Raw genomic sequence first — 60,948 nt, forward strand, 5'->3', positions numbered from 1 at the left:
ATGGCCCCAAAATGTTTTTTAATGGTTAACGCTCATTCAACACTATTTCATGGAATGTGGTCCACTTAAGATTGGGATATATCTCACTTTTGGTCTCATACCGTAAAATGATCTGTAAAAATAGATGGATGACATGGATGAAACAAATACATCATGGTGGGGCCTATGGAGCACCAACCACCGGCCATTGGCTGGTGTCAGGGGGAGTAGCCAATCCGTTTCCGTATCTGTAGGGCGTCTCTTGGACGCCCTACTTCCACTCACATACACCTCACAATTTCTGTGGGCCCCACTATGATATATTTGTTATATCCACACCATCCATCCATTTTGAGATATCATTTTAAGTCATAAGCTAAAGAATGAGGTAGATATAAATCTGTAGTAGACCCCACCACAGAAAACAGCGAGGAGAGTGATTCCCACTGTTGAAACTATCTTAAGGCCCATCGTAATGTTTATTTGAAATTTAACCTGTTGATAAGTTAAAAAAATAAATGAAATAAGGAAAAACACAAATATCATCTTGATATAAAACTTTTGTGGCCTTTAGAAGTTTTTAATGGTGGAAGTCACTGTCCCACCGTTTTCTGTGCTGGGGTCCACTGGAGCTTTGGATTTAACTCGTTCTATGGATATTGCCCTAAAATGATCTCTTCATATGGATGGAAGGTGTGGATATAAAACATACATCATGGTAGAATGAGAGGTATATAAATATCAGGTGGACCACACCACATGAAAACAATAGTGATTGGATATCCATCATTAAAATCCTCGGCCCACTGTACTGTTTATTTGACATCCAATCTGTTTATTAGGTCATACAGGCCTAGATGAAGGGGAAAAACAAAAATCATCTCGATCCAAAACTGTTATGGCCCCCAAAATGTTTTAAATGGTTGACGCTCATTCAACACTGTTTCTTGTAATGTGTTTCATTTCATATTGGGATGTGCCTCATTTTTGGTCTTATGCCATAAGATGATCTTTAAAAATAGATAGACAACATGGATTAAACACATACATCATGATAGGGCCCACAGAGCACCAACCACCAGCCATTGGATGGTGTCAGGGGGAGTAGCCAATCCGTTCCCCTTATTTGTGGTGTGGTCCATTTAATCTTTGGATATGATTCATTTTTTGGATAATTCTCTAAAATTATCTCAAAAAATGGATGAACAGTGTGGGTTGATCCCAAATTTTCGGTAAATCCAAAACTCAAGTGTACCATGCCACGCGAAACAGTGTGGAATAATGATTTCCACCATTGATACCTTCCTTGGGCCCACTGTAATGTTTATTTGACATCCAACATGTTCATAATATCAAAAAGATATAAATGAAGAGAAAACATAAACATCAACTTGATCCAAAACTTCTATGAATGTTATTTTTTATGGTGGACGTTCAGTCCCCACTTTGTAGTCCACTTAAGCTTTGGAACTGCTCCATTTTTTAGTTAATATCTTAAAATAATCTGAGAAAAGCATTGAACAATATGGAGAAAGTTAATCCATGACTTAGGTGGGCCAAGAGCTTAAAAATAAAGTCAATCCATGACTTGGGTGGGCCACACCACATAATATAATGGAGAGGGGTTTCCTTAAAACATTCATAATCATATATTAGGTCTACCTAAATGTGATTCACATATCCAACCCACTCATTATGTGTGTCCCACTTGGATGAGGGGTCAGACCAATTTTCAGCCGCATCCAAAACTCATGTGGGCCCCACCAAGTGCTTTTATATTTTTTAGGATGTCTTCACATAGTTTTAGATGGTATGGCCCACTTGAGTTTTGTACACAGATGAGTTTTGAGATATCTCATAACCTAAAGGGGACACATCAAATCCACGGTGTTAATGTTCGACACACATCATGATGGGGCCCACAAAACTTACTAACATCAATTCTTAGGTTCTCACGAGGTTAGTAAGTTGGGTCACAATTTTAACAAGAATATTTAGCCCATTTTACATGTCTAGTCCATTCACTCTATTTTACTGATCAATACCCTCAATTTGACTAGTTACTTGCCTCAATCAGGCTACATATGAGAAAGATATTGGGCATACAAGATTGATCAACAATTTCAGTGAAATTTGATTTAAACATCTGAAGTTATTTACTCTTCAATATGAACTGATTAGATTGTCCAAATACGATTTAAGGTTCAATTAGTGGATGTGCTTAATAATTTAGTAATTTTATTTTTCCCAGATAAATTTCAATTTCCATTTAAAAATAACATTTTTTTTTAAAATGTATATTTTTTTCTTTTAATAAAATATCATTTTTATTATAAAATATTTCAAAAAAAAATTAAAATACAAATTCTGAATTTTTACTTTCAAAGTCTCAAAAATTTTCTCATATTTTAATTTTTTTCTCAAAAATTTCAAAATACCGATTTTTTTTTCTTCAAAAGCAACATTTTGTTCTCAAACATTGTTAAAATTTTTAAACTTCTCAATATTCTTTTTCATGTGATATTACAAATCATTTACAAATTACTTTATGTGTGTGTGTGTGTGTGTATATAATTACACTCATATAATATAAAAACTATATGTATATATCAGATTTTTGCCGACGATTTCTGTCCGTCGGGAAAAACACTTTTACCGACGAAAAACAATTTCGTCGGTAAAAACATTATTACCGATGGTTTTGGCTCGTCGGTAAAACTCTTACCGAGAAAATTTTCTAACTTTAAAATTATAACATTATTCCTGACAAAATTTGTCATCGATAAAAACATTATTACCGATAGTTTTCAGCCGTCAGGAAACATATACCAACGAAAAAAAACTAACCAACAAATATTTTTTTTCGTCGGTAAAAAAATTATTCCTGACAGGTTTGTTCATCGGTAAAACTCTTATCGCGAAAGTATAGCGCGAAAAATTTCCAACTTAAAAATGATAACATTATTCCTGACGAAAGTTTTCATTAGTAAAAACATTATTACCAACAGTTTTTAGCCGTTGGAAAAACATATACAGACAAAAATATGAAAAAAATTTCGTTTGTAAAAACATTATTCCCAACGATTTTGGTTCATCGGTAAAACTATTACCACGAAAGTTTTCAAGATAGCACAAAAATTTTCCAACTTACAAATTATAACATTATTCCCGACGAAATTTTGTCAGTAAAAATATTATTACCAACGGTTTTCAGTCGTCGAAAAAATATTTACCAATAAAAAAAAATTTCGTCGGTAAAAATGTTTTACCACCGAAATATTTTTTTCGTCGGTAAAATGCTTACCATGAAAGTTTTCAAGATAGCGCGAAAATTTTCCAACTTAAAAATTATAACATTATTCCCGATGAGAGTTTCCGTCGATAAAATCATTATTACCGACGATTTTTAATTGTCGAAAAAACATTTACCGATGAAAAAAAATTCGTCGTTAAAAGTAGTATTTTATCGACGAATTTTTTTTTTCGTCGGTAAAAACATTATTCCCGATGGTTTTGGTTCGTCGATAAAACTCTTACCGCGAAAGTTTTCAAGATAGCATGAAAATTTTCTAACTCAAAAATTATAACATTATTCCCGACGAAAATGTTCATCATTAAAAACATTATTACTAACGGTTTTCAGCCGTCAGGAAAATAATTACCAATGAAAAAAATTTCGTCGGTAAAAGTAGTGTTTTATTGACGAATTTTTTTTTCGTCGGTAAAACACTACTTCTACTGATGAAAAGAATTTTGTTGACAAAAATTTCATAGGTAAAAGCACTGTTTCTTATAGTGTTACCAGTTGGGAGTCCAATTCAACTATAATCTTTTTCAGCCCCTTGCTAAAGCACACACGTAATCCGTCGTGGATAGCCCTAAGTTCTGCGTGAATGTTGGATCCGAAGCCGTAGCCTTCAGCAAAAGCAAAGAGAAATTCCCCCTTTTTCTCCTCTATAAATTCATCCACCACCTGAAGATCCTAGGTTCCCTAAAGCCAACCCATCCACGTTGATCTTGGCCCATCCACTGGGGGGCCGTTGCCATTTCATTACCCAAATTGGAAGCCAGGAGTGAGCCGAGGAAACTGACGAGGTTGGGGCTAGAATACCTGTAGCACTTGGATGAGAGGGACCCCCGAAGGTTGGAGGATGTTGTTTGGTTGCTTGAGCACTTATATGAGAGGGGGAGTGGGCTGGACGACTCTGTCGTTCCTCTGCTCCTTATGAGGTCAATCCACCAGCCGACTCGTGTGGTCAGATTGTGCGTCAATGGCTTGATTCCGTCAAAGATCGTCGTGTTTCTCACCTTCCATATTTCCCAAAGAACAAAGCAAGGGGCCAGTTTTTGGGCCGCAGACTAATGCCTACCTGATGCTGGAACAGCCCACCATTGGGAAAGCCTCTGTTCCACAGATGAAGCTCCCTAGTAGATGATCTCGAACCTTCTCCCGATGAAATCGCAGGCCATTTTCGCCAGGCCACCATCAAGGAATAGGTGTTGAATCGACTCATTGTCTTGACCAGCCTGACCCTGAGCAAAATTGTCCTCACAACAAAAGCATCTAGAAGCCAACTGGATACCCCTAGCTTGAACCTCGACCTCAACCGGCATTGCTTTCACCAGGATTTTCCAGACTAATATGGAAATTTTTGGGGGAAGGGATGTATGTCAAACCCATCTAGCCCACCCTTTGCGATTCTGACAAGCTCTACATAGTCCCCAAGCTGATTTTACCAAGAACTTACCTGATGGAGTGAATGGCTAAAAAGGCTGGTCAGGGCTTAGAGACAGGCAAAAACCCACTTGGAAAATGAGATTGATCACTTCTTAGGGAAGGATATGAAAAACTGCTGATGAAGGTTGAGGGCCAGCCTTACTAAGGAATTAATTAACTTTCAGCTGACACGGCTTTGGGGGAATATGAATACCTTCAATCCGGAGGAGAGGGCCTAGCCCTGTCCAATTTGAGCACCACAAATTGCACTCACCTATGCCAATGTGTTGTTACGTGGAAGCTTCCAATAAAGGAAAAAGTTTCAGAATTTTTTTTCCAAATCGGTGAAGCGTATACTGGTGAGTTGAGGTGGCGTTGTGGAATGTGGATATGCCCATATTTGGCCTACATAAAATTGCTCCACAGGCTATGATTTTCCTTGAAATTGATGCCTCGGGCGATCTTGAGATGGAAAGCCTTCCTGATCTCTGCTAGCTTTCTAATCCCTAGGCTCCCTTCCTCTTTGGGTTAGGAGATTGAATTCCAACTCCGCTAGTGGAGTTTACGTCTGCCCTCTAACCATCCCCAGAGAAAACTCGCAAAACGCTTCTTTAGGGAGGTTAAAACCTATACTGGAAGGTGAGCAAGGAATGAATAGGAATTCTTCCTAGCACATGTTGGATCAGCACTGTTCTTCCAGCCTGAGAGAGGAACCTAGCCTGCCACCCTGTAATACGGGCCTCAACTCTATCAAGGACTGGTTGGAAGGTTGAGGATTTCAACCTACCAATAGTAGGGGGATGCCGAGGTATGTGAATGGAGAAGCCGCCATAGAAATTCCGATGGATCTTTCTATAGCTCTGATTCTGGCTGGAGAGAGAGAGCTCGCGCAGACAAAAGAGCTTTTACGAAGATTGATGGACTGCCCAGATGCCTCCTAGTAAGAGTCTAGGAACGCCTTCGTGGCCCTAATCGATGATAAGCTGCCATTGAGGAAAAGAAGCTTGTCATCCGCATAGAGAAGGTGGGAACTTTGTCAGCATCCTCTTCTCAGTTTGAAAGGAAGGGCCAGCCCTTGGGCTATCAACGCTTTCAGCTTGCAAGTTAAGACCTCCGCGGCTATAATGAACAGAGAAGGGGAAAGCGGGTCGCCCTGGCGAAGGCCCCTGGATGATTTAAAGAAACACGTCGCTTCCCTATTAATCAGAACCGAGAACCAGACACTTGCCCAACTTGTAAGTGCTATGTTTTAGATCTAGCATCCTGTGTTGTCAAATTTTGTAGTGACAAACCACTTGAAAGTTATTGACTTGTTTGATAGATGGAAAGTTCACCTTCAAGTTCAATAGATGGAAAGTTCACCTTTAAGTTCAATAGATGGAAAGTTCACCTTCATTCGAAGACGAGTTTCAAGCAATTTACATCAACATCAAAGTGCTACTATTACTTCAAATCAAAGTGCATGTTCAACTGCAACTATAAAATCAAGTTCATACATAAGATCGAGTGCAAGTGTGACTTCAAATACTAGTTCAAGTCCAAGTGCATTACATGATCAAGTTCATGTAACGCCCCAGATTTCAAGGGTCGAGCAAAGCTCTACTCCTGAGATCCAACGCATCACTTATGCAACATGGATAATGATGTTTAGATGTTGTCCATATCAATGAGTTAAACATGAGTGGGATTAGACTAAAACAACATATCATACTCCAGGTATAATTTACGCAAGCAAGCAGAAGACTGAAATATATATATATATATATATGAACAAGTAAGTGTTCTACAACCTCTAGAGTATGATCATATAACCGGGCTGAAATTTATACATGTATTGGTTCAAACTAAACAAAATATCAAAATGTGGAGTATCCAGCTAATCCATGTATCCCTGTAATCCCATCGAAGTAGTACGAGGTCTACATAGACCTGCCAGAGAGCTGAACATAGGAGAACTCTTCCTCCTCATCTACGAATTCCAACTCCGCTGCTTATATATCCTCATCAGCTACATCTATAATAAAGTCCGGTTGGTGTTTTAAAACACCGTCCCAGAGTGAGAGTGAGTGATCAACTCAATGGTACTATGAGGCAAAGGTTAACATGTTATCAATTCAATCAAGTAGTAATGATAAAGCAATACAACAAGCATTTCCTAACTACTCTTATTAATACAAGGGTGATATGCAGTAATGATGCATGCCTTCACATGAAGCTCCCTCAAAAGCGACTCTGTCAACCATTTGTGCATGGCAAACTCCCTAAACGGTAACTTCCTCGCCAAAGCACATGCAATGCGGTGCATGGTCGTATCAGCCAAGTACTTAATTAGGCTTATTCATACAACAAATTTGGGAAACTAAAGTACCTCCATTTATATCATTTACCCAAACCGAAGGATCCATCTAGGGTCGTCATTCCTAGTTAACCACATATGATAGGCAAGTTGAGTGTACGTCCCCTCTCCACTCACACACCCATACCCCCTACGTCCAAGGAGGAGATAGAGAAAGAGAAAGAGAGAGAGAGAGAGAGAGAGAGAAAAAGAAAAAGAATGAGAATGAGAATGAGAAGGAGAAGGAGAAGGAGAAAGAGAAGGAGAAGCCTAGACGCCCTCTTCCTTTCCCATATGTATGGTGTCTCCCTCTTACTCAAGTGATGTCGTGATCCATATGAAAACTTTTCATGTAGAAGCTTTCCTACATAGATATCTACCTAGGGTTTAGATCTAAGGCTAAGGTGAGGGATTCCTTTAAGCTTATATTAATTTGAGTTGTTATGATTTATTCTGTTACCTTACATGCTTTGAATCCTCTCTTCAAATATTTAATTTACCACCACTAATTATTTATCTTTTGGGAACAATGGTTAAGGTGTGATGTTAATTATATATGACCTTTTTGAATTTATGTGAAGAATTCCTTTAAGCTTACCTTAATTTAAGTTGATCTAAATTATCTTGTATTTCACTTGTTCTCATGTTACTATGATTCTCTCTTTGTAATTATTTAATTTACCATTAATAATTATTTACCCTTTGGGTTATGTTATGATGTTAATTACGAGTGATTGTCATTATTTTTATATAGGGTGATAGATACAAGTCTTGCCCTTGCCTTTACCAATTTTGTTAAGTTAGCCCTTACTACTCTCCTTTTATTGAATTGGCCATTGTCACTCTCCTCTTTGTTGAGTTAGCCATTGCTACTCTTCTCTTTGTTGAGTTGGCCATTGCCACTCTCATCTTTCTTGGGTTGGACATTGCTACTCTTTTCTTTGTTGAGTTAGCCATTGCTATTCTCCTCTTTCCATTATAAACTCAATAATGTAACAAGCTTTCCTTGAGAGGGCATTTGATAATTTGTTAAAATTCTCTTACTCAAATGAAATAATAAATACAATTGATTTCATTCTCATGAATAGTTACCTTCATAAATGTAATTGAACGTGATCTAAATGAAGAAAAAAATATGGTGTGATTTTTAAAGCATCCAATTTATACATTATTAACACTCAGAATTCCCGAGCACGAGTATGTACTCGGGCCGCGAAAATTCAGGATGTTACATTCCATGTGGATAAATTATAAGTGTTGTATTATATATAAAGCACCCTTTGTGTTAAATTATGTTGTGACAAACCACTTTAATTTCATGGACTTGTTCATGTGATGGAAAGTTTACCTTCAAGTGAAGATATGCTAATCTCAAGTCATGAAGTTTGTTCAACTTCAAGTATTGTTTCAAGTCCAAGTGCAACTTCAAATTCAAGTTCAAGTGAAAATACAAGCTCAAGATCAAGTTCAAGAACATCAAGTGTACAAGATCAAGTTCAAGAACTTCAAGTACAAAGATCAATTGGAAGCAACTAAAGTTACATGGTTTATTTTTCAATTTTTAGGTACATATGACCCTAGAAAGACTTTAGGATTAGGTCATTCATATTACATATTTTATATGAGTTATTATACTTATTATAGGCTTTATTTCGACTAGTCTTAGCCTATGTTCGACTAGTCCAGGCTCTACCTTGACCAATCCAGGGTTTGTCTCAACCAGTCCAGGAAAAATCTCAAATTTTTGAATTTTTCTAGTAGGGTCACAACCAGTCGAGCACCCTGCTCGACCAGTCATGTGAATAGTACTCGACCAGTCGAGAAGAGCTCGACTTGAACTCTAGCAACTGTTTTGGACCCCACTCGACTGGTCGAGCAGACCACTCGACCAATCGAGGGTCGGTTTTATCCGATCGCGCCAGAATTTTTAAAAATTGGTCGTTCCTAGGACCAGTCGAGGCTAACCTTAGACCAGTCGAAGGAACCGCTTTTCTACCTATAAATAGAGGTCTTTTCTCAATATTTTTCATTCATTCCAAGCTAAATTAAGCCACCACTCTGAGAGAAAAGTTCCCATCATTGTCAAGCTATTGACCTGTAATTTTAGATTCTTTTATAGTATATTTGATTATTTCTTGATCTCTTTGATTTCAATCTTACTTTGTAAAAGGGAGTTCTTCTCGACCCTTTTGAGATCCAAGGAATTCAATCAAGTAGCCCAATTTTAAGCTTAATTAAAATTCATTTAGAACCTAGAACCATTCTATATGTGTGTTGGACATTGAACATCCTCATCTACAAGCGAAGTGGTTCTACCGGGCTACATCAAGCAGAATCTTCAGATAAGTATATTTTTATTGATTATTGGTTTGTGAGATAAGTTAGAAAATCTCTTGTGGTTTTGACTAAGATAAGCTAGAAAATCTCAGCGTGGGGTTTTTAATTGTGATAGCCCATTGAAAACGCAATTGTAAAGGTTTTAAGGTGAACCTTGGAAAACCTTCTTTCATAATGAAAGCCAATATCACGTGGGTTGTGATTATTGGAAGTGGAGTAGGTGTGGCTGTTTGCGAACAGTTGGTGTACACACCGAACCACTATAATTCTTAGAGTTGTGGTGGATGATGATGATGTATGTGATGTATGTGTGTTGAATGTTTGTATCACTTTCATGTACATGTGGTGAATGTTGTAATAGTTAGATTCCTTTCTATTGCTTCTTGTTTTAGATTGAGGTTTTGATCCTTACCGAGTTCAAGACATCAGGTTGTCCTACCATAAACTTTGGTTTTTGGTATAAGGTTGTCCTTTGAACAACGTTTGTATCAACCTCTCAATACTATTGCAATTGAGATTGATATTTGTTTCAGCTATCTGCTTTTATATTCTGCATTTTATTTTTATTTGGCATAGTCCTATTCACCTCCCTCCCCCCACCTCTAGGACTGAGATCTCACCCTTTTCAAGTGGTATCAGAGCCTAATAGCTCATTCTCTTGGATTTATTTCCTAAGCTAATCGACCTAAAGCTTTTAATATGTCAAATTTTGATAGCCTATCTATTACTAGGCCACCATCGTTTGATGGCTCCAACTATGCTTATTGGAAAGCCAGGATGGGGATATTTCCAAAATCCATTGATGAAAGCGTGTGGCAAGTCACGATGGCTAGATGAAAACCACCAATGTCTAAGGTTCTAGGCAGTGATGGAACCAAGTCCATGAAGGAAACACCATTTTACATGTGGACTACTCTTTAGAAAAATGAAAGTAGTGTGAATGCTAAGGCTTTAAATGCAATCACTTGTGCACTATCACTGGATGAATTCAAAAGAATTATTTCTTGTGATACTGCTAAACAAGCCTGGGACATTCTTGAAATGAGACACGAGGGTACATCTATTATCAAAAAGTCTAAAGTTTAGATCCTCACCACTAGGTTTGAGGAAATTCGTATGGAAGAAAATGAGTCTTTCATGGACTTCTATACAAAACTAAATGACATAGTGAACTCTATGTGGGGTCTTGGAGATGGTATCCCATAAAGCAAAATCTGTGCTAAAATACTGCGATCACTTCCTAAGAGATTCAATTCCAAGGTGACTGCCATTTAGGAACTTAGAGACACAGATCAAATGAAGGTTAACAAACTTGTTGGTTCACTTCAAACATATGAGTTAAATTTCAAAGCTCCAAAGGGCAACTTTATAGCTCTCAAATCATCCAAATCTATTTCTCATTATAGTAATATTAATTCTGATTGTAAAAACTCAGAGGATGATATGGCTTTACTTGCAAAAAAGTTTTACAAGATTTTTAAAAGTAAGAAAAGAGTTGATTTTCAAAAACCCTCTGAGAAGAAAAAGAGTAAATCTAAAAACTGAAAATCTCTAAAAGATATTCGGTGTTTCAACTGCCATGAATATGGGCATTTAGAAAATAAGTGTCCAAAGAGGGACAAGCCAAAGCGAAAAGGCATGTTAGCCACATGGGATGAATCATCTAGCTCTAAAGCTTCTTTTGAGTCGGATGAATCAGAACCTAAAACTTCAAATGAAGTCAAGGCTTTAATGACCCTTGCCTAAGTCACCTCCTTTGATAGTTGCGACACATCTAAATCTCTAAGGAGTGACCCTGAAAATGATAATGAAGATGATCTTCAGGATGCCTAGAATGCCCTATACAAGGAGAGTTGTAAGATTGTTGTCAAGTTAAAACTTCAAAAAGAGAAATTTCTGAAATTGAAAGAGGATTTTAAAATTTCTATTTTAGAAAAATCTCATATTTTTGATTGTTTTGAAAAAGCAAAATGTGACTTGGATTTCAAAACTTCTGAACTTGAAAAATTAAGAACAGAAAATGAGAAACTAAAACTTGAAGTTTCTTCCTTATTGAGTTCAAAGGATACATAGAGGTATGCCCATAGAGACCCTAAACTTGAAAAGTTACTAACCACATCTAGAACATGTGGGACAGATCGGGTCTGGGCTATGACAAATACATGCCTCTGAAAAACAAAAGTATATCTCCTACATTTTTAAAGGAGAATCCTCTAACTCAAAAGGAAAAGACTTGAAATTTAATAACCAAATCAACTCTAGAAATGTAAAGACTTTTCAAGCACCTAAAGTCAGTACTAATAATGTCAGTTTTAAAAAACAATCATATAATACTTTAGCTGAAAAAATTGTGGATTTACTCAAGGTGCTTCTCAAATCTAACTCTAATGTGAGAGTTAATAGTAATTACAAGCGAAGAAAAATCAACCATGCACCAAAACCCAAAACTACAATGAAATGGGTTCCTAAGGTTACTTGTCTGATTGCCCACACAACCTTCAAGGCTTCGAGTCAATCAAAGTGGTACCTAGACAGTGGTTGCTCAAGACACATGACAGGTGACAGAGATTTGTTCACCAACTACAAAGAAATGACTGATGGCTTAGTCACTTTTGGTGATGGAAGCAACTGCAAGATAATTGGCCAAGGTATGGTTCAACGTTTTAACCTTCCTCCTTTTGAAAATATTTTATTTGTAGAAGGTCTTAAGCACAATCTTTTGAGTATTTCTCAAATCTGCAATAACAAGCATAGTGCTAAATTTACAAATTAAGGATGCGAGATCTCAAATGAGAAAGGTTGTGTGATATTAAGTGGCCATATAATATCTGAGAAATGTTATATCGAGAGTGAAACTTGCTCATCTAAATTATCTTATTACATGGTCCAAACCAATGAAACTGAATTATGGCACAAATGCCTTAGACATGTAAACTACTGGAATTTATATAGACGAAGAAAAGCCGATCTTATTAGAGGACTACCCAAATTGAAGAAAATGGATAAAATATGTGGCGCATGTTAGATTGGAAAACAAATAAGGAGTAGTCACAAGAAAATGAACTCCTCTGCCACATCCAAACCTCTTGAACTTCTCCACATGGATCTTATTGAACCAACCAAAACGGAGAGTAGAGGTGGTAAGAAATATTTCTTAGTAATTATGGATGATTTTACCAAATTTACTTGGGTAGCATTCATGAGAGAAAAATTTGAAACTCTCGATGAAGTCAAAAGAATACTTAAGCGTATTCAGACTGAAAAAGAAATAAATGTTGCTAAGATCTGAAGCGATCATGGATCGAAATTCAAAAATAGCAATTTTGAGAAGTTCTATATCGATCATGCTATATTACATGAGTTTTCAGCTCCTACGACACCTCAACAAAATGGGGTTGTTGAAAGGAAAAATAGAGTACTTCAAGAGATGACTAATGTAATGTTGAATAGCATGAAGTTACCTAAAAATTTATGAGTTGAAGCTGTTAACACTGCATGTTATATTATAAACTGTGTTTACATTCAAAAATCAAAAGATAAAATGGCTTATGAACTGTGGTTTAATAAGAAACCTATAGTTAAATACTTTTAAATTTTTGAAAGTAAATGCTAAATTTTATGAAACCATGAAAATTTAAGAAAGTTCGACATGAAGAGTGATGAAGGGATATTCTTAGGGTATGCTTTAAATAGTTGAGCATATCGTGTTCTTAACAAAAGAACTAATGTGGAATCCATAAATGTGGTTATTGATGACCATCTGAACACACCAAACTCTAGTTCAGAAGATGATGAACTCAATATAATTGAAAAACCTGACTCCTCATCTTGTTAAATCAATACTAAACTACGATTAGTCAAAGACCAATTTTAGGCAACCCTCTCACTGGTGTTCATACTCGAAGGCAATTGGAAAACATATGTAATTACATGTGTTTTACTTCCCAAATAGAGCCAGCCAATGTAAAAGAGGCACTCACTGATGAAATTTGGATAGTTGTCATCCAAGACGAACTGAATCAATTTGTTAGAAATGATGTGTGGTATTTGGTTCATAGACCAACTGATAAACATATAATTGGAACCAAGTGGATCTTCACAAATAAATCTGATGAGTTAGGGAACATAATCAGAAATAAGGCTAGATTGGTTGTACAAGGGTACAATCAGATTGAAGGAGTTGATTATGATGAAACCCTTGCCCCAGTAGCTCATCTTGAATCCAACAGATTATTTATATCTATTACGTGTCTTAAAAAGTTTAAAATTTATCAAATGGATGTTAAAAGTACGTTCTTAAATGATGATCTACATAAAGAGGTTTATGTTGAACAGCCTAAGGGTTTTGAGGACCCTAAACACCCTATTCATGTGTATCGCCTTAAAAAGGCACTTTATGGTTTAAAACAAGCTCCCAAGGCATGGTATGAAATTTTGACTAAGTCTTTACTAAGTCATAATTTTGTTATGGGGAGTATTGATAAAACTCTTTTTATTAAAAAGTATAATGAACACATACTAATAGTACAAATATACGTGGATGATATTATCTATGGTTCTACTTGCACTAACTTGTCTACTGAGTTTGCAAAGCTAATGAAATCCATATTCGAAATGAGTATGGTGAGAGAATTGAACTACTTTCTAGGATTATAGGTTAAACAACTAGATGATGGTATCTTCATTTCTCAAACCAAGTAAACCTTAAACTTGGTTAAGAAATTTGGATTTGAAAACGGTAAGAAATTTGATACTCCTATGAGTACGACTCTCAAACTTTTGAAGGATGCAACAGGTAAAAGTATAGATCCTTGATTATATCGTAGTATAATTGGTATTTTACTATACTTAACTACAAGTCATCCTGATATAGCATTCAGCGTAGGTATCTGTGATAGTTTTTAATCAGATCCTAAGGAATCTCGTCTTATTACTGTCAAGCGCATTATTAGATATGTCGCAAGTACAGCTAATCTAGGTCTCTGGTATCCACGTGATACTAATGTTCAATTAGCTGGTTATACAGATGCTGACTGCGCTGGGAACATAGATGATAAAAAATCTACCAGTGGTAGATGCTTTTATTTTGGCAATTGTCTTGTTTCCTGGCACAGTAAGAAACAAAGTCCTATATTATTATCCACAGCTGAGGCTGAATATATTACAACCAAAAATGCTTGTACCCAACTTGTGTGATGAAAAGAATGCTCAATGATTATGGCATTGCGCAAGATACAATAATATTGTATTGCGATAATTCTAGTGCAATTAATATTTTTAAAAATCCATCCATCATTCCCGTATGAAGCATATTGACATTTGGTATCACTATATTCGGGACTTAGTAGAAGATAAAGTCATTTCATTGGATTATATTCAAACAAAAAATCAGCTTGTTGACGTATTTACTAAACCTCTTGACAGAAATAGATTTTTGAAATTGATAATGGATATTGGTATATGTAATTCTAAGTGAATTTATCATTGTGTATTTACATGTTTTATTTTGTATATTTTTGTGCAAATAATTGGTGCAAAAAAATAATATAAAAATTTGTATTTTTGATGCTTGCATGACCGGTTGATCACATACTCGACCGGTCGTGGCTCGACAGGTTGAGCATGTGGCTCGATTGGTCGAGTTGCGCAGCTGGAGGCAATTTATGAGAGAGAAAATCACTTTTTCACAATTTTTCTCTTCTTCCTCATCCGGCCCTCTTTTGACCCATTGAACCCACCTTTGATTTGTACTTAGTAGGTGCTCCATTTTGTATTTCCTTCCATATTTAGGTTCCCATTTGCATATCTTGTTACATTTTGGTGTCAATTTGAGGTTTCCTCTTGATTTATAAGGGGTTTTAGCTCAAAATCTGATTTGCTTCAAATCCCACTTTCCATTGTTGTTTTTCTTGCTTTGTATCTTGCAATGGAAGGTCATACTAAGAAGAAAGCTACTCGAGCTTCATCTTCTCGGTGTACACCTCATAGGGTGAGAACCCTTCGACCTCCCGAGGTAGACCCCGAATATGTGCGGGATTTTCGTACTCGATAGATTATTGTTGAGCATACTGTTAATTCGAATCATTTAGCTTAGTTTCAGCTTCTTCCCATCCTAGTGGCTGTAGGTTGGGAAAACATTTTGAATTGGGGTGGACCGGCATACTGCTCCATTGTGTAAGGGATGTTTGCTTGTATGAGCGACATATCACTTGAAAATTTGACTTTCTCAATTACATTTAGAGAAAGCACTTTTCAAGTTGATCACCACCTAATTTCAGCTTTGTTAGATGTAAATGTGAATGATGATGGTATTTCTATACCAACTTTAGCCGATCAGTTGAATGAGTCGGAAAGGCGTATGCTAACCTGAAAATTATGTAACATGGACTTGAAATGGAGTGCAGGGAATGCGCTTCAGGCCAATCAAATGTTGCCCAAATATAGAGTCTTACATCACATTTTCATTACAAATATTTATCCGTGCTTTGGCAACAAAGTTGAACTTACTTCTTTCATGGTTCGTATTTTGCATTCTATTGTGTCGGGTATTCCCATTTGTCTTCCATCTTTGATATGTTACATTATTATCCAATACCGTCTTCATCCGGGCCACGGATATATTTCCTTCGCCTATTTGATGACCACCTTAGCCTTGCATTGCAATGTGGTCATGCCGCCTGATAAGCCCCTGTTTCAGTTCTTTCATTCAACAACTCAAATATAAATAAGATGAACCTGAAACTGAATCCTAGCCAAAGGGATAAGGGAGTAGAGGAAGTTAGAGAAGATGACGCTCTACCAACCAACACTATGATGGATGATATTTTTGATGAACTTGAATCCAATGATGTTGCAACTGATTATGATTATCAGCAACTTCAGTATGATGAGCATCTTAGCTCTTTGGAGGAGAAGGTGGATACTTTGAAAATTTCTCAAGACAATTTGCATGAGAGTTAAAAATCGTCTATGAAATATATGCGAAAATACTTTCATCGCATTATCAAAGGACTCCGTCAGATTGATCCATCTATTCCACCTCCCTCTTCTTCTGGATTAGATTAGTGATCTTTTTCTTTATCTTTTGGGCATGTATAACTTGGATTATTACTTTATCTTTTACTGGACTTATATGACATTTTGATATTCTGGATTACTAACTTTATTATTCCTTCGATTCTTAGTCTACTTCTATTTTCATAATCACAATTATGGTTGTTTACTGTTATCATCTTCCTTTGTTAAGTTATGACAAAAGGGGGAGAATTTTGTAGGCTTTATGGTTATAGATTGGTGTATGGTGTAGACAGTGCATTTTTTTGGATATATGTATTTGTTAATACAGGTTCCCTACAAGTCACCAAGCTCAAATTGAGGGGGAGTAGGTTGAGGAGGAGTTTCTTTTTTGAAAGAATGTTAAGCTATGAAGTGGAATTATGAACTTGTACATTATGTATAGTTTGATCTTTCAAGTTGGTTTTGTCACAAATTTGACAAAGGGGGAGATTGTAAGTGTTGTATTGTATATAAAGCACCCTTTGTTGTTAAATTTTGTTGTGACAAACCACCGCGATTTGATGGACTTGTTCATGTGATGGAAAGTTCACCTTCAAGTGAAGTGATGGAAAGTTCACCTTCAAGTGAAGATATGCTAATCTCAAGTCATGAAGTTTGTTCAACTTCAAGTATTGCTTCAAGTCCAAGTGCAACTTCAAATTCAAGTTCAAGTCAAAATACAAGCTCAAGATCAAGTTCAAGAACTTCAAGTGTACAAGATCAAGTTCATGAGCTTCAAGTACAAAGATCAATTGGAAGCAACTAAAGTTACATGGTTCATTGGTCAACTTTCAGGTATAGATGACCCTAGAAAGACCTTAGGATTAGGTCATTCATATTACATATTTTATATGGGTTATTATGCTTATTATAGGCTTTGTTTTGACTAGTCTTAGCCTATGTTCGACTATTCCAGGCTCTGGCTTGACCAGTCCAGGGTTTGTCTCGACCAGTCCAGGAAAAATCTCAAAATTTTGAATTTTTCTAGTAGGGTCACGACCAGTCGAGCACCCTGCTCGACCAGTCATGTGAACAGTGCTCGACCAGTCGAGCAGGGCTCGACTCGAACTCTAGCAACTATTTTGGACCCCACTTGACCAGTCGAGTTCCATGCTTGACTAGTTGAGCAAGCCACTCGACCAGTCGAGGGTTAGTTTTATCCGATCGCGATAGAATTTTTAAAAATTAGTTGTTCTCAAGACCAGTCGAGGCTGACCTTAGACCAGTCAAAGGAACTATTTTTTTACCTATAAATAGAGGTCTTTTCTCATAATTTTTCATTCATTCCAAGCTAAATCAAGCCATAACTTTGAGAGAAAAGTCCCATCATTGTCAAGCTATTGCTGGTAATTTTAGATTCTTTTATAACTTATTTGATTATTTCTTGATCTCTTTGATTTCAATCTTACTTTGTAAAAGGGAGTTCTTCTCTACCCTTTTGAGATCCAAGGAATTCAATCAAGTAGCCCAATTTTAAGCTTAATTAAAATTCATTTAGAACCTAGAACCCTTCTATATGTGTATTGGACATTGAACATCCTCATCTACAAGTGAAGCGGTTCTACTGGGCTACATCAAGCAGAATCTTCAGATTAGTATATTTTTATTGATTTTTGGTTTGTGAGATAAGTCAGAAAATCTCTTGTGGTTTTGACTAAGATAAGCTAGAAAATCTCAGCATGGGGTTTTTAATTGTGATAGCCCATTGAAAACGCAATTGTAAAGGTTTTAAGGTGAACCTTAGAAAACCTTCTTTCATAGTGAAAGCCAATATCATGTGGGTTGTGATTATTGGGAGTGGAGTAGGTGTGGCTGTTTGCGAACAGTTGGTGTATACATTGAACCACTATAATTCTTGGAGTTGTGGTGGATGATGATGATGTATGTGATGTATGTGTGTTAAATGTTTGTATCTCTTTCATGTACATGTGGTGAATGTGGTAATAGTTAGATTCCTTTCTATTGCTTCTTATTTTAGTTTGAGTTTTTTTATCCTTTCCGAGTTTAAGACATCAGGTTGTCCTACCATAAACTTTGGTTTCTAGCGTAAGGTCGTCCTTTGAACAACGTTTGTATCAACCTCTCAATACTATTTATCACGCCCCAAATACGGGGACAGACAGCTTCCGTGATGCCCCGAATTCGGCACTCGACTTCCATACACCAAGTCCCGAGTTCGGCACACCACGAGGAAGATTTTTTTGACTGAATTTTTTTATATATATACATAGTAATACTTGAGCATAAAGATCCATGATCAAATTACCAAGCAACACTCTCCAATAGAAATCTTGATTGTTACAAGTACAATGCTTTCCAAAGGTACACAACGACAACATTGCCAAATCGAAAAATAAATACAATGCATCGAGAAAGCAAAGTCTTCCAAGCCACTCCAGCCCTGAAAAAAATGGAAAACAGGAAGCTTAGGCAAAAAGCCTAGTGAGTACACACGTGTGTGCAGTGTGTCCTACATGCAAGCAAGATAAATATGCTATAAGGAAATCATACCATAGCCATAACTATATTACATGCATCCGTAATCACATCATCATCATCATATTGTCATGCCATAATTATACAATATCGAAAATACTGACAAGTCCATGAGTCATACAATATCAAAGTACGCAATATAAATCAGCTATGCAAATGAAGAGTTAAAAAGAGCCAAATATCAGATGTCGAAGATGCAATGCAATATACAGTTCTGAATGAGTTCACAAATACCGTCAGCCGTATCTAAATACTGAAACATAGTAACTTAAAATGCAATATATGGTGCGAATGAAATGACTATGCTGGAGTGAAGTTGAGATGATAGTACGTAGTATCACAGACTATGGGGTCTATCACAAAAGACTTCTATCCAAACTAGTCTCATACCTAATTTGGATAGTCAGACTCAATGTGGTAAACTCCTGATCTCAGGTTAGTCGTGCGCCCCAATCGAAATCCTAGCCATTGTGAAGGTACATGTAACAAATAGTTGCGCACCACCAGCCCGAGTGGATCGTGAATGAATGAATGAATGAGTATGCAACTCCTACTCAATAAGTCCACATATCAGTACAGTTCATCTCTGGGATCATCACCGGGGTCTATTACATTCTACACCAGCTTGTCACCCCTATCCGAGCGCACAACTGGGTAAGTAGAAGAGACCTCACTATCCACCTGCCAATATCGGGCCCAGCTCGTCAATAGCGGACCCATTCCTCAAGCTGGTCAAACTCAACCTAGATATTGCCCCCTCACTCAGGCGGGTAAGGTCACACCCCTTCCCAACCGACCACAACACAGTGAGAGACGCGACCTACTGGTATACGGCCCTCATGCGCTCATATATCCACTCGGTCTTGACGTTGGGGCATCTCTTGGCCACGGAGGTTTAGGAATTTTCACCCAGGGACATCTATGGTGCCCGTATGCTAGAACCAAACATTTTCGGTGTCCCATTTGGCCATCCACGATATGCCCGTGGAGGCTACAGCCCTGATGTTGCTAGGGCGCACAATGCAAGATGCATGAGTTATACAATACAGTCATGCATCAATCCTGCACATACCGTGCACTCATGTGAGATAACCTCTGCCTATCAGGGAGTCTCATAATAATCTGCCCAACGACATATGCATTGGTCAACCACATCTCATAACAAACATGCAGATGATGCGTATGGGCGTGTATAATGATGTTATGCTGTCACATACTCATAATCAATATCAATAATCGGCCTCAACAATCGGCTTCGACAATGTGGACATTTAACTAACATTGCCCCCAAGGAATGGCCCACATAAACATCAATACATACATCATGATGAAATTACACATCACATCGGTCATCAGATACATCGCTTTAGGTCTCACACAAGGGGCAGCACATTTATCGCATTGGGCCTCACTCATGGGCTGCATATACATCACATTGGACCGTATCATATGGGCCTTATACATCGCAATGGGCCTTGTCACATAGGCCATGAACACACCACATCAGGCTTCACGACCCATGAGCTTCAAACACACAAGAGGTGAGCCCTACACATGGGCCTCAAATACATTACAATGAGCCACAACCCATGGACCTAAAATACATCACATTGGGCCTCGCCCATGGGCCTCGAATACATTGCAAGTGACCTTAAATCTATTTCACAAGTAGGCCACATACCTGGGCCTAATTCACATCACTATGGGCCACATCACATAGGCAGGAAATACATCACAATGAGCCTCATCATATGGGCCGAAAATATATCTCAATGGGCCTATGATTAATCTGTCACAAGCCCTAAGTTCATGTACTCAGGAAATTACACCATCGGCATAGTCCATGAGTCTAAGTAATCACACAATTTCTCATATGACCACATGGTCTTATGGCCACTCCATTATCAGAAGTCTGTATGGTTGAGTGGCCACACAAATGTCACTCTACTTGTCATAATAAGGGACTTAAGGTGAGATGGTTACTTATTATTATTATTATTATACCATATTTCGTATGATGGGGCAACCGCTTTACAAAATTTTCACGTAGCAGGGCGGCTAGTACCACAATTTCACATAGTTTAGTAGTCACCAAAGCACTACTTGATCATATGGTTGGGCTACACATTCCCCACATACCCACATGATTTACGACTATCCACATCACGCATGACCATAAGATTTATGAGCTACATATTTAGCACCATTTTTTCAAATCTAGTTATCACTCATCCTGTCAGTGATCATATGGTTAATGGCCACAATAATCATAAATCTACTTAAACAAGTAATCACATGATTGCCCCAATTTTCATACAGTTAGGTGGGCTATAAAAATCAAGCACTCACATGTGGTGGTCCACACAACTTCCACCAATCCACACTACTAGTTAGGCCACCCAAGATCCCAAATTCCTATAGTGTAGTGATCCACATGATTCCTACCAATTGGCGGACTAAATGAGGAATAACTATTACAATAGGCACCATGAAAACGACTTAGATTATCGTAAATATATAGGCAGCCCCACATTCTAAAATGATCTAATCAAAATAGATGAATGGTTGGTAAAACATGTATATTAGGTGGTCCATGATCGATTAAAAGGAACAGATGGATAGATTTCTCACAAACATTACTGTAACTCTAGGAAATATTTAACGGTAGACAAGTGATCAATATTGCTCCCGTGGCATGAGATTTGGATCTGACTAGTCTATGGAACCATACCCTAAAATAATGAGGATAAACCGATGAAAGGCATAGATCTACATCATACTACAAAGTGGAGTCCATGGCCAAGGAAGCATCCCAACATATAAGGGCATACTAGACCCTAAGAATTTTCAATGGTTATTACACTGTTTCTACTTGTGGCATGGCTTGGCCCACCTAAAATTGAGTTCTACTTCATCTTGTGTCCACGGGCAAGAGGTGGGCTCACTTCCTAATTAGTGACTGGAAAATATATAGGCAGTCTGGGTATACAACACATGCACCTAGGTGGGCTTCACATGCATCACATTATGTCCAGGGAAGCTTTCATTGGTAAGCATGCAATTCCCTTTCATTATTATTATTATTATTATATTTTGTATAATTGTGGGTCTCATTGACATGATGGGGTTCACCCCATGAACAGTTCATATAACAAACAACATCATAGCTGATACCACCCACAAGATGAATGACATGGATATAAGGTACATACGTCGAGTGGGACTTATGACACGTGGATGGTCTAAATGATGGTCGACTGGGATGTAAAATACATGTAACGAGTTGGCTCCATGATCTAATAGCTGACTCAACTTTGGTGGCAGTCACACATCACAGTAGAACTCAAATGATTTAGTAGTAGGAATTTTTATTCACACTATTTCTTATAATGTGGTCCACCTAAAGTGTGGATCTGCCTCATTCTTTTACTCATGACTTAAAATGGTCTAAAGGAGTGGATGAATGGCCCAAATATACTTTTCATCACCATGGTGGCCTCAGAAAAATCTAAGTATTTTAAGTACAATTTCCACTGTCCAAGTGGCATGACCTACCTAAACTTCTAATCGGCCTGATTTCTGGGACCATACAATAAATGGGGCTAGAAAGATGAATGAATGGTGTTGATCTAGCACATACATCATGGTGTGGCCATGATCGGCCCACAAAATTTTACCCCAAATGTGGGCGTCCGAGGATGACGCCACTGCCTTCACACCCATTATTTTATTTTAATATTAATATTATTATTATTAGTATTTGTATATTTCTAATCAAGGTGTGTCACTTGAGAGATCTAGTCCATTCATTGCGTGTGTCCCACTTGATAGAGGGGTCAGTCCAAGTTTCAGATTCATCCCAAATTTCAGGTAGGGCCCAACAAGTGCTTTTATATGTTTTAGCCATGTCTGCACATTATTTTAGACAGTGTGGGCCAGATAGTTCTTTGTACGGTTGATTTTTGGCGTGACCCATTTTTAAGAGGGGACCCATCAAATGCACGGTGCTGATGTTCGACATACATCAAGGTAGGGCCTGTAGTGGGGCCCTTCTTTCCAGCGTCAACAGAGACGTTGCTTGCTGCAACGTCAGACGCTGGTAGCAACAGCGTCATTACTGTTTTGCAAATTTTTTTTTGTTTTTTTTTTGTTTTTCATATTTGGGGCCCATAACATGACGATCCAGTCCGTCTATTACGTGTGTCCCACTAGGTTAAGGGGTCATTCCAAGTTTCAGATACATCAAAATTTCAGGTGGGCCCCCCAGAAAGTACTTTTATATGTTTTAGCATGTTTTCACATGATTTTGATGGTGTGGCCTACCAGAGAAATGTATTGGCTTCATTTTTTTGCCTCAACGCCTAAAATGATCTAACAAATTGAATGGACGGCGTGGATTTAATACATACATCATGGGTGGGGCCCATTGGGGACCCACACTTCTTTCCTTCTTTTTCTTTCAGGCGGCAGGGGCGTCTGGACGCTGCTTGCTGCACCGTCCAGCCTTCCTCTCTTTTTTTATTTTATTTATTTATTTATTTATTGAGTGTGTGTGCACGTGTATGCACATTTATGTTTGGCCAGCACAATGGCCTCACTTTGGGATGGTTTGGATGGCCTACAAAATTCTAGTGGGGCCCACAATCAATGGGTCCCACATAAAGTCTATAAAAACATTATTATTATTATTATTATTATTATTATTATTATTATTATGTATTCTCCCATGAATCCACACCATTAAACACATCATTATCACATCATTATGATCAACATCATCTCTACCATACAAAAACACAACAAAAAACAAAATAAGAATGAATAGGGTGGGTGTACTCACCTTGATAAATTAGATGGATGGAATGGATGGAATTGATGGTTGAGATGGATGGGAGGGATGGAATTGATGGAGTTGATGGCCCACCAAGATCACTCCTCTCTCTCTCTCTCTCTCTTATGGAAAAATGGTGAAATGCTAAGAGATGGAGGGGTATTTATAAATAAATGGATAAAATTTTGGTTAAGTTAAGCTAATGTGATTAATATTAGCTTAGGCTAGGATTATGGTACTTAATTCATGCTTTGTAATTAAAGGTGGATTAAAGGAGCATGGGATGGCATGGTGTGGTGATGTCATGCATAGTGTATGGCATGGAGAAAGGTTGACTTTTCATGCACATGAGAGAGAAGAGGTATGGGTATCTGACATCACACACATGGGTAGAGATTCTCTCACCCATGTGTGGCATGTACATGTGTGCATGACATGTGTTGTGTACATGTGTGGAATGAAATACATGGTGTCATGCGCACATGATACACTTATTATTCTTCACGGCATATCTCACTAACGGAGTATTATACCGACGCACGGGTGGTGCCTCCATGATCGCAGCAACAGGGCGGTCAATATGAGATAGGTTTCGAGGTCTTGGGGTTCCAGTCAGTTGGGTGTGTACTATGAATGGCTAATCTAGGTCTAGTTAAGGGTGTCGATCATCGTGCATATATGCATAGAAACTGGTACGGAATGGACTGGGTATTATACTATTGCAATTGAGATTGATATTTTTTTCAGCTATCTGCTTTTATATTTTGCATTTTATTTTTATTTGGCATAGTCCTATCCACCCACCCCCCCCCCCCCCCCTAGTACTAAGAGCTCACCCCTTTCACAAATATGTTATTCATGCATTCGTGATTGTAGATGCATAAATATAGCATAAGTGCACATATTCGGGTGCCACAGTGCCTAATAAGTACAGGACTAATCGAGATTAAGAGTCTATCATCCTACCATTATTTCGCTCATTAGGTATGGTACTAACATGGGTTGTTGCCCTTGGTGCAAGGCCCCTATCGGCTCCCAATACTACACACAATAACTCGACAATTCATTACTTATTTTCTTATAACATGCCTACCTATGATATCATGCATGTGATAACATGCTTACCGTACATAACAGTAGCTGTTATGCATATATGTGAGATATCGTTCGTGATTGAGGAAGGTTCATGATAAGTCATGCTCACCTTCTGGCAAGTGGTACGATCCGTGAGCTTGTCGCTTACATCCATTTTTCCTTATGTATTTTTAGGGCACTACTAGGCTCGAGGAGCCTATTGGAATTTATGGATGTCCTTATCATAGTTTTTTTTTCTAGTTTAGAATTTTAGAATTGTAAAAATGATTTATTTTTCACTTATTTGATGATGTAAATCGTTTTGGAATGTTTATAATTTATATCTCCATTAAATATGTAACTAGCCTATATAAAAAATCTCTCCACCACAAGCTGGATTTGAAGTTTGCGAATTTGGTAAGCCCGTTCACCAAGCCTAGTGCATGGAAAGGTAGCTGGAGTAACCCAAGATCGACACTCAAGAAATAACCCACTGAGCTTCAATGGTATACCATTAAATTCTTCTTAGTTATCACAAAAAGTTTTAGATCAAGCTATCATTTGTATTTTCCCTTTATCAAGGTTTGCGTGACCTTATCAACGATTTAATGTCAAATAAACATCAAAGAGTGACCTAGGAGATTTTAATGGTGGTTTTTCAATCACCACTGCTTTTGTAAGTGCTTGTATTTAAAGCACAGTTAGAGTTATCAAATTTCGTAAACCAAGTTCTGCATTGAACACAAGTACACTCTAGTAGTCTTTGGCAACTCATGAAAATCAACTCAAGATCGGCCCAACATCTCAAGCCTTAAAGACATTGCATGGTTCAAGATAAAAGTTATTTTTATATGTCAACTATCAGGTGGTATAAACCAAGAATGACCCTAGGTTATGTGTTTATGACTCATAGCTGTAAATATAATATGGATAGTGTAAATTCTCTGAAGTTCGGCCAGCCTAACCAAAATCAACTTACCCAACAAAATTCAAGCAAGTTTACAACAACTTTCAAAATTTCTGTTGTAAGTTCGGCTAGCCCAACTTTGGGTTCGGCCAACTCGAAGATTTGTTCTGTCAAGCTTCTAATAATGGTTGTCTTCGAAATTTAGGGAGATTCAGCCAGCAGAATTTTGATTTGGGCTAGCCAAATTTTTTATTTATCTTATCCAATTAAAACTGAGAGCCGTTGGAATACAATCGTTGGAATCCAGCCAACCGAACAGAATTTTGGGCTGACCGAATTTTCAAATCTTTCGCCTATAAATAGAGGCCTTCTGTCATTTTTTTCAACAACGAAAATTACGGAAAATCCTTCTCAAAGTCAGAAAGAAAATCAGAGCCTCTTCAAGCTATCTATGTCACGCCTTGAGTTTCCGGGTGTTAACCCAATGAGAATGCACATGTGACCTCATTCAGATTTACATTCATTCCACACACGGATAATCAGAGTAACACAATTCACTTAGCGGATCCAAAGCGCGGTAGAGATAACGAAAGATTCTGAATAGTAGAGCTAACAATCAAAAATACGATTTCAATGGTGGTGATCGCCCAAAATGGGGATTATACATGCCATAATATACATACCCAAGATGGTTAAAGCGTAAAGCTTTTAGTTTATGCCCAATTCTCCAAGACATATCGACATTGGCATAACCCGATATAAGCCTACCTGTCATGCCCCAGACTCGGTAACTGGACTCACAAGAAACCCGATAGCCAGTTCTGGCCGCAACAACCTTCGTAGTACCCCATTCTCGGCTCCTGAAGTAGGTTCCGATCCTGAGACCCTACAAGGAGGATTTTCATAAGTATACGTCCATTTCATATCATAGTAAGTAAATCTCAGAAATAATAAAGGAACGCACAACAAAAATCCACTATGAATTTGAACTTTTAGATACAGGGCTAAAGGAAATACAAATGATAACAGAAGAAAGAGGAAAAGATCCGCAACGCTGAGGTCCTCGGCTCAACTCCTATCTAAGCTCCGCTGCTAAGACCCCGACCTAGGATCTCCTGCATGCATCAATCATGCATAAGCTTATAGAAAGCTTAGAGGGTGGTGAAGGTGTGTGACAATGGTGTGTAGAAGAATAATAAGGGATGAAAAAGGGAAACATGATCAATACCAATATCACTAGCCTTACCAATGTTAAGCCATTAATGTAAAAAGTCGTACCAAGGCTATGCAATGCAATAAGGCTTATACAGTCGATACCAATGTAATTTGAAGTAATGCCAATGCTCATGACCAGTCCACATATCAAGTACAGTTCCATCATAAGGAATATCACCAGGGTCTAATGCACTACAGAATGACTACCTCTCTCAAGACCGCACAGTCAAACGAGCGTAAGAGACCACACTACCCACCTGTGGATAGCCAATCACTAGCGATGATCGACGATAGTAGACTCACTCATGAGCTGGTCAAAATCAGCCTAGTAATGCCTACTCACTCAAGCGAATAAGGCCACATCCCATCTCAACCGACTACACGACAGCGAGAGACGCGGCCTAATGGTGTAAGGCTCTTAGCGCTCATAATTTTCACTCGGTCATGGCATTGAGGCATCCTCTAGGTACCTTGAAGGTTTATAAACTTTCACCCAAGGATATCCTATGCACCCCAAATGCTCAAATACTATATTTTCAGTGTCCACATATGGCTATCCATGAATACCCCCATAGAGGCAAGGCCCTGATGAAGCAAGGGCAATAATATCCATGAGATGTGATGCTAAATGCATGAATCACGCATACTAATCATGCACTAGGTCCAAGCACTCAATGTGCACAAGAGGGGAAAACTCCATCCCTCTATCATATCAACCCAATGACCACACATAAATGAAATCCAATCAAACCATGATGCATATGGGTCATGGGGGTGTGTCATACGGCAATGATGACTTAGAACATACTCCTTCCCAAGGAGGGAATCAAGTTTAGGTACTTAGACAATTAATCTAAGGAACAATCCTCTAATGGGGGTCCAATACTTTGGGGAAGCCCACAAAGCTCAGGAGGGCAATATATAAGCCTAAAAGAATGAGCGGTCCTAACGAGGGCCTATAGTGGGCCTTAAACCACCCATAAAAACCCATGGGCCTACCTTAGGACCACCAAGGAGGACATCCAACCTCAATTGTGTCCCAAAAGGTAGCCCACCACTACTCGAGTATGAAACAAGACTCAAAGCCTAAGCAAATCCGTGGCCTAGTGGGCTATACACCAAGCCCAACACATAGGCAATATAGTGGGCCTTTAAATAAGGTTTGGGTCCAACCATAAAGGTCATAAACCCGTATATTGTGGTGGGCTGAGTGGGCAACCCAGTAATCCAACCATAAGGGCAATCCTTATACTTATTTTAAGTGAGTTGGGCGTCACAACTTGGCCCAAGTACAAGGTTATCTTTAGTGGGCAACCAAGGGCCCAACTACTTGCATATTATGGCCCACAAATTCATCACAATAAGTAGTAAATATAGGCTCAAAGGTCAAGGGGCCTATCTAGAAAGTTCCACGATAAAGGACCTAGAAAATCCCACAAGTTGCTATGAACATTGATCCAAAATAAAAACCTAACTGGGGTGGCCCTCAAGTGTACACTAATTAAGCCCAAAGCATGATAGGAAATAGGGTAATATTTATGTGCAAACATCCCCAAATCTGGTGGGTCATGCTTCCCTAAAACAAACACTTATGGGCAGCAAGTTTGGGCCTATTGCTGAAATTCTACCCCACCCACTTTCTGGGCTTACTGGGGTCCAACAATAATTTATTTTATTTAATATCCTTGTTCCTTAATGACCCACACATGTCACAAAGGGTCCCACCAGAGGAAGGGAGTAGATACAACACATATATTAAGTGGGCCATGCTGCTGGACTGGATGTCTAGCAGCAGCCCAATAGGCTTGGGAGTCCTTGGGTGGACGGTCATGGGGGCCTAGACAACTACCCTAAAAGGCGTCAAAGTGGGCTCCACATGTGGACGTCCCACTAGGAGGTGGGTCACATCCCATGTGGACCATAAAATGGAGAGATGGCTTGGATGAAACCATACATCAAGGTGGGCCAAATGGAGGGTGGACGACCAGCCCATGCTGGACGTCCCAGCCCTAGGCGTCCTGCCTAGTGGGCCAGTCCAACCCTCGCCAAGAATTGATCAGGGGTCCATGGGCCCCGAATATTGGTAGGCAGGTCCTATCATGGGTGGGCCACCCCCTAGAAAAATTTTAGATTTTATTAATTTAGGAAAGTATTTATTCGAATTAAAAGAAAACTGCCTGCCTAAAAATCTAGTTAGAGCAGAATTTAGACTAGCCTTGATCTGAGCTTCCAATGGTGTGGACTAAAGGCCTCCAAAATTTGGGAAAAATGGGTTTTACATCCCCTCATATGTATACCACAGGGTGGGGTCCACAGAAGTGGCCCACCAATGCAAAAGTTATTTTATAATCAGAGATTTTCAAACTGACATGTTGCTGGAATAATGCAGAAAATCTAAACTGTCTACCTCACTTGGGCCACACCTTTGGGATCTCGATCAAGGTCAGATGGGGCTAAAATTTGGGGGGACATCAAGATGTGATCCCCACCTTTCAGAAAAGTGTATTTGGTGGGTAATAAAAGTCCGCCAAATAGTCCCAAAATCTGGTCTAAAATCAACCAGAAACTGTCCAGAGAATTCTGAACAGCAACATACACTTGGATTAAATTAATTCTATGAGTTAATTAAAAAAGGATTAATGCTCAAATAATATAAGTGGGGTCCACCTAGATGGACCAAAAAATTCCAGGCCCATTCTCAATCGAAGATCACCAAGAAAATCAAGCACTTAGGGTCATCCAACCATGCATGCAACATGCATAGGGACGTCTAACCTAGTGGGCTTGGACGTCCCAAAAATCTAAGGGTCTGGGACGTTTGTGGCACACCAGTGGGCCACCAATCATCAGGAGAAAATTAGAGGAAAGAAATAGAGAGAAATAGAGAGAGAGGGAGAGAGATCAACGGCCATAAGGGAGGATTCTGGTACTATGAACCCTCCACCATTACAATCACACGTACATCCTTCATAAATCATGCATGCATGTGATCTTATAATCCAAAAAAGTTGCTGATGCTATCCTTAATATGTATGCGATGGTCTAGATGACCAAACAAGATCCTAGATCAAAGAAATCCATCATGGTGAGTCCATGAAGAATGGCCCACCATGGAAAACGTGCATGCATGGAATAGGCCTTTGGCCTCTCATCATGGAGTGATGTATGACCCACCATTGATTGGTGGGTCCTACATACTACCAAATGTTCTAGAAAAGAAATGCAAGAAGAAAAGAAGGAAGAAGCTCCATGTACATCACCCACCTTCAAGATCTTCCTCTAAACTTCAAGGGCTAGCTCCCAAGCTCCAAAGGAAGGCTTCTAATGGTGGTGATGAGGATTAAAGGGTGGGATAGGGAGAGAGAATAGAAAAGGATTGCTGAAAAATCGAAGAAGGTGTGGACGTCCCACCCTCTCTAGTTTGGGAGAATGAGAATAAGAAGAGAGAAATGAGAGGGAAAGAGAGAGAGAGAGAGAGAGAGAGGTTGTAGGAGTGCAATCATCACTCTCTCTCCTAGATAAGAGAAAAGTTATCATAGCATATGGTGATATAAACTATATTGTTAGGCTAGGAGTAGGGATAGGTAGTGTGTGGGTAGTGGGTGGTGTAGGATATGGAACTTGGTTGGTGTATTGGTGGTGTGTATTGAAAATTACACCAAGGGATGGGCCATCATGGAAAATCATGTACACCACTCCTAGGTGGGCCACATGATCATGATCAAGGGCTAGAAAATGAGATACACACAACTTATGATCTATATATCAGATGGTCACACAAGACGAGTCATCGGAACCGCAACGACGATGCGAACGAGATGGCATAGGTCTCGGCTTGATCTGAGTCGGGTCTATATGACTGGACTTAAGGATGACCGTAAACACTATCCGAGGGTCACAGGTCACCGGGATTCAACCGGTAGGACCGCGGGAACAAGAGAAATGAAATGCACACTCATACACACATATGCACACACATGCAATCGGGTCAGATCTTACAACTCTCCCCACTAACAAAGAAATTTCATCCTCAAAATTGACCAATCCCAAGACAAAATAAAAGGCAAAACACCACCATCATATAACAATCATCAAAGAGAAGATGATACAAACAATCATACATCAATCAATCATCAAACAAATAAGGATAACGCTCTCTAATCTCGGCCTCACGTTCCCAAGACGCCTCGGCCTCTGAATGATGACCCCACTGTACCTTCACCACTTCTCGCTGGCATGCACTTTCCCAAGTGGCACCTTCAAGAGTCGGGATATCAAAGCAACATTGACAATTCCAACTCGACCGCTACCACAGTGAATCTTGAACTGCAGAGGATCCAGATGGCTCCAGAATGTTGGCATAGAAGGCCCGAACAGTGCTAGCATTCGCGCGATACTCGCCTTCGAACAAGGGACCCCAACCAGCCCCTTCTAGGCGCTCCAACAAAAGGAACTCTCCAAAGAGCCGCGGATCAACATGAGCCTCAAAAAGGACTCTACGCCCCTCATAGACTCCATGCGACAATTCCACCAACAAGGTCCTACAGGAGCTCGAGGATCGAGGTCCCGCTTCGTCTGGAACTCGCGCGTGGCGGACGTGCTAGCGGCGGCACCTCTCGGCCTCCGTGCACGGGTTGGGCGGCTCGGCCCGGCTTCATCCACGGGCGCTCTCTTCTTCCCCATCAAGGAAAGAAGGGAAGAAATGGAAAAGATGGCCGTCACAATCTCAAAGAGGGCCATGAGAAATGAGAGAAAGAGAGAAATAGGAAGATGGTGAAGCTTCCACACAACTATGAGCCAAAAAGGGAATGAAAGGGCTCAAATGAGAGGGAAAGATGGAGAAATCAGCAATGGAATAGAAGATTTGAGAATGGGGTGATGGGTTTGCACGAAAATGGAAGGAAGATGAAGATTTGGGAGAGATTTGAGAGAGTTTGGAGAGGTTTTGGAAGAAAAGGAAAGCTTGGAGGTGGGTGTTGTGAAGGAAATAGATGAAAGGAAGGGTTTTAAAATGAAAACCGTGGAGGGGTGGGCCACATTGAGCCTAGGGACGATCGGCCCGCGTCGGCCCGGCCCGCCTGGCGATCCCTCGCCGAACCGGCGATGGCATCGCCGGTCTCTGGACATATCGGCGATGCCTCGCCGATTTGGCGAGGTCCTCCTGGTCCTCCTTGGTCCAAATGATGTGGTTCCCCCTTGGGTCCCACAGAAAATGCCCCGATTGGCCCCTTGTGTAGTTTGAAGCCTATCGGGTCATTCTGACAGAAATCTGGTTCAACCGGTGATTTCTGGAAGGTTTAAAAATGAATAATGGGAAGATAGACCATCTACACTCATTATTAAAGGGTCTAGGAAAGGTTTCGGGTCGCTGTGTGTGATCAGGTAAGAGTACAGACTCGATCTCGGCAAAGGGTTTCAAGAAACTTTCGCCGATAGAAACTACGGAGCACAAACACAAAGCGATGATAGACCCGCACCCAATTACACTATAGTGGCGACAACGTGCGGTGTGTGACCATAACCCAGGTCCGGTTTAATCCAGATCATGCTCTGATACCAACTTGTAACGCCCTGAAATTCGGGGGTCGAGCATAACTCAGCTCCCGAGTTCCAAAACATCACTTATGCAACATAATTAATGAATGATGTATGTTGACTGTATTAGCACATAAACATGGGATAGATTAAGCCAAAACGCAGATATGATTCAGGGATAAGTGAATAAAGCAAGCGGAAGACTTATAGTAAAAATGTGTACAAGTGTAAATCCCTGAATTACATATACAACCAGATCGTGTAAAAGTGTTATTTAACAAAGTTATAAGTATCAAATTACATCATTTCAATCCCCAAAATATCCCAGGAATCCCGCGCATCAGACCAAGGCTCGCTAGAACCCGTCTGAAAACTGCATATAGGAGAAGGCAGCCTCGTCGTCATCCAGCTCCCGCTCTGCCTCAGACGTCGCATCCACATCTGCAACATCAGGGCCTAAGACAGAGTCTGGTGGGTGTGAAACACCGCCCCAGAAACGTGGGAGTGAGTGATCAACTCAGTGGAACAATAAGGCACTGGTTAACATGCTATCAGTTCAATCAAACAGTAATGATAAAGCAGAACACTTAAATAAAGCCTAAGTACTCTTATTAATGCAGGTATGAATGCAATATGATGCGTGCCCTCACACGTACACCCTCAGCGTCTTCATCTTACGTTACGCATGACATCGCCTCAAAGTGCGCCACATCTACAAAGCACATGCAAATGCGGTGCATGGTTATGATTACCAAGTTGTTATTAGTCCATTTCACACAACAGGATTGGGAAGCTAAGGTACCTTCCTCATATCACCATCCAAACAGTGATCCATACTAGGGTCGTCAATCCTAGACATCTCGCATACGATCATATAGTTGAGGTCGTAGCAAAGGGCTCGCCACCAATCAATGCACGCCTTTCATGCCCTTACTACCACGATCGGCTCGTCACCTCCTTGCGGTATCCAGGTATGCTCGAGGTCACTACAAAGGGCTCGTCACCAATCAATGTAGGCCGACAAAAACGAATATAGTGTCCCATACCACCATAATCGGCTCACGAGTTTAGTTGCTCACCGGTCACTACGGGGAGGCTCGTCACCCCAGCGCATAGGCCGACACTCGACCACGGTGTCCCATACCACCATGTCCGGCTCATGAGTCTTAGCGGATCAAGGTACCATGGTTAATAGAATTTCAACGGTAAGTTCGGTACCCTAGATTCAAGCAGTAGCGTCCATACATGGTTAACATACATCGGACAATCGGGTTATTTGACGAACTCGACTAGCACGAGCGCACGTTGAATTGAACGACATGGAGTGCGCAAACACTCCGCGTGGTCGAACCACTGCCGACAACTCTAATACGACTCGGGTTCGTCTAATGCGTCTCACGTGGCGAAAGCAATCTCAACCACGACCATAGGGTCAATTACCGATTTCCTGGACTAAGGCATAGTCCCAAACATCCTACACTACGACAGATATTCATATGGAATGTAAAACAGTAATGGAACAACCACTCAAATCATGGTGCATACACATCTGAAGAATATCAACTTAACATAAATGTAAGCATAGGAATGCTTGAATTTAAATAACTTGGAATGTAAATGCATAAGGGAAATCATGCGCATCCATAGAAGTATTGAGAACCACTTCTCAACGCCTGCATTTAGTGTAATCAGTTACACGTAGATCATTCATGCATTTCTACAAACACTTAGCATTCATGGAACAACATACATGACGCATGTTGAAATACGTGCACTTAGACAATTCCTTTTCCCAAGGAGTTGTCATACATGCATCTAGCATACATACATGACCAAAAATCATGGCAAACATAAGTGCGTATTTTATACGTATACGGTACTTTATAAATACACTTAGAATACACAAATCTCAATATAGCACATGCATATCGGAAAGCAATGCAAACATAACATTTGACATGTGAAATCTCATCCATAACAAGAATAAATCACTAATCGGGATTGAAAGCCTTGAAAACCATAACCTATACACTTAAAGTCCGCACCTTAAGCAAAGAAAGAACCGCCGAACTCGATTTAGACGAGTTGTCTTCGTCAACGGCGCAAGAATACCCTAAAATAAGGATAGAAATGAGATACAACAACACCAAGTCTAATCTAAGCTCTAACACAGTTAGGGTTAGGTTAACTTACCCCAAAAAGAACTCAGAATCGTCAGAGGAACGATTCAAAGTGAAGGTTCAAAGGTGAAGAAGAACAAGGAAGAATCAAGGTGATTCACCAACTAATCTCTCTCACTTCCTCTCTCTTTCCACTCTCTTTCCAAGCTAGGGTTAGAGAAAATTCGTATGGAAATGAGAGCTAGGGTTTAAGGACTATATATAGGCCTTAAAATGATGGAAATAACCCTATGGTCAAGGTATACTTAGGTTATAACCAAAGTACGCCTTTCTCGATCCAACGAAGCACTTCTGGTGGGCCTATAACCACGAAAGGTCGGACTTAAGCTCACTGACCATGGATCTAGGTCAGGCTGAGTTTTCGTACCGACCGGCTCTTCAAATCAGCCGTGGCGGACCACACTCAATTCAACGGTCACGGAATCTCGATCAGGTCCACAAGCACTAGGATATGCCTGGGCCAACCATCCTGATCAGAGGGTGAAATTGGGTCAGAATCCAACGGTCAGAATGCTTAAAATCGTCGCGCAAGCGACACGACTCAGATTTCATAAAAAGCTTAATAAATTCCAACCGTTCTCACACTCTTCACTCCGAGCTCAACCAAATCGACCTAGAACATCAGATCGACTTGATTTTTGAGGTGAAGACCAAGCCCAACTCAGTGACCGCAACAGCCTAAGATCATCGCCATCGGACTTTCGACGCGCGGTCTAGGTCCGATCCAGATCTTCCAAAAATTCCCCAGAACAACTGGATTTAGCGATGGATCCCAGATTTCAGAGTAACGTAGCGCTCACTAATCTACACGTTTAGAGCCATGCAGATACAATTTAAAGTGATTGATGCGAATTTCACAAGCAATCAAGTAAAGCGCTAATTACCCCAAAAACAACTACTTAAGGAAAGATTAGCACAAAAATTCCAAGGTCGTTACAATCTAACCCCCTTAAAGAAAATTTCGTCCTCGAAATTCATACCTTCGTATAATCCTCGAGGATCAGAGGGTAGGTCTTCCTGACCTCAGCTTCAGATTCCCAAGTAGCCTCTTCTACGCCATGATGCGTCCATAGCACCTTCACGAGAGGGATAACCTTGCTACGCAGTACCTGCTCCTTCCTATCCAGAATACGCGTCGGTCGCAGTACATAAGTGGCATCCTCACTTAACTGCACTTGCTCCCAACTGATAATATGCGAAGGATCAGGAACGTACTTCTTCAGCATAGAAACATGAAATACGTTATGCACGCCCGCAAGAGGTGTGGGCAAAGCAAGGCGGTATGCTACCTCTCCCACTCGATCCGAACTTGAAATGGACCAATAAATCTCGGCGCCTTTCCTTCTTACCGAACCGCAAAACTCCCTTCATAGGAGAGACCTTCGTAAAAACATGATCTCCCACTACGAACTCAAGCGGTCCGACGCCTCGTATCAAGATAACTCTTCCGCCGCTCGCCGCTAGAAGTCGACGCCGAATGATGTCAACCTTCTCTCAAGTCACCTGCACCAACTTCGGGCCAAGCAAACTACGCTCACCAATTTCGGCCCAACAATGGTGCTCTGCACGGCGACCATACAACGCCTCGTAGGGAGCCATGCCGATACTCGCCTGAAACTATTATTATACGCGAACTCGGCATACTGAAGAATCATCCCAACCGTCTTTGAAATCCAAAACACAAGCTCGAAACATATCTTCTAGGACTTTATTCACGCGCTCCTTCTGCCCATCAGTTTGCGGATGAACAGCTGTGCTGAACTTCAGTTTCACACCCATTGCTTCCTGGATACGAGTCCATAAGATAGATGTAAAACGCGTGTCTCTATCAGACACAATCTCCAGGGGAACTCCATGCACACGCACTATCTCCTTGATATACAACCTAGCCAACTCGTCTGCAGAGTAAGTGACTCGATCGGTAAGAAATGCGCCGACTTCGTTAATCGATCGACGATCACCCAAATAGAGTCAAATCCCTTTCTCGTCCTCGCCAACCCATAAATAAAATCCATAGAGATGAAATCCCACTTCCATTCAGCTATGGGCATGGGCGCAACAACCCAGGAGGTCGGCGATGCTCTGCCTTGACCTGCTGGCACGTGAGACAACGAGAAACAAATTCAGCAATCTGGACCTTCATATTGTCCCACCAATAAGACCTCTTCATATCCCGATACATCTTCGTGCTACTGGATGCATCGCAAGCTTTAGAACTATGGGCTAACTCGAGAACCTCACGCCTCAAGTCAGGGAGTTAGGAACACATAACCGCCACGAAAACGTAGGCCCCCATCGGAACTAACCTCCAGTCTGAGTTCCCATCTGTACCAACCCGCCGCCTCATCTTCACCAAAAGCTCATCATCCGCCTGAGCTGCAACGATCCTCTCGCCGATAACGGCTGTACACGAATGTGTGCGATAACCTCATACGGCTCAACCACCGTAAGCTTCGCTCAAAATCGCGCACGAACTCCAACATCTCTCACTGCTATCATTAGCGGAGCCGCAAACTCCAAAGCCTTCTTGCGACTCAACGCATCCGCCACAAGGTTCGCCTTACCAGGATGGTAAGAAACATCGAACTTGAAGTCCTTCAATGTTTCCATCCACCTGCGCCGCCTCATATTCAAATCACGCTGCGTGAAAATATACTTAAGGCTCTTGTGGTCGCAAAAGAGCTCGAACTCCTCACCATAGAGGTAATGTCTCCAAAGCTTTAATGCGAAGATGACAATGCCAATTCCAGGTCATGCGTAGGGTAATTCTCTTCGTGTTTCCTTAATTGATGCGAAGTATAAGCAATCACCCCGTCCTTCCGCATAAGGACACAACCTGGCCAACGCGAGAGGCGTCAATATAGATAATATACTTAACCCCTTGCTCGCAATACTAGCACAGGGGCGGACGTCAACTTGTCCTTCGCTCCTGAAAAGAACTCCGCCCGCTCACTCCAAGCAAACTTCAAATCCTTCCGTGTCACCTACGACAACGGTCTGGCAATCTTCGAGAAGTCCCGAATAAAGCGTCGATAATATCCTGGCAAGGCCAAGAAAACTCCTCACCTCAAGAATGTTTGTCGAGATTCCTGCACTGCACCTACCTTGGCAAGGTCGACGGCTATACCTTCCTTGGACACCACATGTCCCAGAACTTGACTTCCTCTTTCCGGAAATCACACTTCTTGAACTGTGCGAAAAGCCGATGCTCCCTAAGAGTACCCAAAACCACTCTTAAGTGCTCCTCGTGCTCGCCGGCTCGCCGAATAAATCAAGATGTCATCAATAAATACAATGACGAATCGAAACAGAAAGGCCGAAATACCCTGCTTCATCGGATCCATGAACACGGCCGGTGCGTTCGTCAACGAACGACATCACAAGGAACTCATAATGACCGGCGTCCGAAGCGGTCTTACGCACGTCTCCATCCTCGACGCGCAAATCGATGATACCGATCGCAGATCAACCTTCGAGAAGTACCGTGCCCCCTTCAACCGATCAAACAGATCATCAATCCGGCAAGGGGTACTTATTCTTCACAGCATAACTAGTTCAACCTGCGATAATCAATACACAATCGCAAGGAACCATCCTTCTTCTTCACAAACAAAACAGGCGCTCCCCAAGGAGACACACTGGGCCGAATAAAACCCAATTCTAGCAAACCATCTATCTGCTTCCTCAACTCCTCCATTTCACTCGGAGGCATCCGATAGGTGGGTAAAGAAATGGGCGCCGCACCAGGCATAAGATCGATAGCAAAATCAATCTCACGCTGAGGAGGTAATCCAGGAATCGACTCAAACACATCTTCAAACTCCTGAACTACCGGCGTACTAACCAACGCCGACTCGGCCGAACTCTCCAACAGAGAAGAATAAAAATCAATACGAATAGGGTAACTGACCTGAACTGGGAAAGTAACAATCTCGCCCTCAGGTCCATGGATCGTCACTGATCTCGCTTCACAATCAATCTCAGCTCGCATCCTCGTGAGCCAATCCATACCCATAATAACATCGTAGTGATAAAGCGGTGCGACTAGCAAATCAACATGCATTCCATTAACCAAAATCGTCGCAATACAAGTAGTGCAGCAATACATGAATCACGACTAGGAAAGCATGAAAACAACAACATCTAACACTTCAACAACCACAACAACTACAACCACTAACAGCTACCACACAACAACAACTCCAACTACAAGCCAACAACGGCTACACACAGAAAGAAAAACACAACAAAGCAAAGATGGCCACGACGATGCTACTCGTCGGAATCAGGAGATGGAGGCGGAGCACCCTTATCCTGCAAGCAACACAGGATAGATTTCAAAGTCCGGGACATCTTCTTGAACTTGTGCTTAACCAAGCCTCGAAGATCAACCATCTCCTGGCGTAAAGCAGCTTGCCCCTCTTCAAGCCGTGTAAGACGGGCATCTCTGGCGCCCTGCTCTGGCACCACAGGAGGAGAGCGATCACTCGAATCCTGTGCCTCAATCTCTTCCTCGTCTTGCTCTGCTTCTTCCCCAGACTCCGCACCGCCTTCAGCATAACTCTCATCATCACCACTCTCAGACCCGGCCTCACCCTCAGAGGCAAGCCGACTAGAACCAACCTCCATCAGCTTAAGGGTCCTCAAGTTGATATAGCGAACAGGGACCGGCTTCTCAGCTCCAAGCCTATAGCCAAACTCATGTGCGATCTTGCAAATGAGGCGGCCAAAGGGAAGAGACTCGGTCCGTCTACTCGAACGAGCGATGAGAATAATCTGACGCAGGACGTACGTCGGCACACACAACTTCGCATCCTGCCCCACCTGATATAGAAAATCTACCATCAAGTGCGTACACTCGCTGCGGTTGCTCCACCTGGGATACACATTGAACGTAAAGATGTGGTGAAGCAAACGGAAGTCGTCCGTCATGAAAGAAGCCAGAAGACTCCTATTCGGCTGCCATTCGACCAGACGACCACACAAGGATCGGGTGCGACGATCCCTCTCGCGCACACTGTCCACATTCTTCTCGCTGGCATGCACTTCCCCAAGTGGCACCTTCAAGAGTCGGGATATCAAAGTAACATTGACAATTCCAACTCGACCGCTACCACAGGGAATCTTGAACTGCAGAGGATCCAGCGAAGGCTCCAGAATGTTGGCATAGAAGGCCCGAACAGTGCTAGCATTCGCGCGATACTCGCCTTCGAACAAGGGACCCCAACCAGCCCCTTCTAGGCGCTCCAACAAAAAGAACTCTCCAAAGAGCCGCGGATCAACATGAGCCTCAAAAAGGACTCTACGCCTCTTATAGACTCTATTCGACAATTCCGCCAACAAGGTCCGCCGGACAGGAGCTCGAGGATCGAGGTCCCGCTTCGTCTGGAACTCGCGCGTGGCGGACGTGCTAGCGGCGGCACCTCTCGGCCTCCGGGCACGGGTTGGGCGGCTCGGCCCGCTTCATCCACGGGCGCTCTCTTCTTCCCCATCAAGGAAAGAAGGGAAGAAATGGAAAAGATGGCCGTCACAATCTCAAAGAGGGCCATGAGAAATGAGAGAAAGAGAGAAATAGGAAGATGGTGAAGCTTCCACACAACTATGAGCCAAAAAGGGAATGAAAGGGCTCAAATGAGAGGGAAAGATGGAGAAATCAGCAATGGAATAGAAGATTTGAGAATGGGGTGATGGGTTTGCACGAAAATGGAAGGAAGATGAAGATTTGGGAGAGATTTGAGAGAGTTTGGAGAGGTTTTGGAAGAAAAGGAAAGCTTGGAGGTGGGTGTTGTGAAGGAAATAGATGAAAGGAAGGGTTTTAAAATGAAAACCGTGGAGGGGTGGGCCACATTGAGCCTAGGGACGATCGGCCCGCGTCGGCCCGGCCCGCCGACCGGCGATCCCTCGCCGAACCGGCGATGGTATCGCCGGTCTCTGGACATATCGGCGATGCCTCGCCGATTTGGCGAGGTCCTCCTGGTCCTCCTTGGTCCAAATGATGTGGTTCCCCCCCTGGGTCCCACAGAAAATGCCCCGATTGGCCCCTTGTGTAGTTTGAAGCCTATCGGGTCATTCTGACAGAAATCTGGTTCAACCGGCGATTTCTGGAAGGTTTAAAAATGAATAATGGGAAGATAGACCATCTACACTCATTATTAGAGGGTCTAGGAAAGGTTTCGGGTCGCTGTGTGTGATCAGGTAAGAGTACAGACTCGATCTCGGCAACAGTTTTCAAGAAACTTTCGCCGATAGAAACTACGGAGCACAAACACAAAGCGATGATAGACCCGCACCCAATTACACTATAGTGGCGACAACGTGCGGTGTGTGACCATAACCTAGGTCCGGTTTAATCCAGATCATGCTCTGATACGAACTTGTAACGCCCTGAAATTCGGGGGTCGAGCATAACTCAGCTCCCGAGTTCCAAAACATCACTTATGCAACATAATTAATGAATGATGTATGTTGACTGTATTAGCACATAAACATGGGATAGATTAAGCCAAAACGCAGATATGATTCAGGGATAAGTGAATAAAGCAAGCGGAAGACTTATAGTAAAAATGTGTACAAGTGTAAATCCCTGAATTACATATACAACCAGATCGTGTAAAAGTGTTATTTAACAAAGTTATAAGTATCAAATTACATCATTTCAATCCCCAAAATATCCCAGGAATCCCGCGCATCAGACCAAGGCTCGCTAGAACCCGTCTGAAAACTGCATATAGGAGAAGGCAGCCTCGTCGTCATCCAGCTCCCGCTCTGCCTCAGACGTCGCATCCACATCTGTAACATTAGGGCCTAAGGCAGTCCGGTGGGTGTGTAACACCGCCCCTAAACGTAGGAGTGAGTGATCAACTCAGTGGAACAATAAGGCACTGGTTAACATGTTATCAGTTCAATCAAACAGTAATGATAAAGCAGAACAATTAAATAAATCCTAAGTACTCTTGTTAATGCAAGGATGAATGCAATATGATGCGTGCCCTCACGCGTACACCCTCAGCGTCTTCATCTTACGTTACGCATGACATCGCCTCAAAGTGCGCCACATCTACAAAGCACATGCAAATGCGGTGCATGGTTATGATTACCAAGTTGTTATTAGTCCATTTCACACAACAGGATTGGGAAGCTAAGATACCTTCCTCATATCACCATCCAAACAGTGATCCATACTAGGGTCGTCAATCCTAGACATTGCATACGATCATATAGTTGAGGTCGTAGCAAAGGGCTCGTCACCAATCAATGCACGCCTTTCATGCCCTTACTACCACAGATCGGCTCGTCACCTCCTTGCGGTATCCAGGTATGCTCGAGGTCACTACAAAGGGCTCGTCACCAATCAATGTAGGCCGACAACAGGAATATAGTGTCCCATACCACCATAATCGGCTCACGAGTTAAGTTGCTCACTGGTCACTACGGGGAGGCTCGTCACCCCAGCACGTAGGCCGACAGCTCGACCACGGTGTCCCATACCACCATGTCCGGTTCATGAGTCTTAGAGGTTCATGTACAATGGTTATTAGGATTTCACTGGTAAGTTCGGTACCCTAGATTCAAGCAGTAGCGTCCATACATGGTTAACATACACTGGACAATCGGGTTATTTGACGAACTCGACTAGCACGAGCGCACGTTGAATTGAACGACATGGAGTGCGCAAACACTCTGCGTGGTCGAACCACTGCCGACAACTCTAATACGACTCGGGTTCGTCTAATGCGTCTCACGTGGCGAAAGCAATCTCAACCACGACCATAGGGTCAATTACCGATTTCTGGACTAAGGCATAGTCCCAAACATCCTACACTACGACATATATTCATATGGTATGTAAAACAGTAATGGAACAACCACTCAAATCATGGTGCATACACATCTGAAGAATATCAACTTAACATAAATGTAAGCATAGGAATGCTTGAATTTAAATAACTTGGAATGTAAATGCATAAGGAAATCATGCGCATCCATAGGAGTATTGAGAATCACTTCTCAACGCCTGCATTTAGTGTAATCAATTACACGTAGATCATTCATGCATTTCTACAAACACTTAGCATTCATGGAACAACATACATGACGCATGTTGAAATACGTGCACTTAGACAATTCCTTTTCCCAAGGAGTTGTCATACATGCATCTAGCATACATACATGACCAAAAATCATGGCAAACATAAGTGCGTATTTTATACGTATACGGTACTTTATAAATACACTTAGAATACACAAATCTCAATATAGCACATGCATATCAGAAAGCAATGCAAACATAACATTTGACATGTGAAATCTCATCCATAACAAGAATAAATCACTAATCGGGATTGAAAGCCTTGAAAACCATAACCTATACACTTAAAGTCCGCACCTTAAGCAAAGAAAGAACCGCCGAACTGATTTAGACGAGTTGTCTTCGTCAACGGCGCAAGAATACCCTAAAATAAGGATAGAAATGAGATACAACAACACCAAGTCTAATCTAAGCTCTAACACAGATTAGGGTTAGGTTAACTTACCCCAAAAGAACTCAGAATCGTCAGAGGAACGATTCAAAGTGAAGGTTCAAAGGTGAAGAAGAACAAGGAAGAATCAAGGTGATTCACCAACTAATCTCTCTCACTTCCTCTCTCTTTCCACTCTCTTTCCAAGCTAGGGTTAGAGAAAATTCGTATGGAAATGAGAGCTAGGGTTTAAGGACTATATATAGGCCTTAAAATGATGGAAATAACCCCAGGGTCAAGGTATACTTAGGTTATAACCAAAGCACGCCTTTCTCGATCCAACGAAGCACTTCTGGTGGGCCTATAACCACGAAAGGTCGGACTTAAGCTCACTGACCATGGATCTAGGTCAGGCTGAGTTTTCGTACCGACCGGCTCTTCAGATCAGCCGTGGCGGACCACACTCAATTCAACGGTCACGGAATCTCGATCAGGTCCACAAGCACTAGGATATGCCTGGGCCAACCATCCTGATCAAAGGGTGAAATTGGGTCAGAATCCAACGGTCAGAATGCTTAAAATCGTCGCGCAAGCGACACGACTCAGATTTCATAAAAAGCTTAATAAATTCCAACCGTTCTCACACTCTTCACTCCGAGCTCAACCAAATCGACCCAGAACATCAGATCGACTTGATTTTTGAGGTGAAGACCAAGCCCAACTCAGTGACCGCAACAGCCTAAGATCATCGCTATCGGACTTTCGACGCGCGGTCTAGGTCCGATCCAGATCTTCCAAAAATTCCTCAGAACAACTGGATTTAGCGATGGATCCCAGATTTCAGAGTAACGTAGCGCTCACTAATCTACACGTTTAGAGCCATGCAGATACAATTTAAAGTGATTGATGCGAATTTCACAAGCAATCAAGTAAAGCGCTAATTACCCCAAAAACAACTACTTAAGGAAAGATTAGCACAAAAATTCCAAGGTCGTTACATTACTAAATTGAGTCTAACCAGCTTGTGAGTGGGTCCGCTACCATCGAGCCTCACTGGTAATTAGTTGTCCACAGGCAGGTAGTGTGGTCTCTTACGCTCATTTAACTATGCGGTCTTGAGAGCGACGGTCATCCTGTAGTGCATTAGACCCCAGTGATATTCCTTATGATGGAACTGTACTTGATATGTGGACTGGTCATGAGCATTGGCATTACTTCGCATTGCATTGGTATTGGCTGTATAAGCCTTATTGCATTGCGTAGCCTTAGTACGGCTTCTTGCATTCATGGCTTAAACTTGATAAGGCTAGTGATATTGGTATTGATCATGTTTTCCTTCTGCATCCCTTATTATTCTTCTACGCACCATTGTCACACACCTTCACCACCCTCTAAGCTTTCTATAAGTTTATGCACGATTAATGCATGTAGAAGATCCTAGGTCGGCGTCTTAATAGCGAAGCTTGGATAGGAGTTAAGCTGAGGACCCCAGCGTTGTGAATCTTTCCCTCTTTCTTCTGTTATCATATGTATTTCCTTCAGCCCTGTATCTAAAAGCTCAAATTCATAGTGGATTTTTGTTGTGTGTTCCTTTGTTATTTCTGAGATTTACTTGCTATGATCTTGGGTATGCTCATATTAGAATGGAAGTATATTTATGAAAATCCTCCTTGTAGGGTCTTAGGATCAGAACCTGCTTCAGGAGCCGAGAATAGGGTACTACGGAGTCTATTGCGGCCAGAACCGGTTATCGGGTTCTTTGTGAGTCCGGTTATCGAGTCTGGGGCGTGACACTACCTGTCTGAGGTCTCACCAGTACCTGCATCAATGATATGCCTAGTTGGTATTTTAAAACAGTCCCAGGTGGGAGTGAGTAGCTAACTCAGTGGTTCCATTAGTTCTAAGTTACACATGTTATCAACCCAATCAACGCAAGTAATGAGAAAACAAGAAATCAAACATTTCTTAAATACTCTTGTTAAATGCATATATGAAGATATGATATGATGCATGCTCTCACCATTCAACACTCCCTCAACATGTGACTCAGACCACCTGGTTCTCAAATGACAGCACTTCCTCAACATGCGACTTCAGCGCCTATTTCGCCACATTCTAAACTAATGCGATGCAATGAATGATCATGTTAGTTGAGTAATTATTAAGTTCAATTCATCTAGTATATTAGCGAAGCTAAGATACCGATGTTATATCACGAATCCTTATCTGGATCACGTGGCTTGTTGTCGCACATAGCGACTCCTAACCAGTGTCCCTTGATTCAAATTTAGATGTCACTCATTTATCTCACAAATTAACAATTCTAAAGGTACGATATGAAACCTAATGTCATGCCCCAAACTCAGAAATCGGATTCACAGGAATCTCGATCGCCGAATCTGGTGCTGACAGCCTCTGTAGTACCTCATTCTTGGTTCCTAGCGTCCATATGCTAGATTCTGATTCTGGGATCCTACAAGGAGGATTTTTTTTGTACATTTAACTCATAATAAGCATAACCACAAGATTACCCAATTCACAAAGGCAACATCATTATCACATATCCACTAATATAATCATTTCAGTATAATACTAAAAAATGAAATACATAAATTGAAAATCAAGCTCCAGAAGACCACTGTTCGCTCCAAGCTCAACACTGCTATAACCTAACATCACCTGCACGCATCTATCGTGCATAAGCTTATAAAAAGCTTAGAGGGTGGTATAAGTGTGTGCACAAGGTAAGTACCAAGTATTCAATACAATGTCATAGTCATACAATACCGAAAATACTAGTAATCCATAAATCATACAATGTCGGAAGAAGCAGAAATACTGACAAGATCATGAATTATCAGAGTAAGCAGAAATACTGACAAGATCAGGAATTCTCAGAGTAAACGGAAATACTAACACGATCACAGAGCATGAGATAACAAAGTAAATGGAAATACTGACAAGTCTGGACTTGTCAGTAAGTCATACAATATTAGAATATGCAATACGAATCAACTATGCAAATCAGGAGTCATAAAGCACCAAATATCAGATGCAGAGGATGCAATGCAATATACATTCCTGATGAATAACACAAATAGCGTCAGCCGTACCTATACCATATAAATGCAGAAACACAATAACCCAAATTGCCATATGCTAAATATAATGCAATATGCGGTGTGAATGGAGTGACCATGTTAGAGTGTGAAGTCGGGATGATAGTACGTAGTATCGCAAGATATAGGGCCCATCACAAGGGACTTCTATCCAAACTAGTCCCATACCTAATTTGGATAGTCAGTCTCAATGTGGTAAACTCCTAATCTCAAGTTAGTCACACACCTCAACCGAAATCCTGACCATTGCGAATGTACACGTAACAAATAGTTACACACCACTAGCCCGAGTGGATAGTGAATGAATGAATGAATGAATATGTAACTCATGCTCCATAAGTCCACGTATCAGTACAGTTCATCTCTGGGATCATCATCGGGGTTTAGTACACTCTAAACGGCACTGCCCCTCTCCCAGTAACACAGTCCAAGTGAGCGTAAGAAACCTCACTATCCGCCTGGCCAATAGTCTGTCAATACCTATCCGGCACGTCGATAGCGAACCCATTCATGAGCTGGTCAAACTTAGCCTAGTAATGCCCCCTACCCTCGAGCGGGTAAGGCCACACCCCCTCCCAACTGACCACGACACAGTACGAGACGTGACCTCTTGGCATTCGGTACTCGGGCACTCATGTATCCAATCGGTCTCAACGTTGGGGCATCCTCTAGTACCAAGAGGGTTTAAAGATTTTCACCCAGGGCCATCTATGGCAGGCCGATGCTAGAACAAATTTTCGGTGTCCCATCTAGCCATCCACGATAAGCCTGTGGAGGCTATGGCCCTAATGTCGCTAGGGCCTACAGTAATTATATTGTAAAATGCATAAGTCATACAATCTAGTCATGCATCAATCCTGCGCATACCGTGCGCTTGTGTAAGATAACCTCCACATATCAAGGAGTCTCATAACAACATGCTCAATGACATATGCAATGATCAACCACATCTCATAACAAACATGCAGATGATGTTTATGGGCATGTATCATGATGTTATGCTGTCACATACTCATAATCAGTATTAACTAGCATCAATAATCAACCTTGACAATGTGGACATTTAACCAACATTGCCCTCAAAGAATGACCCACATAAAGCCTAACATATAGTGGACCCATGGCCTCACATAAGGGCCAAATATACAACACCATGGGCCTCACTTAAGAGCTTAATATACATCATAACGGGCCCCATCGCCTGGCCCTCAAATGCACCACAATGGGCCTCATACAATCATAATGGGCTGCAACACATGGGCCTAATATACATCACATGGGCTACATCACATGGGCCTATATACATCGGATGGGCCACGTCCCATGGGCACCGAATACATCACAATGGGCAACAACCCATCAGCCCCAAGCATATCGCAATGAGCCTCTCACACGATCCATTATGCATCACATCGAGGTGGGCCTCAATGGATGGCCATAAATACGTCACATTGGGCCTCATATACATCAAGTGGGTCGCATCACATGGGCCACATATACATCACAATGGGCCTCTAACACGAGCCTAATATACACCACAAAGGACTCTATAGCCTTATATACATTACATTAGGCCTCAACAATCGGAATCGACCTCGATAATCAGAATTGACCTCGATGATCGGCCTCAACGATTGGAATCGGCCTCGACAATCGGAATCAGCAATCGGCCACGATAATCAGAATCGATCGATAATCGGCCTCGATAATCAGAATCGGCAATCGGTCACGATATTCAGCCTCGATTGCTAATCGGCAATCGGTCACGATAATTGACCTCGATTGCTAATTGGCAATCGGTCATGATAATCGGCCTCGATTGCTAATCGGCAATCGGCCCCAAGGTGGGGTTCATAGATGGATGACCGATGATGGATCAAACAATATCAAAGGGGCCCAAGTGTTTGGGTTAACTCATTGGGGAATGGGCCTATCCAGGCCTAAGAGAAGGTCACAATGTGGACATTAAACCATCATTGCCCATCAATGTGGCCTTTTAACCAACATTACTCCCAAGGAGTGATCCACATAGAGCCAAACGTATTGTGGGCCCATGGCCTCATATAAGGACCGAATACATATCATTATGGGTCTCACTCATGGGTCACTTATGCATCACATTGGGCCTCGCTCATGGACCTCATGTTCATCATAATAGCCCGCAGCACATGGGTCAAAAAAATACATCTCATAAGGCCTTACCAAATGGTCTAGAAATACATCATAATGGGCCTCCAGTACGTCGCAATGGGCCTCGACACATGGGTCATGAATACATCACATTGGTCCTCATATATGGGCCTCAAATATACATTAAGTGGGTCGTATCCACGGGCAGCACCAATGGGCCTCATACATCAAGTGGGCCGCATCAATGGGTCGCACCATGGGCCGCATATACGACAAGTGGGTCGCATCAATGGGCCGCACCAATGGGCCTCATACACATTAAGTGGGCTACACCAATGGGCCGCACAACTGGGCCATATACACATCAAGTGGGCTGCACCAATGGGTCGCACAAGTGGGTCATATACACATCATGGTGGGGCCACTGGGACATAAACATCAAGTCAATCCATGGCTTGTGTGGGCCACACCACACACATCAGTTGGGGGGTTCACCCTCCATAAAACATTCATAATCATTCGTTGGGCCCACCAATCTGTAGTTCACAAATCCAACCCATTCATAAGTTAACATATTGATAGATAAAGTGACGACAAATATCAGCTTACTAGAAACTACTGCGGCCCTTAAAAGTTTTGAGCGGTGGATGTCATTGTCCACATTGATGGTGGGGTCCACTTGAACTTTAGATCTGATTTATTTTTTTTAGTCTCTAGCCTGTAAGACAAGCTTGCCAAAGGATTGGACGGTTTGGGTGCAACATATGCATCACGGTAGGGTCCACACACGTGGCCCACCAATTAAATGGACGGTGTGCATACACGCCGTTTGTATGGACGGTTTATATGGGGGGTCCACCTAACGGGCTGACGTCTGATACGTCAGCCCACCTTATCTCAAGACAGGTGGGTCCCCACATGGGGCCCACCATACTATATTTTATAATATATAAATTATACTATAATATTATATATATATTATATAATATATGTATATATATCCAGGCCAGTCCAGTGTGTCCAGCATCCAGACGCTGGATGTTTGGATGGGCGGTGTTGCTAAAACGCTGATGGATGGCGTGGAAATAAAACAAATACATCAAGGTGGGTCCCACGTGGGGCACACCATAACATTTTTCTACTGTCTAATCTGTTAATAAGGTCACGGGGACTTAAATGAAAGGAAAAACAAATTTCATATGATCCAAAACTTCTATGACAACAGAAGGGTTCCACTGACAGACGCTCAACCTTCATTGTTTCCTGCCATGTGGGCCATCTGAGCTTCACCTACGTCTGATTTTTGGAGGGCCCACTGCCCTAAGGGGCTCCATCAAAATGCACGGTGTTGATGTTCTAAACACATCAAGATGGGGCCCACGGTCCCAACCTCCAGCGTCCATGATGCTGCTCTGGCGTCAGCCTGTTGCTGCCTTGCATTATTATTATTATTATTTTATTTTGAGTTTTTCTGAGGTTTTTCACATGTGGGGCCTGCTTCCAAAAAATCCAGCCCAGCCATTAGATTCCATGGCTCAAGACAATCCGAACGAGCCCAATATTTGAGGTATTTTGGTGTATAGAAACGTTAGGGTAGATTTCAACGGTAGAAAATATTGTTTTCTATGGTATGGCCCATCAGAAAATCAGATTCACTTCATTTTTTCAGCTCAATGCTTAAAATGAGCTGAGGAATGAGATGGACGGCGTGGATTAGACACATACATTAAGGTGAGGCCTACATGAGTAGCCCACCAAAAATATTGAATCAAGCTAACGTTTTTCTTTTCTTTTTTTTTACGTGCAACGTCCAGAGGCTGTTAGTACGTCCCACGGTCTAGTCACACTTCACAGACGATGTGAATCAAGGTGGGTCCCACATAGACGTGGCCCACTTGATTAAAATCAATCTGATATTTGTGTTTTCCCATCACCCAGAAGGTAGGGCCCACATGGCTTGGACAGCCATGGGGTTCATTTAATGGATGGTTGGACATCACATAACTCATTGAGTGGGCCACAAAATAAAGGAAGTAGAGAGAGAGAAAGAAGCATCCACCGTTAGATCTTCCCTTCTTCCGCCAATGCATGCTAGAACCCCAATTGATGGACTTCAACGGTTGAGATGGATCATGGATGGTGAAGATGAGAGTTAGGAAGGTGGGCCACACTAGCTTCTCCCCTTGGAAGCCATGGACGTGGGTTGCTTGGAGAGAGATGGAGTTTGAAAATTAAGAGAGAGAGAGAGATGAGAGAGAAAGATGTAAGAGAAGTGATGGGAGAGAGGATGGTGAGGTGATGCGAAAGTTGACTTTTGAGATTACTTTTGTACTTAGGAATGGGGAGAGTAATGGGTTGAGTGATGGGTGTACTTTTGACAAGTGAGGTGATTAATGTGATGGATTCTCTCGGAATTTACAACGTGCAGCGTTTTCCTCGAACTGAACGCGGGTCTACATCTCCTGGCCAGGATACCGCATCGGCGTGTAAGATGCGGCATCGAAACCGCGGCGACTGCGCGGTCGCACTGGTACAAGTTTTAGGTCAAGCCAACTGAGATATACAGGACACATCTCAGGGTAACGCGCAAACGCCGATAACTGATCGCGGGTCACTGGAATTCGACCAGGATGACCACGAAAGCTTATGAAATAGTACAGGTTAGGATACGGGTCTTACACCTAAATGTATGTGGATCAACCCGGTATGGGTCGTCACCCAAACTGAGCATGATCACTTAATTCTAAGGTTGTAACAGCCCACAGCACACTGCCTCGACCAACCGGAGCACTATTTTTGAAGCCCGACTGATCCCATATTAAGGACCCAGATGACAACCCACGCTCGAACCATAGCCCGGATGAACAGTGGCGGGGTGTTACAGAGGTGTAGGCTTATCACATAAAACCAAATCACCACAAGGAAAAGGCTCGTCACCCAATTCCATTCACGCCCAGGTCGTTCGAATGGTACTCTAGCACGAAACCATCAGCCTAGTAATTTGATGGGGGCCATTTGAACAATGATCTATCACCTCCATTAGCGCTCACTGGTCACTATGGGGAGGCTTGTCACCCTAGCATAGGCCGACAGTTCGGACACGGTGTCCCGTACCACCATGCCCGGCTCATGAGTCTTAGTTGACCTTGGGAATGCGAACTATATAAACCACAATAACTTATGTTATGACACTTAAGATTAGAGGTTTAGTCCTCTAAGGTATCTCACAGATTTTAGAAGTACCTGTTAGTGTTAGAAATCCAGTAAATTAGGAAAAATGAACCTTATGACCAAACTCCCCAGTTTGCTATACTTTGAAACTCAAATCTTAGAAACTAGACTTTAGGATTAAATTTCCTATATTGCGTGTATGATTTTGAATTTAAAGCTTGAAATGACGAACAATAGGATTAAATCCCCTAGTTGGTTGGCAACATAAAGTAACTGAGGATTTTACTTCCCCTGGTTGTTTGACACCATAAGGGGGTGTTTGGTGCAGGGTGTTAGATGGAATTAGGTGGGATGGAATTGCATTTAGTCTCATGGAATTGCATTTGGTCCCATGTAGGATTTTCCTGATTTTGAAATTCACTACACATGTGAGCCCCACATTGATGCATGCGTTTGTCCATGGCATCCATCCATATACCCCATTTACACGTGACATTCTGGTTATACATTTGTACAAGTGAATGACATCTATTACAAATTTGGTCCGTTGTTTACAATTCCATGGTCCACCAAACATGATTTGGCCTAGTCCGGTGTTTTCTTGTAGCATTTTTTAAAAAAAAATCCCAAGCATGGGATTGGATGGCTACAATACCATGATATTTCCAGACATGCAATCATTATGCGATAATGATGTCAATCCCATTAATACCATTCAATACCATTCACTTCCACGAACCAAACACGCCTTAAAGTAATTGGGAGTTTCAAATCTCCTCAAAGAGGAGGTTTGAAATCCTCGGTGAGAGTTTGGATTACATCTAAATTGTTTCCAAGAGTTGCATGTGTAATATGTGTGTCACTAAACTATTAAACCATTGGGCACATAGCCCACTAATGATATCCTAAAACAACTAGATTATCAAATGCATCACTATAATTACTTTAATATAGTGATCAGCGTCGTTCAAACAATGTCCATGTAAATAAACAGTTAAAAATCATCTATTAGTCACTTAGACATGATCTCGTGCTTGTGGCCCATCCGATACTTAGAATCTCAACATTTTCGAGCAAAGTATATATTTCAATGGGCTTATTACAACCATTATGTCGAACATTATATACATTCACTAATTAGAGATATTAAAGTTGATTTAGTAATTAAATTCAAACCCTTGTAAATATATCATGCATAACTACTTTGAATCCAAAGAGCTTCTTTAGACTCCTCACATAGATACCTCGAATTCACGAGGAAAAATAAGAAAATAGAAATAAATTCTAGAAAATTTGAAATTCCATTGGTAGATAATAAAAATGAATTTACGATCCTTTAAATAGTAATACCAAACCTTGTAAGAAGTTCCATAATCAAATTCTAACTCAAACTCCCTAAAATTCATAACTTAATATAAATAGTAAAATTTGCTATTTATAGCAAGTGTTCTATATCGCTTAACCACTTTATTCTTCTAATTTTTCTAAGCACTTTTCATGTTGGACACAACTCCTAATGCTCAAAGAATGAAGAGTTATAATCAAGCTAAAACTTATCATAAATAGTAAAAATAGAAATAAATGGGATTTTTGACCATAGAACTGATGGAATTGTGGCAATTAACCAGGTTATTTGGATAAAGCAAAACCTCCTACCCCAAAATCATATCTGGTACGTCTAGTAACTCATTCTGATTTAGGAGATATGCTTGTTGAATGAATAAAGAAAGAAAGAAAGAAAGAGAGGAAAATATATTTTTATATGCACATATATACATATTTACATATATATGTTTTAGAGAAAAGGTTTAAAAATGCTTTTTCTATGTAAATTTTAAAAAAAATATTCCGGCGGCCCCACTGCCGAAGTGGCGACGCCCCGCTGGAATCCTATAGGCGACGGCAGCACTACCGTGGGAGCTGCGGCACCTTGCCAAACCACGGCATGCCACCATCGGAGTGGCTAATAGCAGTGGCCCCACATCCGGAAAATTTCGAAATTATTCACATTTTTATGGTAACTTTAAAAATTCATCTCCTTCGTTATAACTCTGATTTAGGTTATTCAAAAGTCACATTGAAGCTTAATAAGTATAGTTTTATATAAAATAAAATAAAAATTATAATATAGCTAATTTTAGGATGTTTTGACAACTGTCCAAAAATCATTAGTTTTAGACAGCTGTTACTTTTAGAATTTTAATAATTTATTTACAATTCCAAATGAAATAAAATTTTGTGGAGTGACCTTAAACTTAATGATAAGTCATTATAAAAATTTTAAAAATAATTTAGTCACTGAAAGTACAAGAAACGTTACAAGACTTCGAAACATTGTAGTATCTTACAGAAAATCTTTGATTTTGAATAACTTGTGCTTCTGAATTTTTTTTTATAATTTTTATGGAATTTGAAATAGATTGAAATTTTGTATGAAAAGGTTCAACTTAATGATGAATTACCGTAAAAATTATAAAAATTATCTAGTAATTAAAAGTGATAAATACATTATGAACAAAAGATGTATTAAAACAAAAAGTTTCTACAACTAAAAGTTGCTGATGGACTGGACGTATCTTTTTCATCATAGAGTTTTAAGATTCTGAGTCTAATTAGGAATTGCTTTCAAACATCTTAGGAATCATCCCGAATGATTAAATTAAATTCTTGTTTTTAGTATATTTTACTATTTCAAATAATTTATAAATTTGATAAATTAGACTTCTTAAGTAAGTTTCGTTTCATTACTTAAGATTCTGTGAGTTCGTATTCGAATCGAACTTTACTAAAATATTTTGGGTTCTTAGTCTCTTATGGATTCAAAGTTCATTCCACTTTGAGAAGATAATGTTCTTCCTCTTTTCTTTTCTGCGGCATTCCTTACATCACCATCACTTCAAACCTTCAAAATACCTTAAAACTTTCGATTCTTCCTTCCCTATTGAAATTAATGAAACCCAGGCATGATTTGCTCATAACTCACTGACCATAGGATCAAAATAATAATGTTGGGAGAAACCTTAAGTTCCCGAAAACCTTTCTAGGATAGTCGTTTGATCATAGGCATGGTGGGAAACTCATCACCCACTAAAATCTTATAAATATGAAACTTGAACTTTTTAATAAATTTTGATATCTTCAAAATGTTAAAAATAATCGGACTACGGAATTACGAAATCATACACTTGTGGAATATTCATGGCTTAACCCAATTCTCAATCGTGGGTGACTACCAACGGACTCACTGCTTTGACCGAGCAGAAGACTATGATTCACCAGGACTAGGAAGGGATATAACGATCTTTCTAATCTGATCGGGAAAAGAATTGACATATGAGATCAAAGCCTACCACAATTGTCTTTTTGTGTTAGCATAATCATGAAGAGTATAATATACCACCCTTAAGTAAACTTTATCATCAAACACTTAGTATGATAATAATAATTTTGACATTTGTTTTCAAATCTTAAAGATGGAAACTTTTAAGGAAGGTAGAATATAATAAGCAAAGCTAGTGTAGTTAGTCTGCACCCTACCACACATATAAACCTGAAATCAATAAAACTTAAAACGAAATGATAATATTTTTATTTATTACCCCTAAGTAATTTTGGGAACAAAATTATTTTTAAGGGGGGTAGATTGTAACGTCGCAGATTTTTGCCATTTTGAATTTTCAAAAACCCTTAAAAACTTTCGATATGACTAGCACTACCAAAAAACAAGGCAAAGCCGACGAACCTTAGAAGGTTTTCCTAACGGATTTTAGCCATCGACAATGGCTGCCCCGAAAACCAGTAAGTCATTGGCAAAGCCCAATTTTTAACAGTGGACATCCAATCACTATTGTTTTCATATTGTGTGGTCCACCTAAGCTTTAGTTCAGGCTCATTTTTTGATATCAATGATAAAATTATGTCGAGAAATGGATGGACAGCATGGATGAAACAAATCGATCATGGTGGGGCCCACAAAGCTATACTAGATTCAAAGCTTAATTTACCGTTTTCATTTTTATGTTTTTCACTATGAGTTTTGTATTTAATGTAAAATAATGGTGATTGTTCATAACAATAGTGGGTAAGATATAGAGTTATCAAGACCATAGGAATAATCGGTCTAGCTGTAAATGGTAAATATTTATACATTTTTATTATATAATACAATCTTAACCATCAAAAAATTGGTCCCATGCATGTATGGCCGTTAATAGAGTTTGTGTTATTATTTAGCGGAAAACTCACAACATTACGGATTTCAAAACGTTATCTTATTTGAAAGAGGATTTTCAAATCCATCCCAAATCCATCGAGCGCCCGCCTTTTCCCTCATGCATCTTCCATCGAGAAATCCTCTATCGAGCGCCTACATTCAAACGGTCCCTTAGATTTCCTCCATCGATCTCCATGTCCTATCCTGCGATGGACCCTTCATAGACGCATCTCATCAATCCTTCACTAGCCATGAAGAGGATCTGATCTCTCTCTCTCTCTCTCTCTCTCTCTCTCTCTCTCTCTCTCTCTTCCAGGGAGGGAAATGGATTCCTAAAAGGACGTCGGGATTCTCGCCATGGATATCTACTTCCCTCCTACATGTGTTCAATACGTAACTGCTTCCTAGGGTTCTTCTCTTTCTCTTTCAAGAATCGTTTCTTGCATGGGATGGATTTTTCGCTTATCTGGTATCCCTTACGAATGGATTGGAATTGGATTTCTGCATCTGTTTTCATCGCCTTTGGAGTCATTCATTCCTCTTTTTTATTCTTTTCTTCATTCTAAAATTCCACCAATGTACTTCACTGGCGCTATTTTCTTGCTTCAGGGTTTCTTTGATTCACCAGATTTCATGAAATATCATGACATTTTTCACTAAATTAGACTGATTAATCATGAGAAATTTCATGATATATTCTGCTAGCAAACGTGCCATTGCATTGAATTTCTCTCTCTATCTCTCTAATTTGTATTGTGAATTGTCGAAATTTAGTTGATTCTATTGTTTTTGTCCTGTTTAAGAAAGAGTGAAATTTCTGAAGAGAAATGTTGAGGTTATTTTGCATGAGGATTAGATTGAAGAGGGGGTTTGTGGCCCACATGTCAATTGAAGTGTGTATGAGAGAGAGAGAGAGAGAGAGAGAGAGAGAGAGAGAGAGAGAGAGAGAGAGAGAGAGAGAGAGAGAGATCTGGGCTATTAAGCATGTGGAATGGTATGTGGGAATCCCTGTCTGGGAAGGTAAGACCTGTCCACTCATAAGTGGACTGCAGTTGTTTGAGGTAAAAATGGGTGGTTAGACAGGAATGATTGTTGGTAGTGATGTAGACATAGAGTCCAATGATGAGTGGACCAGACTGGTCTTTTGGGCCATGGGATGCTCATGGCGGGACCCACCTGATGAATGGTCTGGATGTTGCCTTTGTGTACCTCGAATTGGCAACTATCCTTGGCTACAATCGTTACCTCGTAATAATTTGCCAGACAGAAACCATTAGAGGAGAGAGGGAGACTGGATCAGCTTCCATTTTGAAAATGGTGGCAAACCATCCCCCTAATGTTGTTCAATTTTCAAAAGGAAAAGAGGAGAGAGTAGATGAGAATTTGATCAGATCAACCTTCTTCCTACTCTCTCTCTCTCTCTCTCTCTCTCTCTCTCTCTCTCTCTCTCTCTCTCTCATGCATGATGCAAATGGTGTTGTAGGCTTGTGCTTTGAATATTTTAAATTGCTGTACTTTTCATTGATTTTTTTTTTTTTTTTGTCCATTTCATGTGCAACCATAAGAAGCTCATGAGGATCTTGATGGTGAAAGTATTTACTATTAAATTCTTTCTTATTGTCTTTTTTCACATGCAACCATATATAGGAAGCTCCGGAGGATCATGATGGTGCAAGTAAAGGGAAATACACTATTGGACTTGGGCAAGATTGCATGGCCTTTTGTATGGAGTTGGAAGATGTCATTTCCATGAGGTTTTGGACCACTCTCTAATCCTCGATTTCCTTCTATACTGTAATCCAGATGATCCATTATCAAGTGCCTGGATATGAACTTTTCTCCATAGTCAGAAAAGGTTGCAAGCAATAAACCATTTTTATGATTTTACAAGAGAGTTCTCCAGTCTGTTAGATCTTGTTTGGGAACATTGAAAATCGTGGAAATGAAAATATCTTCCATGGAAACCTACCATTCCTCAATTTGTCAAAAAAAGTAGGTTCAGAGATGGTTTTCGATTTCCAAGGTTTTACTCAGAAATCATGGATATAGAAATCTTTCATAAAAGTTGTTAAATGCTTCCTAGGTAACAAGAGACACCTCTTGCAATTTAATCATTGACCTTTTAACATTTCCATGGAAAAATGCACTCAGTAACAATACAATGTATCTGTAGTCCATATGTGGACCGTTTTTGCTGAGAGCTATTCCCAGTTGACTGAGGTTTATGGTCTTCTGAATGATACATAACTTGTTAAAGCCTATCATGACCCATGACTAGTTGGATGCCCGTGTATTATGTTAAGATTTGATTCTTGACAAAAGGTTTTGTTCAGCTTGACAGTTGTTACTTCCCTTCTTGAGAAATATGGGATTGACCCAAGACAAATTGGTCGCCTGGAAGTGGGCAGTGAGACTGTGATAGACAAGAGCAAAATCCATAAAGACTTGGCCGATGTAAATCTTTGAGGTTTTTTTCCAATTCCTTTGGCTATGCATGTTCTTTAGAGTAAAACGAGTGCAACATTTCATGGTTCCTTCTGTTCTTGAAAAGGCCCATAAACTTGAGCACTTTTTCATCCTAGAGTGTTAGCATCTTCTTGTTTTTTATGTTTCTTAGAATGGGATTGCATTGTCCCCTTATTCATGTGAATGACAAACAGGAATTGGGGAATACGGACATCGAAGGAGTTGATTCAACAAATGCATGCTATATTGGAACTGCAGCTTTATTCAACTATGTAAATTGTGTGGAGAGTAGCTCTTGGGATGGATGCTATGGACTTGTTGTTTGCACTGACAGTGCGGTATTAGCCTTTGACCATCTTATGTTTACTTCAATTGGTGCTGATTAATGAAAAGATGCTTATTAGTTGTTGGGTTGAAGCTTGCTTTTCTTGATGTCTGCTTGTATTGTTGCTTGCATAATGCCTCCCTTTAGTAATAGGATTGTTCAAAGTGGCTTGGCCTCGAACACTTACAAGTACATTTTAGTTACTCATTAGTAGGTTCATATAATTTACTTACATTGAGTTCATGCAACAAACAAAATAAGCTTATATGTTGCCCACTTCCTACTCAGTTCATATCAATGAAGAAAAATAATCATTTAATATGAAATTTGACAAATTAAACCATGAAAAAAGAGAATTCTAGACTGTACCATTTGCATATATGATAAAATGAAGAACGAAAAGAAGGCCTGGTTTTCACTTTAGATTTAGTAAATAAATTTGTGAGGTGTGTGACACATGCGATTGAACCAGACTAACGAAAATCTAATACAGCCAAAACTAAAGCATATAAAATGAATGGGACTGTGAGGTACTTGATAACATAAAGTAAGGAAATTCTTGACACTTGGATGGCAACTTTGTTCAGAAAAAGAGAGAGAGACAGAGAGAGAGAGAGAGAGAAGAAAAGAAGAAATGATGGGTTCACATTTTCCCCATTTGGATGTTAGTATTTTCTCATGACTACATGCATGTAAAAAACTAGCTGGAACTCGTGAAGGCAGCATCACCATCCAGGACTTAGGTAGTACTGTTGCTACTTCCTAGATCCCAAAACTATAGCTAGAGGTGCAACTGGACTTGACTGCCCTGGGGCAAGCCTGAGTCCACCTTGGCCAGGTTTGGGCTTAGCCTAGAGGCTTATAAGTCACACTACGCTGGGTTTTCAGGCCAGATAACTAATTGGGCTGTGCCTGAGTTATACTAAGTCACACTAAGTTGAGTTTTCAGGCCAGATAACTAATTGCGCTGGGCTTTACTTATACTAAGGCATGTTAGGTTGGCCTAGCCATACTTAATCTAACAGTTCTGGTTTGAGTATTTTTCCTATTACTGCTTCATCCAGCAAGAGCTTGATTGGCTGATTTCATGGCTCACAGGCTGGGAGGGATGCCTACTAGGATCCTTAGTGCATGGGTCGGGCCCGGACACACTTGCCCAGCACAATTGCAACTAAAGCTAGCCATGGGCCAGGGCCAGGGCCAGGCTGTGGAAAGACAAAATTTGAACAGGATCGGCTTTATAGGCCTGACACTAGCAGTTAAAAAGAAATCGCATCTGAGACCTTTTCAAGCCCAACAATTGCCAATCCTAGTTGCGACACTAACTACAGAGGTGACAGGATTCACGACTTGCAAATAGCAACATGAGTGGGAAGGTCTGACATTTGGATGTTGGCCTCACATGTTGCCTATACCTTTTCTATATCCTGCGAATTAATTATCATTCTCAAGACTGCATGAGTGTGTATAGATTTGTTGTAGGTCTCGACCAAGTGATTCCTTTTGCTTACTAACAGCTTCTTCATTTTAGGTCTATGCTGAAGGGCCAGCCCGGCCCACCAGAGGAGCAGCTGCCATTGTAATGCTGATTGGACCAAATGCCCCAATAGCATTTGAAAGCACATATAGAGGGACTCACATATCTCATGTTTACGACTTTTACAAGCCCAATCTTGCGAGCGAATACCCGGTTTGCCTCCTCTTATGCTTTTATTTATGTTGTGTGTTTTTACAAAGCATGATGCATGGACCTCATGATGCCTTGGTTTATGATAAATATTCAAATTATCCTGTATCTATATCCAGAAGGTTTGCATTGTGTGTATCTAGTTCTTAGTACGCAAGACATTCGATGGAATTATTATGATTTTGCTGTTCATATGGTTTTCTGCCCAATTAAATGAGCTACTTTTCTTGTTTTAAAGCTTGGACATGGACCTCTTATATTCTGGAAGTCTTGATAAAGGAAATCCTCAGTCCTCCACAGACATTAAGCTTCCTGTTTCTTCCTCTATTAGCTTGATTGTACTGTTGATAGCGGGTTCATGTTTTATAATGTTCCCAAATTTGACCCTTAAAAAAACTTTCAAAAAGATAAAATAAAATAAAATCTTCCAACTGAAAAAAAGTTGTCCACATTTTCAATCCAATTAGGGAAACTGTCAACATCCAATTCCATTAAATTCAAATTGTCGACTTGAATTTCTTTGGAGCCTGGGCTTTGCTCCAAAGTTCCAATCAGTCATTCCATGGGATTGGATTCCCTCCCAAGGCCAACCATTTTCTCAACAGAATTAGGCTACTTATCACTTAGAAGTTGATCGACAACTCGCAGGGGAGCTGTATCATTCTCATGACCAAAATCAGCCTGTTTTTTTTTGTTAGCTTGTTAGTACACCCACT

The 60,948-nt window shown here is 40.7% G+C and overlaps 1 protein-coding gene across 1 annotated transcript; it reads left to right on the forward strand.

The window, feature by feature from the left end:
* Positions 1-5,496: 5,496 nt before the first annotated feature.
* On the forward strand, positions 5,497-60,424 carry LOC131225444 (hydroxymethylglutaryl-CoA synthase-like). The gene is given in 8 exon segments (XM_058220979.1): positions 5,497-5,636; positions 5,751-5,931; positions 56,094-56,147; positions 57,402-57,508; positions 58,088-58,184; positions 58,186-58,221; positions 58,415-58,558; positions 60,077-60,424. Coding segments are annotated over 8 exon segments (1,065 nt in total). The 3' UTR covers positions 60,383-60,424.
* The last annotated feature ends 524 nt before the right edge of the window (positions 60,425-60,948 follow it).

Source organism: Magnolia sinica, chromosome 2 (genome assembly GCF_029962835.1).
Source record: "Magnolia sinica isolate HGM2019 chromosome 2, MsV1, whole genome shotgun sequence".
In the NCBI taxonomy this organism is placed as follows: domain Eukaryota; kingdom Viridiplantae; phylum Streptophyta; class Magnoliopsida; order Magnoliales; family Magnoliaceae; genus Magnolia; species Magnolia sinica.